The sequence below is a fragment of the Rhea americana genome, unplaced genomic scaffold (genome assembly GCF_003343005.1).
Source record: "Rhea americana isolate MKP2758 unplaced genomic scaffold, rheAme1 scaffold_97, whole genome shotgun sequence".
Lineage (NCBI taxonomy): Eukaryota > Metazoa > Chordata > Aves > Rheiformes > Rheidae > Rhea > Rhea americana.
In genome coordinates, this window is record NW_028187166.1 from 2,238,776 (window position 1) to 2,309,110 (window position 70,335).

General features: G+C 50.2%; 2 protein-coding genes across 3 annotated transcripts in view; one reads left to right on the plus strand and one right to left on the minus strand.

The window, feature by feature from the left end:
- SETX (senataxin) overlaps positions 1-1,405 on the plus strand; it is a 34,048-nt gene extending 32,643 nt beyond the window's left edge. The window contains exon 26 of the mRNA XM_085325386.1: positions 1-1,405. This exon is cut by the window's left edge and continues 2,014 nt beyond it. The gene's annotated coding sequence lies outside the window, so the exon portion shown is untranslated.
- A 5,446-nt stretch (positions 1,406-6,851) lies between these two features.
- NTNG2 (netrin G2) lies at positions 6,852-47,952 on the minus strand. Of its 2 annotated transcripts, XM_085325225.1 has the most exons (13): positions 47,873-47,952; positions 44,015-45,135; positions 31,192-31,835; positions 19,729-19,901; positions 18,881-18,907; positions 17,070-17,174; positions 14,330-14,398; positions 11,817-11,891; positions 10,822-10,887; positions 10,527-10,601; positions 8,877-9,044; positions 8,382-8,516; positions 6,852-8,015 (listed from the first exon to the last, which is right to left on the minus strand). In XM_085325225.1, exons 2-13 carry the CDS (start codon positions 44,225-44,227, stop codon positions 7,792-7,794), a joined length of 1,974 nt encoding a protein of 657 aa, XP_085181351.1. In that variant the 5' UTR covers positions 44,228-45,135; positions 47,873-47,952; the 3' UTR covers positions 6,852-7,791. The 2 variants fall into 2 exon arrangements, with proteins under 2 accessions (XP_085181351.1, XP_085181350.1); XM_085325224.1 differs by lacking the exons at positions 10,527-10,601; positions 10,822-10,887; positions 11,817-11,891; positions 14,330-14,398; positions 17,070-17,174.
- Positions 47,953-70,335: the final 22,383 nt, after the last annotated feature.

Genomic DNA, 70,335 nt, shown 5'->3' on the forward strand with positions numbered 1-70,335 from the left:
ACTATCTCCGTGCATCTGTGTTTAAAATACAACCTATTATGGCCCAGGCGGTATCCTGTCATCCCTTTCTAACCCTGACTCGAGAAGGGATGTTAGTGGTATGCCTAACTTCTTGTGCTGTGGCCTAATGCTCTAAAGGGTAGAAAGAAACCATCAGTCTTTCTTTTGTGTGTGGAGTCCAGTAAGTTTTAAGTGAATTTTACACCTGAAAGTCAAGACCTGTCACATAATTGGGGAGCAGGTTCTGGTATGCTGACCTACTGAATAACTTATGCTTGACCACTACATGAGGGTTTCTTGGTTCCATCACTGCAGATTGAGCTGCTGGACTTCTCTGGCCAGAATTTAACTGTTAYCTTTAGCTGTGTTTCAGTCCTGACATATTCATTGCGATGATTAGTTTTAGCTTTGTTTTTTTAACCAGCTGACAAATGCATATGTGTGATACAGTTCAGTAAAATACAGATGGCTAACCATACAAAAATTAAGGTAGCAGTTTAAATTAATAGTAATTGCCAGTATAAATTAAGTTTAATGTATTCAAGCATTGAACAGATGTTTTTTTATTAGCAACACCGGAGTAGTAGGTGTGTTGGAAGGCTTTTAGTCACTGTATGTGCCTGTCCTGCTCACAGTGCTATAGTGCTTAGGATAATAAGGGAAAATTTTGACCTTTGAGATGCCCTTGAAGTGAAATCAGTACATGGTGCAGTGTTTAAGAATTACACTTTGGGCCCAAAGCTTTGGTTTATTCATTATGTTGCAATCTTAATTGCTTCACTGAACCCTGACCCTCTCTTGTCAGCAGGATACRCACCTCTAAAACTGTTGTGAGCGTTCCTTATGTTATGTACCTTGAGTGAGAAGGGAGGTGGTTTGAATTAATCTTACTGTCATAAATTGGGCATTGCTGTCGCTCCCAGCTCACAGAATCCATGCCCTGTGTGTTGTCTCCCTTTATGTTAATAGGAGTACTTAACGATACTGTCTTCACATGAACCTCTTGGCTCTTCTCATCRCTGCCATGTCAACTTGCCTGCTGTTTCTACTTAGCACGTTAAAAAGGCTGCTATTCTGCAAACTGCTGTAAGATCCGTAGCTACGGTGGAGACCATGTAGTCTTTATGTATATAAATAAAGTGAAGGCAGCAACAGTGCGAATAAAGAAATGTGCTTTTCTGGCCATTAAATAAAACTTTGTCAAGGAAACATTTTTCAAAAACTTCCCTTCTAGTTTCTTTTCTACTTGATTTGAGTTTCAGAATATACATTTCTCTTGAACTCCACTGACCACATGCTGGATTTTTTTTTTAACAATTCATTTCTCTTGTATTATGTGCACAAAGCAAAGCTCATGTAATTTTATAATTCTTGTATTTTTCCATAAAGCTTCCATTATAAGGAATGGTCAAGTGGCTCAAGCTTTTTCTTTTTTTTTCCTTTTTGTTGCATTTTCTTCCCCCTCCTCTGATTTAATACTAGATTTATTTTTTTCTGACTTGAGTTGTCARTTTTTCGGCACTAGCTTATTCCTACCATATCAGTCTGTACTATTAATGTTGTATTCTTAAATAAAAATCTTTGGGTTATTTGTACTTGGAACACTTCTCTCTCTTCACATATAAGTCAGAGCAGATTTGTAGTTTGAATTCACTTTTTTTCCTCTTTATGCTTTAGTCAAACAGGTAGRTGAACTCAGCTCCAAAGCAAGTTTCTCATTGGCTCAAGTGAAATCTGCATTAGGGTATGAACAGACTGCAATTTTGATAATTTCCTCTCTGCTGTTTCCATTTTGTGTTTATATAACACCGTCCTGAGTACTGGCGGGCAGTCATGTTTGTAAGCTATGAGTGTAGATTTGCTTTATTTATTCTTAAGTATTCTTGTCTCCRAACCAGTGAAAGTCAGAGGAGGTTGTTCAGCATTTCTTTTTTGCTGAATTGTGGAAGTCTGAAAAATCAGTAAAGAACACAGAGCTTAATGTAAAACAGTTTAATTGAAATTTGTGCCAAAAAAGCTTTGGAATAAGAAGCATTCAGGTTTTCATACAGAGGCTTCTGTTCTTCCAAGCTTCGCAGCTTAATTCCCAGTGCAAAAACAGTTCCTGATGTGGTACTACACTCGACGCCATTGAGACAGGAAAATCTCTTGTAAAGTTGGACTATATTTTGCTCAAAGTTTCCCTGCCCTCCATGCCCTTTTAAAACCTTTGGCTGCACACAGAATAGATTGCTTTCTACTAAAGTTGAAGTACCGTTCTGCTTGCTCCTTTCTCCTTTGAGGTTCACTCTAATTGATTCCTGYGTCATCACTTTAAACTATCAACATGAGAATAAACCAGAGCCGTATGTATAATGATGATATCCAAACAGTTACTTGCCTAGTAAGATTTTTTTTTTTTCTTATCTATGTTTCACTGTACATGCACTATGGTATAAGGTACTGGCTTAAAAAATGGGGACTTTATTGCAGGAGCATTAACCCAGTTTGTGAAGCAGAGTAGGGGGAGGGCTGTCACGGCTTTGGGTCAYGGTAGTAGCCACAAAGGTGCCTGAGTAATGCCGAGAGCTGGTGATGTCTCTGTGTTGCGAACAGTAGTCATGAGAGTTGTGAAATGCTGCTGGGAGGAGGTCTAAGCCCACCTGAGAACATCGGTATCTCCTCCCAGTCTTGCTACGCTCTCGTTGCAGCGCGGATAGTATCAGTGAGGGGATGCCCCCCTTTACCGCCTCGTAGCTCAGCTGAGGGCGGTGATCGGTTAGCAGTGGATGGAGGCGCAGGAAGTGGAGACTGCGCTGGGTATGAGCTGTGCACAGAYTGGCAAGGCACTTCATCTCTTCCCCTCACTAGTCCATAAAACAGGAGTAACTCCCACTTCTATACTGATGCTGCTGAAGTACTGAGCAGTGTGTGTGTTTCTAGGGCAAGAAAGACGTAGTGATAGAACATGTACTGATTAAGGCTGAACAACATTCAGGTGGAATCTAAAAATTAACATGGAGAAACAGTAATTTCAGAGTTGGGACTTTTTTGCAGTGTCTGAAGTGTGGTGRGATGCTGCAGTTCCTTCTGAATGTGCAAGAGGAGAGGCTGAAGCRGCCAACAGCTGAAGGTGGGTTGTTCATTCACAGACTATTGACTGTAGCAATACCAAGGATAAGCAGAACTGTGATCCTAAAAATGCAAGGCGTTCTCTCTCGTCTGCATGAATAAATGATGGATGAAATGACTTCTGTATTGTAAATGGAATTTATAATGTTAACAATATAATACAAGCTCTTGCCACAATGGGTCTGTTCCCAGCTCTTATATAAGGTCTCCTTTCTCATCTTTTAAACATACTTGGAAAGGAGCCCAATGCATTATTCTTCAGCACAAATAAATGTAAGCTAGCAGTCTTGTACACTGAATATTGCTGATACACGAGACCTCCTAGCCATATGTAGCTGTCTGCTAAGGCCTTGATTAATTTTCCACTAACTCCCAGTCAAATAGTGGTGAAAATGAAGGTAGTTTGAGTGCAAGTTATGCTGGTACTGAGAAAACGTGGAAAAACCTTGTTTTATAGCTTGACAGGCTGCACTGATGTGACTTTCCAGTTTTGCAGATTTCATTGTTGTATCAGGTAAGAACTCCTTCCTTTGCTGTTAAGAAATCCCATCAATTTCCCTTCTTAATCCCTGAAATACAGTGGAGAGAGGTAGAGATGGAGGTGGTGCAATCTTAATATTATTGCTGCCCGGGAGAGAACACAGCCAAGGGGCCCAACCAGGTGTGTTTAGGCTTGCTTCCCATGTTTCACCCTGCAGTGAAACTTCTTACGAAAGCTAGGCAATCCAAATGATAAAGGGGCCCTGGGAGAGTTTGAAGCTCTCCTCTGCATCTCAAATTGGCGTGTGCCATTTTTGCACTCGTCCTGTGTGGTAGTGGCCAAATATTCCAGCTCCCTACCAGAAGGGCTCGGAGAAGACAGTAATATCAGTATCTGTAGAACCCGTGACACTCTTATTTCTGGCAGGAATGCTCAGATCCTTCTTTTTATGTTCTTTTTGTTGGGGACTTTTCATGGACATCAATTACAATGCAGAATTGTAATTATAATTGATTATAATTATTGTAATTGTAATTACAATACCCGGTAAGTGCTGATGACCTGAGATTGCTTTTCCCCCTCCGTTTGTCCCCAGCTCAGAAGGACTGCAGGCTTAACATTTCATCTGATGAGAGAGCAAATATGCATAAAGCCAGACTACTGTTGACTTCTCTGCAGCTGGGACTACAGACTCGCCCTGGCTGCAGCAGCCTGTCACGTCAGGCAAGAGATTGTGGACTCTTGTTGCCTGGGGCTCTTGAGCATACAGCTCCAACAGAGCTCTAAATAGTTAAAACCAGAGTAGAATTGGAAGTAAATAAGAAAAATCTAAAGCTCTGCTTGTACTGTTTGAAGAGGTTGCTGGGTTTTGCAGAGAGAAGTAGAATTTAAACACTCTTTCAGATGAATCAAATGCTGACTGCATGCAGGCTGGGAGGATATGCACAGAAACCTCTTGAAAGAGCACAAGTGGTTTTTCTCGGAAAGAGAAGTACCTTTTGGTTAACCTTTCCACAAGTAAAGCATCAAACTCTTTGGACAACATCTTCCATTTAAAAGTATTAACTGATGCATAAATAGCTTCAGCTTAAGGAGAACTTCTGGATCTGCAGGTACTTCTAGGAGGGTTTATTTCACTATTATTTAAATAATGCTCTAATCTATGTAGATGCCTGTGTGCTAACAGATTTATGCATTTAATAAGCCRTTAGCACTAAAGTTTTAAGTAGCTTTATTTTTTTCTTAAGTACCAGATTTAAGATTTATGTAGKTTTTTTTGTTTTTTTGTTTGTTTGTTTTGTAGAATGACTTCTGTTGCTTGGTCACAAGTTCCTTGGCACCACTGGACAGGTAGAGTGGTATCCTAAACTGGAACAAGCAGAGCTAGCTTTGTATCTGAGCTTGAAAGTGAGACCTACTGCCCAGTCTGCAGCCAGAGCTGAAAAGGACTTAACTAGAAGCGTCTTTAAAATTCGCTCTTTTGGCTTTGCTCTTGCTCACAGGCAACAGGCCATTCAATTTCTTCTGGGAGATGAAGCACGTTGTGTTTGTCCTGTGCAATTACAAATTTACAATTTTGCTTATGCATGGCTATAAAAGCCAAAGAGTGGCGTAAGTAGTAGAGGGAGGGGACTTGTGTTTTCTTATCTTCTTCACCATTTTTTTCAGGCGTGGCGCTAACCCTCCTGTAGCTATGCCAAAGGCCATTTCCTGCTCCTAGTTGCAGTCACAGAGCATTGGGCTTTGGTTAAAGAAGGCCTRGGACTGAACCTTGCTGGGGGAACTCTGTGCTCCCCTAGCTGCTTGGAGCCGTCTCCCTTGCATCGCAATAAMAGCATGAGTTTGCAGGGAATCTGCTGGCTGCGGTGTTTGTGCAGGATATAGCTATATGAAGTAGTAAATTTTCTGGTGCTTAATCTAATTTTCTAGAGAAAAACACCAGGGCTGGGAAAGGAGAACGTGCGTTTCACCTTCCAGAAGTGCCATTAGAGATCTTGATCTTGTTACAGACTGTTCTATGCTGTTACTTAAAAGAGTAGTAACCTATGAGGATTTTTATCTTGATAAGAARGTACAAAGAAAGAGCAAGTGTCAATAACAACAGATGGCAATCAACTGCATTAAAGAAAGGGAAAAAATGGTAGTGTCAACCCACTGATCAAATCTCGGCAGGGTGACTTTAAGCCTCATTTCTTTTGTGGTGAAGCGGCTAAGTCCTGTGACCTCCCTCTGTAACGTTAAATCGGAAGTCCTGCCTGCTCAAAGCATGCACCCAATTTCTTTGTGACACTTTGGCATGAGTGTCTGCCCCACGCTTTTTGTTCCAATTTTCTTCTCCTCTTACAAAGTACTAGTTCACTGCCCCCATTGCTGGGGAGGGGGCTGTGACTGGTGACTCTGGCTCCGCACCCAGTTTCTGCAGTGTCAGGCTGGAAGGTGCTGCAGGCTCTTGGGACCTTTGAACTGTGGGCTGGTCCTAGAGCAGGTGAATAATATGAACTGTAGGGACAGGACCATTCCTAGAGAACAGAGCAGTAGCATTCTGGGCAAAGACACTAGCCCTGTTAATGCTGGCAGAAGGCTCAAGCCTGGATTGCACAGAACTCCTGGGCTAGCTCAGAAAAAGAGCAGGCTGGAGGCAGTGGTGGTGGTACCCAGGAGCTGCTCTCTTGTCAAGAAAACTAGTGCAGGTAACTCTTTGGCAATGACAGACTCAAACCTCCTGAGAGGGTGGAAGATTCCTGGTGTCCTGATTTTGAGTTATGATTTGTCTCTGCTGGGTTTTTTTTCTGCCTTCTTTCATGTGCTCGACTGCAAACACTTCCTCTGCTTGTAGCATGTGTACGAGCTTTAAATAAGTTGATCTGGTCCCTACACCTTCTTTATTGAAGTCCTAGACTGTGGCTGCCTAAAGCTATTCAAAATAGACAACTTCTGTGAAGGTTCAGCATGACACCAGCTCTGTGGGGTACAAGGGGTTTGGACAGCTGAGGTCCCCCTGGAGAAGCATCCTGGACTACCCAGCCTTCTCCTACAGCAGCCTCTTTTGGAAATGGCATTTCAAGATGAGATCAAGGCTTAATATATAATCCAGGCTTTGTTAATTGTCTACAGTCAGTCTAACCTAGGTTCAGCAAAGTGATTAGGAGGAATAATTAACACTTCTCACTGATAAAACAGCCTCTCTTCCCCCGCCCTTCTCCCTCACCGTGTAGTGCACCTTGGTAGTGACTCAGAAAACACAAGAGGACATGATGAATCAAAAAATAAGTCTTTACCTGTAATTAACTGTGCACACAAAAAGGAAAACGTGGTGATCGAGCAGCAATTAATAGTTGCTTTACTGTAGGAGGTTACAGCATAATCAAATGCTCATGGCAAAATGTCCCTTTAAATGGTGGTTCTTCTATAACATTTAGTCCAAATAAAAATGTCTCTACTAAAAGAGGTATTTGAACCGTACACTATATGAAGGTGTGGATAAGACACTGCACTCCTCGCATACCTTGTGCCTAATGGCCCCTGTGCTCTCCATGAGTGCAAGAGATGAAAACCCAGCCATGAAAACACAAAATCATTGCAGCAACTAGAGTTGTAGGCAACAGTGGGTGTAGGGCTGGGCCGGGCCAGCAGTGGGACATGGGACAATGCAGCAAGGATGGACCAGAGTCCTCCCTTCCCTCCCTCCCCTTCCCCTACCTGTTACGGGGCTCTGGAGTTATGACAGGTTCTTACAAAACAGGACACTAAGAAGGGAGAAAAAAAAACAACAACAAAAAAAAGCCTATACCAAAATAAATAATAATAAAAAATAATATCCCTCGGATTGCAGCACTGTTTTGCCAGGGTCCTTGTGGCCCAGGCTGCAGGTCGCCCCGTGCAGAGCAGGGGAGRAGAGCGGCTGCGTGCCGGGAGGGCGAGCCTGTCCCCGCGGCGCGGAGGCCGGCGCGGTCCCCGTTGCCGCTCGGCGGCCGGCTCCGCGCTGCAGCCCGCTCCGGCCGGGGCCGCGGCGGTTTCGTGGCCAGCGGTCAGCCCCTGGTTTTCTGCGTACCTCTCTGCTTGGCAAGCGGGCCGAAAGACGTTGTGCAAGTCCTAGCGGGAAGGAAGGCCGCGGAGACGGCGGGGAGAGCCGTCGGTTTCCTTAGTCCCCCCGGGTCCTCCGGTGATGTGCCTGGACCGCGCTGCCTCCCGCGCGGGCTTCAGAGGTCCACGCAGCCTCGCAGCTGGAGGGCCAGCGCACCGAGGAGGACGGTGCCGAGGCTGGCGCGGGCGCCGGAGGCGGCGTCGCAGTCCTTTCCATCGGTGTCGCACCGGGACTGCTGGCACAGGACCCCCTTGAAGCCCACGGGGCAGAGGCACCGCTGGTTCCTGTAGCAGGTGCCGCCGTTCTGGCAGAGCAGGAGCTCGTCGTCGCAGACGTTGGCTGCRAGGCAGGAGGGAAGGACGCGGGCGTTAGCCCCTCGGCCGCCCCTCAAGGTTGAATTATCCGACCTACTGGCGTTGGATAATTTAACCTCTGAGGCCAAAGGAGCAGATGGGGTGGGGGAAACTGCAAGCTTTGGAGGCAAAACTATCACGATTGGAGCTCTGCGAGGAAGGGCTGGAGGTGTGGAGCTGCTCTCAAGCCAGACCCTGCAGGACATGGGGCAGCTGAGCTGGAGGTGCTGAAGATCCCCTTGTGTTTGAGCCCATCTCACCCCTCGCTTTCTGTCCCCAAGGGAGGACTGTTCCCAACCCTTCTGGTGTCCTTCTGGCCTGGGTGGGTGGGTGCTGTGTGCCGGGTACTCACGGAAACAGCCCTGTCTCCAGTAGTAGTTGGGCAGGCAGTCGTCGCACTTGGGCCCCGTGGCGCCTTCCTTGCATTCACAGTAGCCGGTCTCGTTGCAGCGGTCATGCACGGAGCCGATCTGGTTGCAGTTACACTCTGCCCAGAGATAGGGCCGTTAGTCCCCCCCCACCCAGGGGGGCCCATGGGACCTGCTGCCACCTCGATGCTGGTGCTGGGGTGACACGGGGAACACCGGGCCAAGGGCCAAGGCATTGCCAGAGCTGTGAGTGAGCCCCGGGAGGGCTCTGAGCTGCTCCTAGTAGAGCAGAACGTTTTTGATGCGTGCTGGTGAGGGTGTACGTGGGCTTTCAGGGCAGAGATGCCTCGAAGGGCTGCAGCAGCCTCGCACAGACACGTGTCCCTCAAGGGGGGGCCTGAGCTGAAGCCCACCTTGCACAGCAAGGTCTCACGAGCCAGCCCGGCCGAGGCCACCCCACGCCACCGTGGTGTGCTCACCTATGCAGACATTCTCGTCGTCCAGCTCGGCCGAGCTGTTGCGGTAGAAGCCCAGGCGGCAGTGCTGGCAGTGCTGGCCCCGGGTGTTGTGCTTGCAGCTCACGCAGGTCACCACRTTCAGGAAGTCAATGTAGCTGCAGCGGTTGGAGTGGCCGTAGCACTCGCAGTCTGCGGGGAGGAGGAGGAGGGAGCTGGGGAGGCTGCRCTGGGGCTGCCCGCACGAGAGGGCTGTGAGCAGGTCAGGGCAGTAGGTTCCTTGGGTGGTGAGGTCCTGGGACTTAGCTGCTTTAAGGAAAGCCCTACRTAGAGAGTGACCATCAGAGGGGAGYTAGGTGCTAATTAAAGAGCCATCCGGTTGAGGAGGAGACTCCAGCTTGGTGCCTGGAGGTGGAGGTGTGGGGGTCTTGCTGGGCTGGACATGGTGCCCCCAGCTGGTGCAGGGCTTGGACCCACTCATGGGGCTCAGCTGGTGGGCTGGGACCGGCAGAGGATGTGGAAGCACTTGCTGGCCACAGGGAGGCCCTGAGCAAGGCTGAGACAGAGCAGGAGCTGCCACCTGCCCAGGTAAATCTCTGCTGGCCTGTGCCACCCATGTCCCTTCTCGGCATGGCCGGGGCTGCTGCCTTCCCCCTGCTCCCTTGGCCAGSCCATGCTCCCTGAGACCTCCCAAGCTGGATGCGTGTGCTGTGCCTCTTGGGTTAAATGCTTTGGTTGAGCTTTAAGGCTTAAAATGAGTGTATGGAGGAGGAGCATCTTGTGTGGCGGTCCTTGGACAGGGATGTGGGAAGTGGAGCAGCCCAGAGCCCTGCAGCAGCTGCTGGGGCAGGGAGGATCACCAAGGGCTGCCCCAGTATATGAGGCCATTTTGGACCACCATATCGCTCTGCTGTGGTTGCAGGTAGGAAGACGACCGCCTAGGYTTAATTTCCAACCAGCGGCATCTTGATTAGTTGCTTCTTGTGCCTGCGTTTTGTTAGACATCATGACTGAAGGTGGAAAAGGTCTCACTGTACTGGCAGTGTTATGGCTCTGGGTGATGGATTTGCCTGGGAATTTGCAAGGATAACACAGGAGGCGAGGAGGTACCCCAGGTGTGCCATGGTACTGCGGCCCTGGCCAGGACGCGTCCCAGCACAGAGGACGGCAGGAGCAGAGGGTGCCCTAGTCAGCTCTGAGCTTCCTCGTGTTTGGAGGAGGGAGGCTCAGAGCTGGGGTTGTGACTCAAGCATTAAACATGCATGGATGGTAGGGAGATGGGAGGCAGGGATTTGGGCTGACATGCATGTAGGTATGGAGCAGGGGATTAGTGTCAATGAGATGAAGACCAGGGAAGRTGGAGCGGGGCAGAGGTTTCCCCACGGTTCGCAGCTGCCTGAGGAGGAACTGAGAGTTGGCTGCAATCCTGACCCTCCGTGAAATGACTCCCCCCCCCTGTTTGACCAAGAGCCCAAGGAGCTCAGCTCAAGAGCTTCTGGCTGCTGCAGTCCACAAGCGTTACTTCACCCGAGGCGTTTGCGCTCGCCTGCAGCTCATCCAGGACTTGCACAGACAAACCCTCCCCATCTTTTCCACATCTGAAACTGCTGAATCACGTTGCGCTGGTGARGGTAGGAGCCCTGGAGCTGTCAGCGCTGAGCTCCCTCCTCTTACCTTCATACGCCTCAACAGGTGCCATGGGGCCAGAGTCTGGTTTGAGCCGGATGAGTTTTGAGATCTTTGAGGACGCTTRAGAAAAATCAGAGACATGCTTTTTCGTGGCGCTTTAGCACGGCTCGGTGTGCTACGCTCCAGCAAGCGGCTGCTGCTCCCGCAGCCGGAGCTACTGGCTCTATCGGCCGCGGCCCCTATTCGACGCACGTCACACCAGCTAGCATCTAAAAAGCGCCTGGGAGACGGCTAAGAGCTACGGCGCTAGTCCGGGGGGCGGCCCTCGGCGGGCACCTACCTGCCTTCTTGCCGTGCCTCTTGCCTGCAGAGTGTGCTGTCCGCCCGGCTTTGCTCCTCGGCGCCGCTGCGCGAGACAGTAACACCTCGGCGAGGGCCGCGGCGGGGAGCGAGCCGCTGGCACCGGCCGGCTAATTCCCGGGGGCGAGCGGCCGCGTCCCYGAGCGAGCRGGGTGGGGTGGGAGGGGGCTTCCTYGGGGCGCTCTGGCCACCGAGCACCCTCTGGGGCAGCGCGGATTGCSGTGGGGATCCGCTACGGGCTGCGACGTCGAGGGTTTCAGCGCTGGGAAGGCTTTGGGGGGGTCTCCAGCCCCAGCAGGGGTGGTGGTGGGGGGAGGCTGCGCAGGGGAGACGCTGCTAAATGCTCGCCGTTGCTGCACCGATAAAGGGCAGCAGCCTAAACCGTGGCGCCTTCCTGGCGTCCGGCATCGCTTTTAGCTTTCCTCTTGGGGGGCAAACGGTGCAATCAGCAGGACGGGGTGACAGTTTTTGTGTGTGGTTGGCAACAGCTGAAAGGCTCTGGGGCAGCTCCTCCCCTTTAACCAGGGTAATCTGGGAGGAATGAAGCTTGTTTAAATGTTGGCAACTTTACTGTGGTTGGGGGTGGGGGGGAAAAGCTCAGAAGTTGAAATCTGCTYCAGGAGCGGACTCAACCTTTTTGAGTTGGATCCTCCAGCGAAGCCAGATGTGTCCTCCCATATTGGGTGGGGAAGAGGGAGGTGTCCTGGCAGTTGGTGGTGGAGGGGGAGACTCTGTCTCCTGCTTCCCTGGCTCAGTCCGACCTGCCTGCAGCTGTCACCCAGAAAGCTCGCTCCAAACGAGCGCCGCGGTGCGGGCTGACCTGAGATGGACCCTCGGAGCAGGACAGCAGCTCGTAGGGCGCTGGCTTGTCCCGAGGAGGGCTGTTATCCCCCCTGCTGTCACGGGGGGAGAAGCCCGACCTGCTCCATCTTTGCTTGCCTTGCTACAGGCCCCAAGCCCGGGGCACGTCCTTACCTCGGATGCTCTCCGGAGGCTTTGGTGGCTTCGGCCGGGGTCTGAGCGCTGCGGTGCTCGGTGGGCGCTCAACAGCTTGAAGCRGTGTCAGTTAAAGAGAACATCAGCTTTAATACAGATCTGCTATTTGTTTGTTTAGAAAGGTGGCAAAGAAGCCCAGGAAGCTCTAGCCAGGTATCTAGGGTGGGTCGGGGGAGCTGGATCTAATCTAATCGATGACACGTGGGAGAAGAAAGGAGAGACAAAGTCTCCTGGAAAGGGACTCTTCAAGCAGGAAGAGATGGAGTTATTCCTAAGGGACCAGGGAGGAGGCGCCGGGCAGCAGCCTGTGAGCTTCACCCGGCGGTGGAGGCCGCTCTGCCGTCACCGTCTCGAATGGGATTTTGCCTCGCTCCGAGGCTAGAGACAGCCCCAAAACCGCGACCGACGGCTCCAAGCAGCGCGTTCTACGTCCCGGCGTGGTCTGCCCCGCGCCGAGCGGCTCCAGGCGCCGCCTCGCGCCCTGGGCCAGCTTTAGCGGTCGATACGGGCCGCACGGAAAGGGATGCGAACGCCTACGGCCGGAGCTGGCCGCAGGCTAGTCCCGCCTCGCCGGACGCAGGGCGCCGGCACGGCCCGAGCTCCTCCCGGGCGGGAGGCGGGGGGGGCCCCCGGGGGGCTGAGCGGCCCCCTCCGCTTTGGGGGGCTCTGCTTTTGAGTAACTGAACTGAGGGGGGGAGGAAAAACCCAAAAAACCCAAACCCAGGTATTTTATGATGGAGGCAGGAAGTCCTGATGTCTAATGCAAAGTTCTAGGCCCTGCTCAGGCCCTGCTGTTCCCTCAGAAACACCAGCTAAAGAATTTGCAAGCCGCTGCGGAGAAATTAAAACAGCAGGAAATCTGTAGATCGCCTGCTTGATTTTTCTTTTTCTTTTTTTTTTTTTTTCCTCCCCCTCCCCGCTGGCTCCATACCCCTCCCTGTCGCCTCAGTATTGGTAACAATCTTCAGGTTTGCTAGAAAACAAATCAAGGGATAAAATTTTAAAAGCCATATTATTAATTTCAAGCTCCAGTTGGGTAACATAAGGAGGAGGAGGGAAAAAAAAAAATCCCTCGATCCTTGCCAAGTTTCAAAGGACAAACCCGAGAAGGAGAGAAATGTGATTTCCCAGCCTCAGCAAGGGGATAATAAACAATGCAGAATAAAAAAGGAAAAAAAAAATTTTTTTTTAATGACAAGCTCTAAGAGAAGGTGATAGACATTGTCCTTTTCAGCTGGAAAGTGGAAGCCAATTGATATTAATACGGTGTTAAAGAGAATATAAAAAAAGCCTTGTGCAAATTGGCAAGGGTTTAATTAGAGTCACAATAAAAACCAGCCCTGGAGGCATTTTGCTTTTTAGTCATTCACATACACCTCCACTCAATCGCATTTACAGAGCCAGGGAAATTATTAATGCTCATTATCCTGAGAACCTTTCCCTTGTATCTCGGTGACATTAATGGCCAGTTTTACATTTCAGGAACGGGAGAGACATGTCTCACCTCCAGACCTATTTTTTATATACATATGTATATATATATATATATATATGTCTCAAACGCTGGGCAGCTCTTATCTCTGGGGCTTTTATCAACACCGATGAAACTCCTCGGTCTTGGTGGGTTTCTAGGGAAGCAGAATAAAGCACACCGAGAAGTCACGCTTTACAGCAAAAAAGCACCGGGGCAGGCGATGTTTTGAAACGGCGCTGGAGTAGGGTGGGAAGAACCTTGGAAAAGTCATCTTGTTTACACAAGTGCTACAGCCCTTCTGGGAGAGAAAAGCTGTGGGCTGCAGCGCTGGTGAGGCAGCAAGGCACGAACACGGCTACCGGCTACACGGGACCTACACAAAGCCAGGCTGCTGGTGAGCTCTCTCTGCCGGGGCTCTTCACCATCAAGCAGGGCTCCGTTTGGTTTGCCTTTTTTTTTTTTTTTTTTTTCCTCCAGAGCTGGACTGAAACTGCTGGGTTACAAACTGGGGGGGTGGCAATGGAAGCAGAAATAAAAGCTTCTTTTGCTTATTTTAGGCGTGGGGAAAATGTCACAAATGGTAAGAAAGAATTTGACAAGCTTCAAGGAAGGTTTAGAAATAACAGAAGTGCAGAAGGCAAGTGAAAGTAGCGCTTAATTCAGCCTCCTTACGGTAACTGCGCTTTCCCTTGGTTCTGCCCTTTTTGGCACCCTTGGTGAAGTTCAGACTAATGACTGTGTCCATAAATTTCTGGGTTTTGCCCTCTTGCCGCTCGATGGGTGAACGAGCACAAGAGCATCCTACGAGCAGGACCGAGGCTCCACCTTGGCCACAAAGACGGCCGCTGGCAGCCAACAGCAGCAGATGTCTAGCAGATCCGTGCAACCCGGACACACAAACCGAACCTAATCTACTCCTCTAGTCTACATGCTAGGTTGGTTTCTGCCTTGCTGCTACCTACTAGTGTACAGAGGCACAAAAGAGAAGGGAAAAGCACATCAATCTGGCCTTAAATACCTGTTTTTTCCTGTGTCTCCTGCATGGGCATAGCTGCAGCAAGCTCAGAGGCTGGTTTGATGCTGGTTGCTTAAGGTGGGAAGCAGAAATTCAGAAGGTAAAAGACAGCACACAGATTAGAAGGTGAAACACTGACAGGGCAGGGCCTTAAAAGGGTGTTTTTAAACGTCCATGTAGCTGAGCTGGCTTTAAAGCAAAGAGGGATTTTTTAATGCCTAATCGCAGAATGGCTGAGGTTGGAAGGGAACTCTGGAGATACCTAGTCCAACCCCTTTGCTCAAGCAGGGTCACTTAAAGCATGAGCAATGACTGAATGTCTCTGGGATTCTGACCCAGTGCTGGGTAACTGTCTCTTCTGCAAATGAGCATCTTGCAGCAGCTGGAAGGGTCATCATTTTAACAAGGGGCTTTCTCTGAGGTCCAAATGAGTTAAATTCAGAGCACCTTTGGGATTTCATGGTATTTAAAGAAGCACTTTGCAGCCTGTGGGACTGGAGGGGGAGGAGCTGCTCTGCATCAAAATGCTAGACTGGCCCTTTCCTGCAGGCGCTCATAAGAGGTGGTGAAGCTGCAAAAATCCAGGCTTGCACCTTCTTTCTTGCACAAAGGTAAGAGTTGCAGGTCAGCTCCCTTGAACTCAAGGTGGATCAGAGTTGAGCTATWGCTTGATTTCATAGCCTCAAAGGTGTAAAGAGGTCCCTAGCTATTGCTGCTTGGGGCCAGGATCTTCAGCATCCACCCCTGGCACACTAGCAATTTAAGCTGCTGGGGGACAGCAACTATCTCCTTTGGACCAACCACTCCAGGGACTGTATCCATCCCAGGTGCACTGTTTTGGGGTGAGTGGAGTCTTGTGGGTGRGCAGGCTTGCCAGCAGTTAATGAATAAACTATGAAAGCACCAGTTTTGCCTAGGAAGCAAGTCCTGGAAGGGTGATGAACCCTGAGGTGAGTGATGTTTTCCAGGCCCCTTGCAACAGTTTGATGGGAGAGATGCACCCACCAGCCAGCAGCATGTGGACACCTTCCTCTCTCCCCTCTGATACACTACAGAAGCAGAACAGATCACTGCAAGTCAAACATGAGATAGCCACCAAGCACCTATACACAGATGCTTGCCAAACAGACCAGAAATGCTGCTGTGGGTGAGCATGGATAAAAATCAAATGACCCCAAGTGCATTGTGTAGATGTGATCTACTGTCACTGCTGTGGATATGGAGATGCTGTGATCTCCAGGCAAGGGTGGCAAAAAAACCAAAAAAAAACAAAAAAAACCAAACACCTCCTGCACAGGTACAACATGCACCTGGATAAGGAGCACTTTTTAACAGAGAAGGACATTGCAAGTCTTTTGCCTAGGGTCATTCTAGCTCCTTGAAAGTTGGAGATAAACCCCTGGCTTCCTGATTAGCTACTCAAGCAGGGTACTTCCATGAATATAGCTGTATTTGCATAAACATGCAATCAAGTTTCCTCATCCCTTTGACTGGCTTCTGGCAGCTCCCCCAGACAGACTGTTACTAACATACTGTGGGTGTAAAATGTCCTCCTGGGAAATATCAGGCCCGGAAAGCATGGCAATGCAATGACTGCGTGTCTAATTCCCCCATGAGAAGCTTTAAAAAAATGTCCTGCTGTTAAGTTTTATCTGCTCATTTCTAAAAGAAAAGTGAGAAGGATGTCTCCTTGCTCGCAGGAGAAGGAAGGAGGAACCCCAGGAAAATGGACAGAAGTTTTCCTCCGTGGGGTCATTTTAGGAATTAGGGAAGGGTGTTTTAAGCTCGTGTGTGAGCTCCGGTCCCTGCATGCTCCCTCRCTGGTCGTAAAGGAGGCCGCTCAGGGAATGTTAATGTGTGACTCCTCCGTGTGAAAACTGCCCTTGCAAATGCAAGCCAGCCAGGGTTAGCRCCTCGGGGCTGGCTCCAGGGACTCGGTGCGGGACTCCGAGAACCAGGGAGCAGAGCAGAGACAAAAGCAAAAACAAAGGAAAACCCGCGGGCCCTTGAACAGCAGCCGGTTCCTCCGAAACTGAGCAAAACCTTGGAGCTGCTCTGGAGCCACAGGAGGCTGCCGCGTTGGTCGGGGCGCGTGGAGCCGGGGCAGCCCTCCTTGTTGGCGGCTCCCCCTCACTGGGGAACTTTCCCACGGGCACCGGCAGAGCACAGCAAAGCAGCACGCAAATGTAACGGCTGCCTTCCATGATGCCCTGGGAGAAAGCTGGWGGCTTCTCCTTGCAGCCCAGCAAGGTTGAATATGTGGTTTAATTTTACYGGTGGGACAGTAAAGCCCTCCTTGCTTTCCTCCCCTTTCCCTGCCTTGTGGTGGGAGCTGTAAGAGAGCATCTCTCGCTGCTGTGCCAGCCTTGGGCAGGACAACATTGCCAAGTAGCCTTAGAAGGGAGAGATTTGAAATCATTTTCTTTTTTTATTATTTTTTCTATTCTTAAACAAAAGGCCAAGGACTTTGCTGGCCTTGAGGTGGACCCACAACAGCTATCTTTATGGTTACGGGAGCCAACGTTGGGGCTGGCACCTTTACTCCAAGCTCATGTTACCGACGYGAAAATGCTCATGGACTGAATTAGGTGAGAACAAACCAGGACCTCCCTGATGCTGGGGGATATGAGCACATTCAGGGTGATTTTTATCCATGTCTCTTCATCAGCCTATAGTGCAGATAATCAGAGCCACAATGCAGGAGTCCCATGCCACCGTGGGAGCCGGGCTGGAAAGCACCCACCTGGCTGGGTGGAGGTGGTGGTRGTRGTGGTGGTGGTGGTGGTGGTGGTACGTGATGTAGTGGTGGTCGGTTTGGTGGTGGTACCGCGCTGCGCTCGCTCGTACACTAACAAGCAAAGAGAAGAGATGTGAGAAACCTACTGAAGGGCACTGCAGGGCTTTGAGACCGGTGCAGCGGGTCCACAGAGGCTGAGGGCATCGCCCCGGCTCCAGGAAGYCGTGCCTGGAGGGAGCCCCGGTCCCATGCCAGGCCTGGAGATTTGTGCAGCCCCAGGTGACACAGCTGGTTGCCGCCCAYGCGCTGGCGCAGGGGCTGAGCCGCTGCACCAGCCTCCTCGGCTGGGGCAGATATTAGCTTAAATGCTTAACAGCTTTGCCATAACCGATTGCCAATTAAGCGGAAAAGAGGCAAAGAAAGCCYGCCTGCGCAGAGCGGCGAGGACACCCGGACTGCTTCTGGCTATTCTTTTCCACCCTGGCGTTCTTCAGGCAACGAGGCACATCAGCTGCTCGCTGGTTTTCCTTCAAAACCAAAAATCCCTGCCGCGCTGCCCGGGAGCGAGCCCGGATGCGGCGCCGCTCTCACCGCACCGGCCGCAGCTAAAATAACACGCGGGACACGGCTTCCCGCTTAACACGCACCTGCTGCCCTCGTGTCCTTGTTTGTCCCACTGCTTCGTGCAGATTATCGTGCTTAATTTCATAATAGCCCTTAGCTAGTTTAAATACTTAATTTAGGTCACTTCTTGTCTCCTGTGCAGGCAACATAATCTCGCCTTAGCTGCCCTCGGATGCAAATCCCTGCTGTCCACTTCCGGCACGGCTCGCCCGCTCTCCCGCTGCCCTCCCAGCTCCTCGCTAGCGGGTAATTCTGGTGGGAAATGGTTTTCCAGGGAAACAAATGTAGAACTGAGAACGCCCATCGGGGAAACAAAAGAATTAACTTATCAGTAAGTCCTCGATCGGAAAAGTAAAGAGGATTTGGGCTGTTAATAATTTTTTAAATCCCAAATTACTTTGCAGAGASTTAACTTTTGTTTGAAATTTTTAAACATTTAGATTTAATCGCTTGAAAATCTAAATGCTTCATTTACCCAGGAATGCTGTCCCTCGCTTTTCATTTAGGTGCATTTTTCAGTATGATTATCGTGCTCGAGTTTACCTGAAACTATTTTTCCCTCCAACTCTTTCCCGCAAACCGCAGAGTTCATTATTCATTCAGCCCTACGATTTGTTTCCTTGGGAAGGCAATTTTGAGGCACAGAATTCAGACCCAGACTCGTGCGTCCCCAAAGCTCAAGGCTCTTTGATAGCGAGCTACCTCCAGCTTTGTTAAATACGGAGTCGTATCACACCATCAATCTTTCAGCAGAAATCCCTGCAGAGCGCCGTGGGCTCTGCTGCTGACGCTTCCTCGACACACGTTCCTATACGTACACATGTATACTCGGGCGTGCACACACTATATACATTTTTTTTTTTAAGCTAGCCCAAGGTGACCCGAACTGGATGCTTTGCCAAATAATTTAAAGCCGGCTCCTCCTCGGAGCAGGAGCCTGCAGCCCTGGGGTGGGGGGGAGAAGCYCCCGGGGATGCTGGGGGGGTTTGAAGCGCTTTTTCCTTTCCTTTCCTTGCCGGCTGCCGCTCTAACGAACCTCGTGGGGGGAAACCGTGCCAGAGGAAGAGGCAAAATGAGGCAGCCGAAGTCAACGGAAGAAAACATAGGGCGCTCTGACAGGACGGAAAACGAAGCGCAGCCAGGGAGGACTTAGACGCGCTAAACGCCCGCGTCCCGGTTACGTTTGTACTTACTGCCGAAGGCCGAGCCCGCAGCCGCACCTGCGAGGAAGGAGGAGAGGGGCGGTCAGGGCGCCGCGAGCCCAAACCCTCCCCCTCGCGCGGGCCGAGGCGCCCGGGGCTTCGCCCACAGCTTTTAGCGGGTTTCCCGGCGCTGCCGCCGGGGCTCCGGAGCTGCCTCCGCGCGGACGGCTGGGGAGGGAGTTGGACGGGGGAAGGACGAGGTGGGGAGGGGGAGCGCGAGGCGGCGGCGCCGCTCGGCGGGAGCCGACGGGCGCGCTGCCGTTCGAAGGCGCCGCGCGTCCGCCAGACGCTCCCGCCCCGGGGCCCGCGTTTCAGCTTTGATCGTCCTAAAGCATATAAATCTTTCAAAAARGAAAAAGGCGAGGGAGGGAGGGGGGAGTCTCTTCGGCAGCGCTCGAAGCGGCTGCTCGAAAGGCCGGGAGGGCCCCGCGGCGCCTCGACGAGGCCGCCGGCGCGAACCGGGCCGGGCTCGTTCGCCGCGCATCGTCCCCCCGCGCCTCGGCCGTGGCAGCCGTCGGCGGGGGCCGAGCGGGGTCCCGGGGGAGGTCCCGGGACCGCTCGAAAGCCAGCGATCCCTTCAAGGGACAACGCCGTGGACCTGCGCCTCAGCCCCGGCTCGGGTGAGATCATCCTGCCTGTTCTTGGCCTCCCTGAAAGCAACCACCTTTGCATCCACCCGGGCAACGTCTCCCGCCTCTGCGCGCTGGTAAATATTTCTTCCCTTCCTCAAGCTGAGCATCCTGCAGCCCTGCGCACTAATCCGAGGGGGCAGAGGACAAGAGGAGGCTCCGCTCCCGTCGGGAGCGCGGCCAGGGCCGCCTTGCCGCCAAGCGACTTACATGCGTTGGGCGACCCGTTGGGGAGAGGCAGGTAGGATCCGGCTCGCCAAGACCTGGAGCGGAAGTTCTTCTTGCACTTGCCGCAGTCCTGCCCCGTGGTGTTGTGCTCGCACTCGCACTGAAGGCTGCCCTCCCTGAAGGTGCACAGGTTGGCATGGAGGTTGCATTTACACCTGGAGAAGGAAGACGGGAGAGGAGACGTCAGGAGTAGCCCACCCCAGAGCAGTCCARTCCACGCATGTGAAAATGCAGAGGTGAAGCCGGGCTGGTTACCCCTTCCCTGTTCCTTTTGCGGGGTTTTTTCACCGAGCACGGCTGTTTTCCTGGGGTGGCTGGTGCAGGGGCTATGATGCCCACATCCTTCCCTGACATGGATCTGCGGTCTCTGTTCCGAGATGAAGAGGTTTTACTCCCACTATCTGACTGCAGGAGCACAGACCGTTTTAAYGGTAAGTCAATGTCTCAAGCTGAGGCTCCAGTAAGGAGCCACATGTGTTTCAGACTGTAACAGAAATCCAGACGATTAGCTCGGATGTAGGCTTTTACCTGGAGACAGAGAGGACAGCGTTGAGCTTTTAGTACGGTTAACACCAGTGTGCCTCAGCCCCTTGGGCAGTGCACCGAAGCCAGGAGCGTTTTCTCCCTTGGAGTGAAACAGTGCAACACCAACCCTTTCACTACTCGCAGCACAACCCCAGCCTGCTGTGACCACCTTAATGTGCAGAAAAAGCCACCGTCAGAATCCGCTTTTTAGTCAAAGCCTCATCAGAGAAGGCAACAATGAAAACCACTATTCAGCAATCTGCAAACATTAACTAACTTTTAATGAGCTGTAGTGCAGCATGCAGGGAATAATTATTTCCATGTACAATAATTCCTGTTCCTCAAACTCCTCAGGTGACTTGTGCGAAGCTCAGAGGTTGCCAAGGCTGAGCCTATAATTCACATGTGGCTCTATCTGTTCCCAAGCCTAAGCTCAGACATGCACTAAGGCGAGCAAAGTCTGATTTCGTTCCRGAAAGTGTATCCCTAGCACAGAACACCGAGTTTTCACTGCTTTGTCCATCATGCAATAATTCACGCTCTCAAAAGCAGCACCGTTAGAAAATAGCAATGCTGTGGCTTATGCGAATGGGAAGAGCTGTCTGTCCGGGTAGCCCCCGGCTGCCTTCCTGGCCCAGTGGGTCTGCTTCTGCCACGCTCCTGTTCAAGCACAGCGGGATAACGTGACCTTTCCTGCGATTCCTCCCCCGACCTCTTCTCCATTCCAGAGGACTTTGCTCAGGGGCCAAGCATCAGCTGGATGAAGGAACGGCCTCTCCTCCCWACTACAACCCTTCCCTGCCTCCAGGAAGGGAATATGCATCTCTTAAAGGGGAAGAAAGGAAGAAATCAGGTCTGTGGAGCACTGCTGACACACAGCATGCCCTGGCTGAACCTCTGTGCTACTGAAAGCCGGTGACGCTCCGTATCGCTGAACGTGCTAACAGCCTCTGCACACCCGCACTCAGAGGCCGGCTGCGAGCAGCCACCTCCAGAGCAAGGCAGAGGCTCTGGCCGGGATCCTGGGCTTCAGCTGCTCCATGTCCTCTCGGTTTCCGATGARGAAGAGTTTCAGTTTAGCTCTCACAGCCCTCCTGAACAGGCAATGCCCGGTACGCAGGTGCAGCGGAGCCTGACTCTGAATTCCTTGGAGTCCCCCAAACGCCGTCTCCCACCCTCCTTTCAAAATCAGTGGAGGGTGAGGGGAAGGGAAGGAGGGAAGCAGGCATGTTAGCAGGTTAAAGCAGGGCAAAACCTCCCCGTTGCCTCCCTGGGCACAGCCTGAAGTGGAGCAACAGCTCTGGGAGACACAGCTCTCCCCTCTCTTATCGGTGATGGGAGCAAAGAAACGTGAGCTGACTCTAGGGCTCAGCCACAAAATCCAACTGAGAGGCACGTGAYGCTTGGGAGGGCTATGAGGAAAGCGGACCATGGCAGCTGCAACTTCTCGGAGGTCTTTCCTGGGGACAGKCATCCCAAAGCGCCCCTGTGTGCAGGGAGAGGGAAGGCAAGACACCGCAAGAGCACACGCGGCCCTGGTGGCTGCTCGTCCCAGGAGAGCTTGTCCAGAGGATGGGGATGGGGAGCATTGGACGCCTGCCCTGGACCCGCTGCTCTTGCAGCGGGGCCATCACCCCTGCGCTCCTGCCCTTCCTCCCCTCCAAAGCAGGGACAGCGCATTGCAACATGAGCTGCCAAGGAGGACTGCAGCCAGGCACCGGCTCCCGGGACATCCCTCAGAGCCGCCTTCTGACCCACAGCCCCGGGGTGTTCCCTGAATGCTAGTCCATGGCTAGTGACCCAAGCCTGAACCACGATGAGCCCCGGTGGTGTCTCTCTGCTGAAGCACATCAGGGCAACATGCACTGCACTTCCCGGAGAAGAATCTCTCTCACTAATCAGTGTAAGCAAGGAAAATTAAATCAAGGGAAAACAGAGCCAGACTGTTGCCCTTCCCACCTGGTCCTGGGCCACCTATTTCTCGCCGCTCGGCCCTTAGCCACCATGCAGAAGTTTTGTTATCCAAAGAATCAATTTTACTGGGGAATTGCTTTCCAATTTTGACCTTTGAGGATCATCAATCTAACCAGAGAACTATCGCCTGAGCCCGCTGACCCCGCAGCACAGCGCTTTGCAGACCAATCAATCAGTCTGCATTATTTAATAGCAAGCAGTGGAGGGGCTTCAAACGGCCCCGATTGCCAATCCCATCTTGAATGAATGTTTCTGCACCCGGGCCTCCTTGCTTCTCACCAGCTCAGCTTTAACCCCTTCTCTGCCTCCTCTGCTGTGCCTCCAGCCCAAGGACACGCGCTAGCACTGCCGGTGTGYGCACAGCGGCTTCCTCTAGCCAAGCTCCAGCTGGTGGAGACTGGAGAAAATGACATTAGTCCAGTCCCCTGGGCTGAAGCTGCTAGTCCTGCTTGTCTCTGCTCATCTTCTTTGGGCGTCCAGCCATCTCAGGAAAGAGAGGATAAAGGAAAAGGTTAGGAGCTACTTAGCAGCAAGGCTTAAACTGCAGCAGAGGGAAAGACACCTGCTCCATGCCCTGTACAAGGCTCCAGGCTCGGGGCCCCTCCAGCTCTGCTATCCCTCCAGCAAAATAATTAGTGCAATGAGCTCTGCATGGCTCAGGAGCTGATGTGAAGAGCTGGTGGCTTTTCTCCTCTCCAGCTGGTGGCTCAAGAGTGGTGGTGACGGCACTACTGTTCAGCAAGTGTTCAGAGMCCCTGTGTGATGTGGCCCTGGTGGGTCACAGCTGGGAGAAGAGAAGCCCCAGTGCAGATGCAGGAGAAGCCTTGGTGTCCCCAGAGAGGCCACAGCCCGGGGGACACCACGGTCCAGTGCTGAGCTGCTAGTAGGTGCGCACAGCTACATGCTGCCGCAGGTAAGCAGAAACCTGGCCCGTGCCATTCCTCAGCGAAAGGCCTGGTCGCTGGAGCAATCTGTCTGGCGCAAYATGTTACAGTCTGCACAACGGGGTATTTACAAATTCATCTTCATTGCAGGTCGTTTAGTCGCTGCCTTCCCCTCAAATTGGTGCAGTGTGGTCTGAGGCTGCCAACGTCTCCACCAGGGAAAAACAAGGAGCTTGGAGTGCCAAGGAGGGTTTACAGGGATGTGTCCTTTTTTCTTTTCTTTTCTTTTTTTTTTTTTTCCTTTTACAGCCATAAAGAACAGTTCGTTGTCCCTGCATTTCTCCAAGTCAGCATCCTGGAGGTCACAGCAGCAAGCGGTTGGAGAGACGTTTCGGTGCCAAGGCGGCGTGCGAGGAAGCAGAGGCCCAGCATGCAAGCTTTTAAAGGAGGTGCAGCCTGGCGGTGAGTGCCGCAAGCCTGCAGGAACAGTTCTGGGGGTGGGAAAGCAGCCACCGCTCCTGAGCTTTCATTAATAATGAATTTTTAAATAACTTTAGAAAGAAACCCCAGCCCTTCATTTCCCTTCTGAAGATCCATATGTGTTTTACAACCTCCTTTCTGATCATAACCCCATCTTGCAGAGCAGGAAACCAACAGAGAAGGGCAAAGAGCTTCTCTTATCCTCCTTCCTTCCTGAAGGACAGAGGCAGGCAGAGCCTGGGGTGGTGGCACCTCCTGTGCAGGGCTGAGCGCATGGTCTTGCTGCCCTGCTGCGCAGGGGTGGGAGAACCACCCGTGAGGTGGGAGCCCCAGAGAGCTGCTCTGTGCCCTGCGCCTCTCGCCAGRTCCCACCATGGCCCTGTCTTGCTTTTCCCCAAGCTCCTGGCAGCAGAAACTGGAGGAGGACATGGGACAGCAGATGGCCACTGCACTGGACCTCCCCTTTCCAAGTCTCCATGAACTCCAACCTGTCCCCTGACATGCCCAAAGTGAAGCTGCTCCTGCTGGGCCCCAGAAAAGCTGTGGAGACCTGTCCTGCAGCATTGTAGGCTCCATTGTAGGCTCCCTTTTTCCCCACCAGCATCTCTCTGCATTGGCAGTGATGTACCCCCGCTCCCTCTCAGCTTATCAGAGCTGGCACTGGGGAGACGCTTCGCACAGAGGAAAACTGCTAATGACTGCCATCCAAAGGAAGGATTATGATAGCTTTCGCCTGAATTGTTTGCTCTCACTGTAACTGATGAGCCTTTAATGAGCCTCATGGGACGATGTGTTTGAAGGGAGCTCTTTCCTCTCTATCCCCGAGGAAAATGGTGTTTCAACTGATCTCGGTTCTCAGGGAAACATGAATAACTCTTCCCTCTCTTTCTCTATTGTCATCTGCAGCCGTTGCTTGCAGCGTGCTCAGGCAGCTCTCTGGCTGTGATTTACCCACTTTTTACCTGCTCCTTTGCAACTGTTTTGGCAGCTCAGCAAACGCATGGACCAAATCTTTTGGGCAAAACATAGCGGGCATGTACTTGGATTCTTTGTGGTCCATCTGTGCATGCAAAAGAAAGGAAAAAGAGCTTCAAATAGCTGGWCAATGTAAGAGGCACCATCCCTTTGTAGAGAGGTGTCATCTGAGGGTTCACCTTGCTGGGAGAAGGGATCGTTTCACTATTTCGAATGGCCCAGAGCAGCACAGGAAGGGCCATGCCAAGTGCAGAGCGAGTGCGGCGAACGCGGCTCATTCACGCAGGAGCGGGGCTGTGAGCACCACCGGGTCTGCGRTCCAGAGGCTGAAGGGGGAGGAAAAGTCATTTTAAAGCCCTGTTTGTTTCAGCTTGAACCAGCAAGAGAGCTTTTGGGTTCTGGTGCTTCTTGCAGAGCCAAAAAACTGAAAACAGTCGTGGGTGAGGGCAGAGGGAAATGTGAGTGGTTTTCTTCATTGCGGGTTTTTGCTATTGGTCATGCGGTAGGGACTTGTGAGTCCTCCTGGCGGGCAGAAGCCCTGCTCATTGCCCTTTGAAATGATTTGAGGTTTGAGTTATGAAGAGAAGACAGTCTGAAAGATGCCAAAATGGAGAGCATGCTATCTGGCTGTTCYGATTTGAGAGGCTATTTATTTTGAATAAGTTGACGCTCACCAGCTGTCAAGATCCTGCTGACTGGTGGAACGTTATTTACATTCAAAGCTGTCTTGAAAAGCTCACATGAAAACAAACTTCCCCATTAGGGGGTCAGGCAACAGAAGGGAGGAAGGGTGAAGAGGACATCATACGGATACATGAACATAAATATTTGCAGAGTAATGTGTACAAATGCTCTTGGTCTTTCTCCTGGAATGCAATAATGCCTGCAATTGAGTTCATTGGCCAAATTGAATTTGGGCTCCTGTAGAAGTCTCTTTATATTAAGTGCTTTAACATACATCATCTTCTCAGTCTATCGATGAAATTTTATTATCTGCTCAGGGCCGGGTGCAACTCGGCAACAAAATCGGGGGGGAAATAAAAACCTCCACAAAACTAAGCCAGAAGCAAGAAATAGGAGCTTGGGCATCTGTCTCCGGCTATTGACAAAGTGTCATGAGCGTCTGGGCAAAGGAGGAGCTTCCTGGGTTTCTCGCTAACTCCCTCCCTCCCTCCCAGCAAGTTTCTTCTCCACCTTGCAGCAGTGGGAGTAAAACCTGTTAAGAAGCTTGTGGAAAGACAAACGAACAGCTGCTGCAAGTTAACTTAAATTAACTATCTGACCAAGATTTTGCTTGAACTAGAGCTAATTCAAGCCTGGACCAATGCCAGGGAAATTCGACCAGGCCACTCGTGCAGCAGCGCTCGGTAGAGTGCAGCAGAGGTGAGTGGTGCATCGCTAGAGCAGACTTGGCAGTCCTTGACACGAGGCTGCTGTTGCCTCCCGGGAGCCCCGCGCCCGGCCGCAGGGAGAGCACGAAGCAGGGGTGGAAGCAGGCCGCCCTCGCCCTGGTTCTCATGCCCACTCCAGGGTGCTGAGCGCCGGGGAAGGCAGTGTGGGCCGTGTGCGCCTCGGGCAGAGGCAGCCCGGTTGCTCCCAGGGTGGGTTGGGTGAGGCCATCGCTCCCCCAGAGACGATGCTCTGCAGCCGGGGCTGGGCGAGCCATGCCCAGGGGCAGCGTCCAAGCCACAGGGAGGCCCAGGCATGCTCAGATCATTTGTCCCAGTTCCCCGCGGGTCTCCCCTCCGCTAACCAGTGGCTGCACAGCTGGTGGCTTCCACACTGGTCTTCTAGGAAACATGCTCACCTGGGAATCAGTCATTACACAAAGCCAAAGACTCATCCCAGAACTACTTTGCCAGACAAGTCAAGATCACAAGCAATGTTTCATCTACAACTAGAGCTTCTCCAACAACTTTTTCAACAGATTGCCTGGGACCAGCCAGGAAGCATTTGGTGCAGGCGTCCCTGCTCAGAATGGAGTTACGACTGGAGGGGGACGCATGCTAYATTGCTGAAGGACAAAAGCAGAGACAGCAGGCACACTGAGCAGGAATCACTTCATATTTAACTGAAATACAGCATCTAGCATCCCTGCATCTCCAGAGAGGCACCAGCAAGGCAGGGAAGAGCATCCCTTGCAGATGGGTACCACCGACTATTAACCAGCTCAGCTTACTGGAGGAGGCTCTTTGCAGGGTGGCCTTTATGAAAGACRGGAAAACCAGCACTCGGAGCAGAGGGCCTTCTCCTTCACTTCTTTTGTGCACGTAGTTGTTTTAAAATGAGAGAAACCAGTGCAAACCYACAGAAAGCCAACGGGTTGTGAAGAGAGGAGAGAACCGCAGAGCTGTGAAGCTGAACATCACCCCTGCTTGATGACCACTCGTTGGCCTGAGCAAGGCCCCAGAGGGGAGGCACCGTTGCTCCCTGCACGCTGCTCCGTGATGAGTAACACTCGCTCCTCCTCTGGTTCTCCAGGGACTGCTCACAGCAGCAGGACAGACAGATGGACTGAGCACATGATGGGGCAGGGGAGGAGGAAGGAGCACAATCTTCATAACCAGTCCAAGACTGACTCACTTCTCCATCTGATCTTGCCTAACTGGATCCATGTGTCCTGGCCATAGCACATTAACTCCAATTAGGGTTTATTAATGTCTCGGTGATGGAGCGTGCCCTGCCACRCACCGTGGTGACTGACATTGCGAAGGGGAAAAAATTACTCCAGAGGGACACGGCGTGCAATGGAAATAGAAGAAGCGTCTTTCCTCGCACCGACGCCACGGCCAGGAGAAGCTCCTTCACCGCCTCCTGGGAAGGTAACCGAGCTCACGGCTGCGCAGAGGGGAGAACTGAGTGGTGAGGAGAGATCCCTGGGGAAAAGTCTTTCCGCTTCCCCCCTTCTGCCTGCCCGGCACACGTGCAGTGCACAGGCCAAGGGCTTTCTCCTGGCTATTCCTGGCTCGAATGCTCTGCATCTCCGGTTACTCAGTGGATCAATAGGGACAGGATGTAAGGGGGGGAAAAAAGGAGAAGAAAAAGATACCAAGAAGAAAACGCGAGTAAAAATAAACTGTTGGCTGTGAGTGGAGAAACGGACCCGGCTGAGGCTGCAGGGGGAGACAGTGCAGAGAGAGGGCAGGGGTGGCCCCAGTGCGGCTCTGGGGGCCTCTGCCATGCTCCTGCCTGCCCAAGCCCTGGTGCTGTCTGGGGGCAAGTGATGCCACAGCTGCCAGGAGAGCTGGCGAGCCAAAGCGCCGTCCCAGTGAAACCGGGGGGAGGAAGCGTCGCCCGCCTGGCGCAGGCGCCCCAGGGCAGGGGTGGCCCAGGGGGCCTCCCCACGGCTGCCTGCACTGCCTTGGCCACRCGCCGCTTTGCCCCATCCCCCTGTAACCTTTGAGTCCGTCTTGCATCGATTTCTCCTCGCTTCCTCCCGGTGATCCACCCCTTGTTGAGCCAGACACACGATTTAATTTGCTCTCGGTCCCTGCGCTGTAACTGGCTTTGCTTACAGCTGGCATTAGATTGCTTTCCAGCGACAAAACCGCTTGCTGGGACTGGAATAATCACAGGAGCAGAGGGTTAATTCACAGGAAGCTTCTCTTCCTTAACCACCACGACTCCTTGGCGGCCCGCAGGAGGCCATCCTGCCCAGCTCCGGGCCATCGGTGGTGCAGGAGACAGCCCAGGGCACACAGCAGCTTCTTGCCTGTCCATCTGCCTAGGAAGAGTTTTGTGTCTCCTGCGGACAGGCTGAGTAAGTGACGGCTGCAGACAGGGAGCACTGGAGTTGTGCAGAGCTGGGTCTTGCTTTAGCTCAGCATTTTGCATTTGGGGTGGAAGCAGAGGCCGGTTTATAAGCGCTCCTTATCCCCAGCCAAGGAAGAGCCCTCTTCTCCCCTCTTCTCTCCGTCCCCGCGCGGGCAGCCCAGCGGGGCCGAGCGAGAGCGGAGCCGAGCAGCGCGCCGCCGGGCTGCGGCAGCCCTGGCAGCCCTCCACACGGGGCACCTTGCCAGTGCTGGAGGGAGGTCTCCAGAAATTAGCCAACACACCCAAACCCATCCAATTCTGTCCCCGGCAAAAAGCAGCATTGCAGCTTCCAGCGGCCCTTTGCAGTCTGACCCTACCTCACCCGTTGCACAACCCACGGTGGCTAAGAACAGATGAATAAATCAAAAGTTTCTCTCATTAAGCCTGAGGTCAGAGCTGGCTGGAGCTTCTGTACCTTCRCTCACCCACCAGGGTCTGAACGGTAAATTCCAAGGACGCCGCGCTTGCCGAAACTAGAGGGCTGCRGAGGTTTTGCTCGTTGCCAGACCTCTGCGTTGAGCTGCTCCATCACGGTTCTTCTGCAGGAGGCCAAAGCAGYGGGCCTCTGCCAGCAGAACCGGTGCTCGGTCTCCTGCCACTGCTGTTTGGAGGATGTGGGCCTCTGTAGGTGCTCTAATGTCTAATAGAGGYTGTCACTCCTGGGGTGTTCAAATGGATTTGTTTCCCCTGCTCTGGCTGCCTGTTTTCATAAAATTTGTAGAGGTTTAATGTCTCTAAGGGTTCTCTGCTGCTATTAAATGTTACTAAATTTGGTCAGTGAGTTCAAAGGATYGTGGGGGTGGAAGGGAGAGGACAGCTGACAGCTAGGTGGACATCGGTTCGTGGAGAGTCCTACCAGCACAGCCAGGAAGCGAAAAACACTCAAGTGATGTATCCTGCACAAGGGACACAGAGAAGATAAAGYGTCTTTGTGGTGAAAAGCATTCCTGGGCTGCCGAGAGCCCCAGGGCCTCGCACACCGTACAGCAGCGGCGGTATTTTAGCAAGTGGCTTAAAGCATCAAGTATCCTGAAGGTGCTGTGGGCACAGTCATCTGTCCTGGGTGGCCTGYGCAGTACATAAAGGTCACTGCACGAGCACATCAACTATTTAAGCCCTTTTTACCGCTTCCTGAGCTTAAAACCCCGCAGTCCGGCTACAGCCTCAGAGCCTAACAAGCCCGAACACATTGATGTGTGTCCGCCGGCCCCACGCCGTGCTTCGACTGCTGCGGTTTTGCCGCTGCTGCAACATCATCCCTGCGCCGYGCTCTGCCCACCACCTCTGCCCGTGGGCCCGGCGCCTCTCCGGGCAAACCCAGCGGCTGGAGAGGCTCTCGTCAGCCGGCCCGGCCGCGGCTCTGCAAGGGCTCTCGCATTGCTTGCCATGGCTTCCTCTCCCTTGGAGCAAATTCCAAGCCAGTCTTGGTGGCACCTGCGCCACGTTTTTGCTTGCAAAGCTCGGATGCAAGCAGTTTGGAAACGATGCAAACAGCTCCTCTGTCGCTGTGGTGATCCTTGTTAGCGAGGCCTGGGTGGCAGGGAGCTTGCTTTCTTTCTTTTTTCCCCCCTCCCTCTTGCCTGTAAGTCTCACACAAGCTGAATCCACAAGCTGGATGGGAAATAAGCCATCTCGGCATTTTTCCACCTTACTTTGCTTTTTCGGTTGATGTCATAACATAACATATGGCATTGCACAGAGAAACGAAAGACAACACCTGGGAGAAACAACCCCCCTCCTGCCTCCCTCAGCCCCCAAACTGCCGGGGGTTTAGCCTCACCCCGACTTCATCTGATGGGGCTGGGACCCCGCAGCACCAACCTGAGCCCACAACTTGGTGGTGAGTCAGGAGGCCCCATCCTGCTTGTACCATCGGTAGACCCAAGCGTCTTGCTCCTCGCACCGCTACACAGAGCCCCTTGCACGCCCCGAAGAGCTGTGCAGAGCTTGCCCATGCTGGCGCACACGGCTCGGGAGGGGGCAGCCCCCTCTCCCCCGCCCCCCCGAATCCTGCCCACCAGCCCTGCTGGAGCTGTGGGCATGTGGAGGAAGGTCTCAGCATCCTCCGGGCCTCCAGCTTCTCAGAGGGATTTCTCCTCTGGGGCTGTTGGCTTGGGACACAAAATGCATAGGAAGCTGCGATGCAAGCAATGCCATCACGCTCACCCGCCACGGGGGATGTTTGGCCTTCACAGCTGAGTAGGGGCTACATGCTCTAAACAGTCTGAGGTCAGACAACATATCTCAAGGGTAGGAGGGTACTGCAATGGGAGAAAGTGAGGGACAAGCCCAACCTCGCACAGGATTTTGAGCCCTCTCGCCCTCCAGGGCAGAGAGCCCTTGGAGGGGGGGTGAAGGAGAGCCACTTGTGCCTAATTTTCATTTCCAAGTGCTTTATCACATATTAGGATGGGATATAGCGGGCAGTAGCCCAGCCAGGCTGAAGGAGTGTGTCTGGATACAAAAGGGAAATCAAACTCAGACCTTCCCATCGTTGCCCCTGTTGCAAGCTGTGCTCGAGCTCCCTCCGTACTGCATCGGCTCCAGCAAGGACACAAGCGCCCTCGTCAGATGCTCCTGCTGTTACCTTGTGAGTGCCCGAGCTGCTCACTGCAAGGACACAGCTGTTTTACTCCTGATGCTATCCTGGCTTGGGAGAGAGAGTATTAGAGGGAGAAATATTGGGCTAATAATCTCATCGGTTGACAGAAATGCTGATGGCTTACTCTTCTAACAGTAACCCTCTTCTCATCCCTCCGAGAAGAGACACCCAAAAAAATACAGCTGCCGTTACCTGCCAGTGACTTCAATGTTGGAGACAGCATAGAAGTACTTGTACAAATTCTCCCTCTGCACGTAGGTGCCACCGAGGGCCGGTCTCAGCAGCCTCATCCTCAAGTCAGTCACGGTGAAGAAGTCCTTCAGGCCTTTGGCGCTCTCCAGCCGGGTGTACAAGTTGTCCATGTTCTTCAGGTCTGGGCCAGCGAAGATGGCAAAGCGATCCCTCACCTCGAAGCGGACGTTCTTCTCCTTYTTGGAGCCCGCCCAGCGGGAATATTCCTCTGTGCAGAGGACCCTGTTGGCACTGGTGGTAGAGAGGTCCCTGACCCTCCGTGCTGGCATGCTGAATGCCTCCATGCAGTCATCTGCGTAATATTGGTATGGGTGCCAAGTCCTCCCGTTGTCCAGGGACTTCTCCAGCATCATGATGGTGGGCCGGCCGTACTCAAAGGTTATSACGATGTCGTCCGTCAGCTCGATGCTCTTATTCCAGGATAACGTGATGTTAGCTAGCAGCGGCTCTGGGTARCGGCGCCACGTCACACTCTGCCAATACGTAGCCAGCCCTTCRTCCTCCGTGTCAAACATGAGTTTGGGCGGGTGGGCCAGGTCCGGGTTGGAGGCGTCGCACTCGTCGCTGCACAGGTACGGGTTCTCCTGGAAGAACAACAACCGTCACAAGAGCAGAAGGCAACGCGGGGGCATCGCAGGCGCCCGGAGCTCGCAGCAGCGTGGCCCGACTTGCCCAGTTACTGTTTTAAGCTGTGTTCACGTTTGCCAATGTTAACTGTTCAGCTGAAGTGGAGCGTGCCGGGGGTCTGGCTCTGCATGATGCTCTTTCTGAGAATGAATTTATAACAATAACATGTGGATTTGCCTTTGTCATAAGACTGACTGAGCTGTTTCGTTTGAAAGACCCTTTGGGAAAGGGCCTTTAAATTTGGCAAGGGGGGGATTTTCATAGAAAGCACATTCCCCGAGACAGTCTCTGAGAAACTTCACTTATGCTTGGCCGAGATATGAGCCTATGGAAAGCGGCAGTTCACGCTTGCAGGAACTGAATGGCTAAAATTCCCCAAAGTGCCAGCTTTACTATGCATGTTTGCGCCTTCATCAGCTCCTAACGCTGAACGAGCTGGGGAGGCACCATCCCCACAGCCTCTCCGAGCACAGCCCAGCAGAGCTGCAGAAAGGACGCCCAGTTTTCCCGAGCTGGATCAGGCAGTAGCAGAGAGAGCAGAGACCCTGCTTTGTGCTCGCAGTGTGCTGTCCTCAAAGCACACCCCGAGGAGACTATCCTGCCCAAAATAACCAGAAGGCTGACCTGGAAAGGACCTGCAAAGAGGAACAGAAAGGGGGAGGAAATGGGTGGATGACCCTGTGCCACCTCTCTCATACCCAGAAGGGGACCCAGGAATCCTGCAGGCTGAACACACTTCCTAGCRATTTGTGTTTGCTGCTTGTACGTGTGCTCTTACCCTGTGGCAAGTACAAGGTAATCTGAGTTAACGTCTTTCTTTGCAGAAATGAAGTTACATAATTTTGCGCTGCCATGTGCATCTGGCGTTCCTGCTGCTCAGCCGGGGACCAGCCGCTTCTCAAACCGCACCAGCTTCCCGGGCTGGAGGCGAGAGGTGCAATGATCCTCGCCGGTCCCCAGGGGCCCCACCACCAAGGATGTCTCCTCCTATCCAGATGACAGTGTCTACTGCCACTCGCGCTGTGTCACTCGTTGCTCACAGGCTTGGGCACCGGGACCACGCGCAGGGATCGCGGTGCCCATGTGTGGCACTGCATGATCGAGCTTTTGCATCTGGCAGTGACACACACGCATGCGCGTCATGTGCTGAATTGCATTAAGGGCGTATCATTAAGGGCATAACACAACCGAATGTTGAAAGTTTTGGATGTGCACGTCAGGGTTACGTCTGTGGGTTTCTTGCACCTGCAGCTGTGTGTTAAAGCCCTTAAGCACAGGCTCCTTTTCCCTGCAGCCCCTGCCCCGGCCCCCGTGTAGCTCAGACCTGTCTGGGGAATGAAGTGGGGCTGTGCAGCAGAGGCTCCTACCCCCCTGAGAAGCTCTGCAGGGGTCCACAGCAGGCTATACATCTTTTTTTGTACATAAGGCTTCTCTTTACTTCTTACTGTCATTTTACCTCCCTCTCAGACYCCAGATCCAGAGGACTGGGGGAAGCAGAGGCACCAGTGGGACGCTGGGCTCTGCGGCAGAGCTGGGACCTGTCCCCTGGGAGGCTAAGCCACCTGGCAGCGAGAGGAGCTGATAAAGCAGCTGGAGCTGCTCAGGGCTGATGGATAGAGGAGAGGAGGCTGCTGGGGTGCAGGGAAGGTCCTGTTGAGCACGGCAGACTTGCRAGGTAAGGCCTGGAGTGGCTCTGTGGTCTGTTCTCTGGGTGGGTTGTGCTCTGGGCGTGCGTGCCTGCAGGGCTGGTGTGGTGGTTGGGGTGCAGGATGTTGTTGCCTGGCRGTGGGCACCAGTCTCTGAAATGGGCTTGTTTCAAGCTGGACAAGCTGTGGAAGCTGAACTCTCCCCATGCGGCTATGTGGCTTTTGGGGAGCCTGGTTTACGCCCTTGGAGAAAGGAGAGGAGGGAAGCTGACTTGCAAAATGAGGGCTTGCAGGTGTGGTGTTGACCGAGGATGTGCTTTCGATGTGGCTGTTGATGTGCATGTGAGGTACTTCTTAAAAATCTGGCTTGTGCCATCTCCAGTTGGGCAGCCAGAAGTACGGGAAGCTGCTTGGAGCTCTGTCCCATGTTTGTGCCCGTAAAACGGGCCCGTCGTGCCTTCCCAGACCCGCAGACATGTGTGGAGCGCGAGCGACCGAAGCGTGCGGAGGCTGCGGCGCTGAGAAGCTGAGCAAAGCCCAGGAGGAAATAAATAATTCTGTCTTCAGAGCAGTGCTGGAGTASCACGCTGTAAATAAAGCAGAGAGCTGCTCAGTGAGCAGAGGGGATAAAGCGAAATACTGAGCAGCTGATCTGCACACGAGCACCAGCCTGCTTCGCAGCGGATGAAGCCGCGGCGTTGGGGGAAGGGGGCATCTGTAAATACACCCTGGGTTGTAGCACGCGTGCACCAGGCACGCCAAGCCCAGCAGTGAAACCAGCTGAGCTGCCTTGGCAGAACTGTGATACGGGTGATGCAGCTCYTGAAAGCAGCCCAGCTCTGCCTCAGCCGGTTCGACCCTGGGTGAAAAGGGGCAAAACTTGCACCATTTTCAACCCTAGCACGTTCTCAAACGTGTGCCTGCAAGGACACAAGCACTGCGCYGACACCTGCCCAGCTCCCCCTGCTCTCTTCCCAAAGAGGCGAGAAGCCCCACAAGTGGGGCAGGATGCAAGCCAGGGTATATGGGGCTCTGAGCCACCCCGTGCAGATCCTCTGCTGCTGTAACATGCTGTTCTGGAGYAGGGTTTAACAGCAACAACAAAAAATGTATCGACATATTTAATATACACTTCTGACTTGTCACGTTCAGGGGAATTGGTTTTCTCTGCTAATGAGACCCAGCTTCCTGCTGGGGGATAGAGCTGCTTTTTAGCGTGGCTTTGCAGTGCTCGCTGGTAGGAAAGGAAGCAAAATCCATGTCAGTGGAAGCTAGGGGGGTTTTAGCACCTTTTCCTGTGCTRAGCCAACATACTGCGCCGCAGTATGGTCCTACTGCGAACCTGCGGTCGCACAGGTGGTTTAACAGGTCGGTCCTGAAAAGACCATCTTGGACCTCCATTTTCACCTCCTGTCTGAAGGAAGTGGCAGCCAGGTGGCCTCCTGGCGTGTGGCTGATCCATYGGCCAGCAGGGACCTGGCACGAGGCTCACGGCTGCGGCAGGAGGCTGCCGAGAGACTGAGGCTGCTGCTTAGAGCAGTTCTGCACCAGCAAGGGCTGAGTGTGTGTACTGGGCTGGCAAGAGCACCCTTGCCAGGGCTGCGCTTGCACTGAGTGCAGCAGCACTCAGAGCTGCCAAAGCACTTAAAGCTGGGTTAATTTGAGTTTCCTTTGAGTATTTGCTGCTCTGGTTGGCCCCAGGGTAGCCATACAGGCCAGCTTTGCCTTCAGAGTTAGGAGCAGTCCCCTGCTGCACCACCATCAAGGCTTTCTTTGAAGGCTTCCTTATGAGGCCGTTGCCAAACTWCATGAGGGAAGGATTTGGTGGTTGGGAAGGACCAAACACTAGCTAAACCAGTTAGGATGTGCAAGACAACACCTGCAATGGCAAAGGGTGGAGTGGGCAGGAGGTGGTGCAAGTCTGGGAGCAGGTAATGAATGGTCTGGCAAGCATGGTCCCTCTTTGAGCTTCTTCATCCGGAGGGACGGAGTTGACACTGCAGAAGCCAGGATAAAAGCACCGTGCCTAGCCAGGAGGGCTCCAGCATGCAACCTGGTGTGGCAAGCACAGGGGGAAGCAGAGCAAAACTCTGCCCATTGCCCATAGACTTGTCCCACAGAAAAGGGAGAGGTAGATGCACGATCTCTGCTCAGCATAAATCCACAAAACTCAGCAAACAGCAAGACCAAAGATGTCCTTAACTGACTTGACACTTAGGAGGGCATATGGTTTGGATATCTGTGCATCAGTTGTTACAGGGCAAACAAAGGAGAATAACCTCTAAGTGACAATGCTGATAGGTGGGAAGGGCCTCAAAAGCCACGGAGTGAGTCACATTACCTATAGCTTCCTCTGTGAAAATGAAGTGTTCCTTTTTGGGGTTTGGCTTATTGAAATGTCCTTCCTCCTYGGGATGCTCAATATGTTTTCTAATGGTGGGGTGGTTTGGAGTCAGCCTGGAGGGCAGGGAAGAACGGAAACAGATGGCCATACTTTGGCTGCTCCGTTGGTCCTCGTAAGATTGGTTAAAGCACTGTTGAAACAATTCCAGGTATTATTTTTGAATCTGGTTTCCTCATCCAAACCATGTGTCCTCCAAAGAATCTGTCCAGAGTCTTGAGATATTTACGTCTTCAGTATAAAAGTCAGAATGCATTAGCTAGTCAAACTTGGTCTCAGCAAGCTTAAAATAAAACAGTTCACTTTGAGTCTCATGCTATTAAATCAGTCGTGAATGTCCTCACAGCAACTAGATGTTGCAGGTTTCCAACTCTCCTGCATGCTCTTCTGGCTGCTCTTTTTGTGTGTGTGTGCACCAAAGTGATGTAGCCTTGCTTAGCTTGAGCTCCTGGCCCAAAGTGGCCAAGCCCCGGAGGCAAAAGGCAGGAGTGCAGCTGAGGACAAGTCATGAGAGCAAGCGACGGGTGTCCGGAGGCGCCGCGGTGCCCGGAGAGGCGCCTGGCCAGCTGCAGATSCAGCCCCGGGGGTTAGCCCTGCCCGGTGTCCGCGCTCAGGTCGTGCAGAACATCTGCCGCGAACGCCAAGGGCGGGTCCGAGGCGCGTGGGTTGGTGTGATTTAGGGTTGCGTCTTGCGGGGAGCAGCCCCCTTGCCGTCTTGTCTCCCTCCACTGACGGCACTTGGCCGGGAGGGCTCAGCACCTCTGAAAACGGTGCCTGGCCCCTGCCCAGGGAGYGGGCAGGGGATCCGCACCAGCACGAGGTTTGGCAAAACCCAGCTGGTTTCTAGGGCTCTTAAGGAGTGTACAAAGTTGTTTTGATTTTTTTTTTTCCTGGCAGATAATGCCGTTTTTAAGCYTCCCAGCATAAAATCATATATTTTTGTAGGTGAAATTGCTTTATTAATCATTAAGCTGTTGAATATTTTAAATAAACGAGACATCTGTTGTGAATGGTGAAAGCTGCACAGAAATAAAACTGCAGCCTTTAGTAGAGCTCCATGCCAAAAGGAAACTGGAAAGAAACTACAAACACTAGCTGCACGATGAAGAAAAATACTTAATATTAGGGGGAAAAAAAAGAAAAAAAGATGTGAGCCATGAAAAATAAGTGGATGATGTAGAAGTTTATACAGCTTGGCCTGAGATGTAATCAGAGCTCTCGTAACCCGGTCTGATTTGTTTATCTCTCGTCTTGGCTGCGGGAACGTCTCCAGGCTTGCTCCGCTTTCAGGGGTCTGTTCTGCTTGGTGAAAACATTTTTTTTTTTAGGTTGAGGCCTAAACAAAAGCCTTGGCCTTTTTCTTGGCTTTTTATGTTATTTTATTTTTTGTCAAAGAGGGGGGAAAAAAGTTAAATGCACTGATTTGGGCCAAACATCTGCGCTATTGCGTAGGCTGCTTCCGTGGCCTTGTTCCTGTAGTGCTTTTGGTCCCCCAAACTGGCTCTCGGGTGGGAAATGCGAGATCTCAGACCCTGGGCTTTTCTAGGCGACGTTTCCCCTCYGCCCCGTAGAGGTTTATCGGCCCCAGCGGGAAGTTTTGCTGAGCAGCGCAAGCGTTACGGGGCAAAAGCRGCGAGCAGTCGGCGTTCTGCTGGCCTTCAAGCCAGCTTGGTTTTGGAGTGGTTTCGATGGCCGGTGCGAGGGGGGAAGGCAGCGGCACAGAAACCTCCTCCCCTCGCTCTGGGGACGCCCCGGGCACGTAACCTCGCTCCGAATTTCCACCCCCCAGCCAGGCGGCCGTCCCTCAACGCTCGCGCCGCGCCGCGGGTCACCGGGTCCCTCCGCCCCCGCCTTTGATTTCCAGCTTTGCCACGGAGCCGATTAGATTTGCAAAGTCCCCGCGCGGCTGAGGACAGCGACAAAGCGCTGAACTCGGGACCGGATTTCCATCGGATGGCGCAAAAACAACCGCGCCGACCAAAATCCTCGCGTGCGCCTGCCGGCCCCGTCGGCCCTTCTCTTCTTGGGGGCAGCTCCGGCGCGAGGCTGGGCTCGCCCGCTCGGGGAGGCCGGCCGCAGGCTGGAGCCGAAGCGCCCGTTCCGGCGCGTGCGCTTTGCTGCTTCTCTCTCCTCGGCTCTCGGCCGCGTCCGCCCCGGATTAATCCCGGGATTAGAGGCGCTGTCGCCGCTAACGCGCAGGCAGCCCCGAGCGCCGCTCGCGCCCGCAGCCGGCGTCCGCGCGGGACGGGCGCTCCCGGCCCTCCTCGGGGCTGGAATCGGGAAATTCTCCCGGCTTTTCTCCTTCCTTCCTGTTTTTACTCTCGCTGCTTCTGACTTAGGGGGTCAACAGCTCTGCCCGTGTTTGTGTAAAGACGAGGTGATTTTTCATGATCAAAAATAGCTTTGGGGGGTAATTGAGCCTCGTGCTTCAGGGCGTAAACCATAACCTGCCAGCGGCCGGGACGGGATTCCCGGAGAACTGGAAATATTTTCTGACAATTAATTTTCACTCTCTTCCCAGGCTGGGAGGGATCAGAGGGGTGAGACGAGCGTAATTAATTTACAGCGATTATTTCCAGCAGCTGGCAAGCGGCGTAACTCGCCGGCGGAGACGGCTGCGAGCGCGGGAATCGGAGCCCGTCCTCGCCGCCTCCGTCCCCGCGCAGGGGAGCCCGGGGGGAGCAGCCTGGGGGGAGCAGCCCAGGGGGAGCAGCCCAGGGGGAGCAGCCCTGGCTCCGGCTCCGGCTCCGGGGCAGACCGAGGCCGGGAGCAAGCGCAGGCTTCGCCCCGGGCTCCCGGGAGCCACGTGCCCGGCCCGGGTGCAGCGAGATTTCCGCGCCCGAGAGGCGCTTTGCTCTTCCCGGGCCCCTTCGCTGGAGCTCGTCGCCCAAATTAAGCCGCTTGGATCCAGCCCTGGCCCCGCTTTGCCAGACTAAACCCGGCGCCTGGCTGCAGGGAAACCTCCGTGCGCGGACCCTGCCCGAAGGAGCACGAGAAACCCACCCGCGCGCTGGGCACTAAGTGCAGTATCGATTCAGCGCTCAGAAAACGCTTAGGAAGGAGGAAAAGCGTCCTGCTCTCTAAAAGCTTGTGCGCCGCGTAAGCTCGATACGGACAGCCTTGGCCGAGAGGCTCGCTACGCTCCTATTAATATTTAATTCTGCGAAAGAGGCCGGGCTGGTCTCCGTGGGGGAGGGCAGGACGCGGAGGCCGGCGGAGGGAAGGCGGCGGCGAGCAGAGCGTTCCCAGACGCGATCCCGCCACCCCTGCCCCGGGGGGCAGCTCGTCGCCGGTGGGTGCCCCCGGGCYGCCCCGGCCCGGCCCYGCCGCTGCGACTGCTTTGCTCTCGCACGGTTGGTATCTAGCGGCTTTATCCGTGCCTACGCGGAGGAACGCGTTAACCTCGGGGCCCCGCCGCGGCGGGTGCAGCGCCGGCGGGGCTCTGGGCAGGCCGGGCGCAGGAGGTCGAGGCAGCATGGCCAGACTTGGACATCTGCCCAAATTTTGTCCTGCTGTTTAAAAAAAAAAAAAAAAAGACAAGGTGAGGACTGGCCACCCAAAGCGGCGCCCGGGTGTGTTTTGCCACGTGCCGTAGGGGTGGCTCTAGGTGGGAGCAGCATCCGCAAGGATGCGACAGCCGCACTGAGGGCCGGCAAGGACCGAGGGAAAGGGCCGGACCCGTGCGACACTGAGTCCGCTGCAACCTCGCGGTCCCGTGCCCCGAGGGTGCAGCTTCAGGGTGGTCTTTAAATCCCTCGGACTGTGCCGCTGGGAGAGGTGAGCGATCGCCCACGCGTTGCGGCAAGCGGCTGCGCAGCCACGCGCCGAGTTTGGGCGCTGCTGATGCTGCTGGAGCAGTTYGGGTGTTTGGGCAGAGGCGGTTTTCGGACGGATCAGCAAAGGGGTTGGTGTGACCGTGGCTTCCCAGCCGGCAGCTCAAACGCGGTGGCCCCGTGCGGGGCTGTCACACGAAGGGCACCACRGAGCGGCCGAGGCTCTGCAGGGACCTTAAAAACCCCAGAGCTCAAAATCCTGGTGGTAAACAGGTCAAGTTGGGGTCTGACGTTATAATTCAAGCTCCCTGAAAGGCTAAAATTAAGCTTCCTTTACGGACAACGGGCTGTGGTAGGAAAGCATTCCTTCCCACTGGAATATCGTTGTCTGTAGGGAGAATTCCCTTTCAAGTTTAATAGGAAATCATTTCTTTGCTACATAATATAATAAAGATTTTAAAAAGAAAGCAGGAGAGACTTTCCTCAACCCTTTAGGCTTCAAAATTTGCTTAGGAAAAACATAGTACCTGGTGTCGCTGTATGAGCGTGTGTGTGTAAAACGTGCTTTAGGAGCTGGTCTCCTGGCTCCGGCCAAAGCGCTTCCCAGCCTTTGCCACGTGCCTGCTGCTCCCTTTGGAGAGCAAACCTTTCCCRGGCAGTAGTGCAGTCTCCTTCCCATCCTTTTGGAGGGAGGGAAGCTTCCAGTTCACCACGCCAATTAAACCTACTTGACAGCTGGATTTTTATCACTGTGTCTCTTCCATCAGTGAGTTGAAACTGTTCTTGTTAGCAGAGCAATATCCCACTTTACAACGAGATGAATCCCAAACCGGGCATTTAAGGAAATTGCTGTGGACTGCGYAGGGAAATCCCGTTTGCTCAGCGCTCTAATTGGAAGCTGAACCTTATTCCTCCCTTTCCTGCAAAGCCGCCGCGTCTCGTAACGCCGAGCCCCTGCGGCAGCCGGACTCGGCCCTGCGGCAGGCTGGAATTTGCTGGGAGCGGGCAGCGGCCCTGGAGCCGGTGCTGGGAAGCGGGGTGCCACGGGTGCGCTCGGCGCGCGGGAAGCGTCCGTCCTGACGCGGGCGGCCAGAGCGGCGTCTCCAGGCCACGTTAGGAAAATGGGAATATTTTCCAGGTAGTAATTTAACATGCCTGGAGGGTCCGCTGCTTTGGCGGGGCTTGTTGGTTGTTTGGTTTTGGTTTTCCTTTTATTTTCTGTCTCTGCTCAGGGTACCCAGAAGGGGCAACCGCACCCTTTAACTGCTAGATCGTGCTGCGTCTTTAGCCATGCCTTCGGAAGAGCGTTGCGGAAGCAACTGCCTTTCCCTTCCAACTTTAGGAAGGTTGATTTTCATTTTGGTAACCCCCAGGTCTTTATTTGCACCTAACCAAAGGTGCAAAGATATGGTTCGGTGGAGGTGTGTGTTAAACGAGCTATAAGAACTTAAGGAAAAGCRTTTCTGTGGCCAGAGGTTTGTCTGCTTTTCCCAATTGCATCAGCTGGTCTCATAAGAGAAATTCGCTCTTCAGTACAAACCTTACAAGTCAAGTCACTCAAAGTTGAGCTGAGAACCCGTAGCTTACACCCAACATCAAATTTGGCCRAACATRTAATAAATAAATAAAGCTTTTCCCTTTCTGTCCCTGTGCCAAAATCGACGCACTCTATTASCTGACGARAGAGCGYGGAYGCTAAAYAAAAACACCCCGGCCCCATCCATAYGGGCTAAGAGCTCRACCCGCTCCGCGTCCCGCCACTGCGGAGCTGCGGGGGGCCGAGCCGCGGAAACTCCCGAGCCGCAAACGCGTTCGGAGCAGGGAAGGGGCGGTGGGTGTGCGCTTGCCTGGAAACCTCCTTTTAAAAAAAAAAGAATCGTGCGTGCAAGGCAAAACACCAAAGCTTGCAAGCGAAATCCTCCAAGGCCCCCGCTCGATACCAAAGAAGCGCCTCAGCCTGTCCGCTTGCCCCGAGACCCGCTCCCCCGGGCGCGTTCGACGGCAAAGCAGCGCGCAATTTCTCGCCTCCCCCCCCGCGAGCCGGGGCGACTCGCCGCGGGCGAGCAGTGCCTTTTCCTACGGGAAGCCCCTCGTCCGAGCCCCGCGCTCGGCTGATTTACGCCACGCGCTGGGTGTGATCGTTGCAGTCTCACCCTTCCCTCGGCACCTGCGGTTAAAAGGTCCGTTCCCCGCTAGCCCGCAGCCGAGGTTYTCCGTCCGCTCGGGTTTTTTATCCATCCTGCTGCTCCCCCCCCTCCCTGCCAGCGCGCGACTCGTTCCTCGGGCGGGAGGAGGCTCGAGCCCCGTGTGAGCAAAACTCCTGACTTTAACGAGCAGCAAAATGCTGCCCYGCCGGAGGGGCGCAGCCTCGAAACCGCCGCAACGCAACGCGCAGGCAGGACGGGGCTCAGCCGCCTCCCGCGCGGCCCGCAGGCGCCTGCGCGACCGCCCCGCGGCGTCGCTGCGAGTCCTCGACCCGGCGGCTCCTCCCCGGCGCCGGCGCGCTCAGAGCCGCGGGGCGCGCTCGCCGCCTCCTGCGTGTCACAAACCTACCCCTAAATCCAGAAGATAACTTGCCCTGCGCTGCTTCTGTTCCCGCTTTGCTTCCTCGTTGGCAAACGTACCCGGGGCTTTGCCCGGTTTCTGGCTCGCGAAGGAGTCCCGGGCCGGAYGCGCTGCCTCGGGGGTGAGGCAGGGACAGGGAGGCAAATCCGTGTYTTGCATTCGGGTAACTCATTCACGGCTGCGCACGGGGTTTCTTACGGCACTTGGCAATCGTACGCTACGAGGAAATACTGCCGTTACCCAGAATAGAAATATTTTAAGCTAAGTATTGACTGAATYGAGAGATGTAGAGAGCTAATTTAAGTTTGGTAAGGTAGAAGGAGACGATTGCTTCCTTGGAGGTCGGTAAAGCTGACGTCTCGAGCAATGGTAGCTGGAGCGCATCTGCAAACGGCTGCAGCGAACTGAGCTGCCGTCGCCCTTTTCATCCCTCTGCAGCCAGTCGGGGCAGCTGGACCGACCTGGCAACAGTGAGYGGTTTTATCCGCCACCCTGGGCTCGAGCCTTCCTCTCAAGTGCTCGTTTAAGGGGAACAGCTGATAGCCACGTGGAGTTGGGGGGCGGAGGGGGGATCCTCTCTGGTTCTAACGAGACCACTTAGGTTGGAGAGAACTGGGYAAACACCGGTGTCATCGTGACTTGGTGATCATTAGTGCTTGGCTCCTCTTGATGGCAAAGCAGTGGTTTTTTTTTTTCCTCTTGGATTTTCAAAAGCAGCCCAAGGTTGTTGGTTAGGCCATGAATTTTCTAGATGGGGAAACTGAGGCACGGGTTCACAGGTTGCCTGGGTTCACAGCATACGCTTAGACAGTGCTGGCAAGGGGATCTCAGGTCCGTTCCCCTCTTCTACGCGTTTGGGCAGGAGAGAACTCGCCTTCTCGTCTCACGCCCTAGGCTGGTGGACCTTTTCAAGAGGTTCCAGTCCTCGCTGGGTGGTCGCCCTAAGGGAAGCCCTTCCGGTACRGACTGGCTTTGTCACTATGCCTTAAACATGGGGGTTTGGACCACTGCGGTGGTGCCTTTGAGAGTGGACTCTACAGCCATCTTGTTTTGCTATTTGTTTTGACCCCTCGACTCCCTTCAGCAACGCAAAGRCTCGTGAATTATAAATCAAATGCTCCTGTGGAGCCTTGTGGTGCACTGAATAAAAGGCAATGATTAATATTTAAGGGAAAATAAGTTAAAGATTTTAACTACAAGGGCGAGAGTCTGTCCGCAGGGCCTCTTTGTGTTGAGGCTTAGCAGCACGGGGGAGCCGGGGTTTCGGGGACTTGCCTGTGAGCCTGCTCTCCGCGAGCTCCCGCACACGTGGGCCACGCTGGGCTCCACCTTCCCGTCCCTCGCTGCTGGACCCGCAGGGCGAAGCAGCCGCCTCGGGAAAACTCCCAGTGTTGGCGCGAGTCCCCTGGACTGCGCAGCCTTTTGGGACGCCGGTGATGCCCTCACGGGAGGGGCTGCGCTTTTTGGAAACACCGACCTCACCCTCCCGGACCACCGCTCGGCCACCCCGCGCGCCCCTCGACTCGTCCCTTAGCGCGGCGGCGCCATCCCCTGCTCGTGGGCCGACCGCTTCTGGGCACGGCGCGGGGACGGGCCAGGCGCCTCCGGCCCCTTTCGCAGCCCGGGAGGCCGAGAGCACAAGGCGGCRGCCAGGATTGCCGCTCCAAACTGAGACGTCCTTCGTCTCGGCGTCTCCGGCCGCCCACAGCAGAGCCCATTATAACGCGTCAAAAAAGGAGGGGAATACTCACGTGAGTGCAGAATCTCTCGGGCGGGTCCCCACAAGTGATTCCTGCTGGATCCACTCTTACTGTCACGTAATCCTTCATCCGCATGGCCTTGGGTTGGCAAGCATAGAACTCCCATGATGGGCCATCATCCGTGGTCACCCAGGACTTGCAAATGTCATATTGTCCCATGGCCAGGGGCAGACAGTGCAAAAGGAGAGCAACCAGGTACGGCATGGCAGCTGGGACCGAGGGCCGGATCCCCGGGCAAGGGAAGCACCAAGAGTCCCGAGAAAGGCAGCTACTGGGCTAGGGGTTGCTCTCAGGATCAGCATGGAAACTCCTCATCTAAAAGTGATCCACTCTAAGGAGATCCAGGTGATGATAGGAATGACCCCGCTCTCCACGTTGTGTTCAGACACTGAAAGCTGCTCTCAAGGCAGAAGCTAAATTTGCAAATCACTTGATTTGGAAAGTTTTGGTTAAATTGCTCATCAGTGSTCAAAAGTCTTCCTTAACCTCATTGTTCCCCTTCTTATTGTATGAAAGGGCTTCCAAATCAGCATGAAAATATCTAGAGGTGACTCCAGTCAATCAATAGAAAGATCAAGTTCTGAGTTGCTGATGAAATTTGATAGGAGTAAATTGGAGAGGCTGCAAGATGGTGCTGGATCAGGTTTTCAGCAACCTTCTCATCTGCTGCAAATGCGTTGCTGTGTGGAGTGCTTTAACCTGTGGTCTGCTTTAAATAATTATTGGTTTTTTTGAACATTAATTCATAAAATAAAAATAGCATCTGCTCATCAATACAACTCTGACAAGAGAGACTCTTTGGAGCTAGACTTCCCTTCTTCCCAGGGATGATTGCATCGACCTTACTGCGTTGGGTGGCAGCATCTGCAGGTGGTCTGAGCAGGCTCTTTCGCGGTCATTTGATTGACACGAGCGATGTCAGCCTTGCTCGCTTTTCCTCCCGCTTCGTGCGGTGGTGGCGAGGCGCTCGCATACGGCGGTCTCCGTCCGCCAGTGCCTTTTGGCAACTTAGCGGCAAGTTCCCAAGCCTTCAGCCGCYGGCCCCGCTGCTACCTGAGGGCTTGTTTCCCTTTCATCCCCGGGGAAAGGGGGAGTTCATCAGCAGGCRCCACCTGCAACAGATTGAAAAACAAATTAGCTGGGACAAAGCAGGGGGGACAGTTGGAGCAACCAGACTTGTGWGCGCGCGAGTGCCCGAGGACAAGCGCAGACCTCGGCTGGGCTTCCTGAGGCGCAAGCCGGGGTTTTGTAAAAGGGAGATATACAACTTTAATAAAAGAAATCCATAGTAGGATGCTTATGGCAGGTCTGTTGTTTGGGAGATTGGTGGGAGTGCTGCCCCACTAAAGGTATCTGATTTTTAGCAGCAGCTGGACAACAATAGCTCTAATGGGTCTTTAAATAATATCAAGAAGGAACAAGAGGTGGAGAATATGCAGACACAGGCCAGGGACAGACAGACAAATTGATAGTATTAAAAAAAAGATAAGCAAATAAGTAAGACAGCTGGAGAGACAGATACATTGTCCAGCAGCCCCACATATGATTTATCTGAACAATAACATTTAATAAAAAACAATTGAAAGAACTAATAACATTTAAGGTTCACCTAATATACAGAGAGCAATGACCTCCCCAGTATTCATTTCAGGTTAAAGAACAATTCTGCAATTTTGTCTCTCTTTTTTTTTCCAGCAGAGCTATAAAAATCTTAAGTAATTACAAAACAAAACAACAAAGAAGAGAAAAAGAAAAGTCAAGTCATCCCTCAGCATTAGTTCCAGCAGAGACAGATCTCATAAGAGAAGGTGGGAGGTGTATAACCAGAACAGAAATTTGGCTCTGGATAATTCCCTTTTTATTTGATTCCCCAACTTTTTCTCCAGAATTTAGAGATGTCTGCTTCGACAGCATGTTCTGCAGTTGCTTTCTCACAAAGCTCTTTTACTATGTGAAACTCCAGGTTAACAGATATATTGATCCATGTTTGGGGGGTTCATATCGCTGTGCTACCATCTCCCTTTCCCCTCGTTTTGGTTGAAGGTTTTCTGATGGAGATGAATGAGTTTGGAAAGGAGAACCTCTCTCATGCTTCATCACAAGCTCTCGAAGAAGAGCTTATTATAGCTGCATTGGACTTGAATAAACTCCCAAAGAAAGAATAGTCTGGCTGCTATTTTTACATTATGAGTAAATGTAGTAAAAATAATAAAATGGTGTGACACAGAGTGTTTTTAAGTCCCACTGACATCAGAGATGTCTTTTCAGTTATAACAAGTCAGTTCCCAATTATTACATCAAATTGGTCACAGCCAACTGCCTGATAACATCGGAGAGGGTGAGACTTCAGTAATGTATATCAAACAAGCTGGGTAGTTTTAATGAGGACTTCAGCACTGTTAAGTTTATGGATCTATTTTCATAGCCTTAAAAATTACATTTTGCACTTGAATGGCTGTCAGGGAAAAACCTAAGGAAGAAAGGATCTATAATATCTATTAGTTTCTGTTATGCTTGCTAAATGTCATAGATTCCCAGGGAAATAAAAATTTGCCTGAAAATGTATTTGCAGGCAGTCAATTATGCTGGTTCCCTGTGAAGTCGGCAGTGCCAACAGTGGCACGTTACAGCTCCTTGCAGAAACAGTTGCACAAGGTTGCTCTAAAATAAGCTGGCAGATCACAAACAGGGAAGGGAAAGGTTTTTGAAATTGAAGGTTTTGCCCTGCTTGATTTGGTTTGATCCTTAGCAAGTAAATCTTCACCCGTTGTTATTAAGAAACGGCAGTTCATGGGAAGAAATGGAATCAATGCTCTTTGATTTCTTTGAAGAGTACTCGGCAATCACAAGGGACTGATAGCCAGAGTATTAAAAACACAAAATTAGATTGTATCTCGACTTAGTTAGGTTTTTCTTTTTCTTTCTTTTTTTTTTTTTATTGGATTAACACAGTTTTGAAATAAAGAGGCAATACTGAGTAACAACTCTCCGCTCTGGAATTAAGTACAGAAAGTGAACTCAGGGCAGGAGTTCGTGGTTTCCTTTCAGAGATGTTGCCTCCGAAATTCCTCCCCCACGCACCCCTGAACGCGCGCTCTGATCGGGCGCCAGTTTTTGCCCTTGCTTTTTCCGTGCCGCTTCTCTCCCCCGCCGAGCGCTCGAAAGCGAAGTTCGGCGCCGCCCGCCGTGCGCGCAGGGTGCGGGCGAGCGAGCCGCAAGGGCAGCGGCGCGGAGCTCGCAGGAGAGCCGCGCTCCGGCAGAAAACCTGCGAATCTCGCTTACTGCTCTCTCTCGGCGCGTTTGTGGCTCCGGACAAACTGATGCCCCCTTTCACCCCCCCCCCCCTTTAGCTCGCATCAGGTTTCTTTCACACTAAAGGACTTGGAGATGATGGAAGGACTGGGTTAAAAGTAGGCAAAACGGGGAACAGCCGTCTCTGCAACGCGAGCGTCTCTGGCTTTACATCACTTATTTTGAAACTCCGGGGGGAGGGGGATCGCTGCACGGGCGACGGTGCCACTTTGCAGGCAGGGAAAGGGGACAGCGAGACCCTGCGAGCGCAGAGCGCGGCCCCGGGAAGTTACTTTGGAGGCGGCAGCGGCAGCAGCGCTGGGCAAATTTGGCGGGGGGCGGCGGGCCGCCGCGGCGTGCACCCTGCGCGCACCCTGCGCGCACCCTGCGGGGAAAGTTACGGGGCGCCGCGGGCGCGGAGCCGCCGCGCTCCGGCACCGCGGGGCTCCGCGCCGCGCCCGGCTCCGGGGAGGGGGGGGGTCCCGGTGCGGGGCTCTGCGGAGGGTCGGGGGAGCTGGGGGACCGGGAGCGGCGGTGCCCGGCGCTGCACGTCCTTACCGGGAGGGAGCTGCGGCGGCGCGGGGCTCCCGGCGGGTCCCGGGCGCAGAAGTGAACTTCGGGGACGGGGCCTGCACCGGGCGCGGCTGGAGGGCGGCGGGGGCAGCAGCGCGGCGCTGCGCGGCGCGGCGCGGCCCCGCCGCGGCTCGCCGGCCCCAAGGGCAGATGGCCGGGGAGCTTTGTGCAATCCCCGGCTCCCCGCGCAAGTTAATGCCGAGGCTGAAATCCCTTTTGCTATCACTTTCAATCACAATCGGAGCTTTTATCTCAGTGCCTGATCCGGGCTGCGTAACTTCCTCTGTGCAGCTTTAGCACACACCATCCCACCGGCGAGCAATGTGCTTCTTAAAGGTGCAGGGAGGAAATGCAAGCGGGGAGGGGAGGGAGGAGGGAAAGGGAGGGAAAAAAAAAAAGAAAAGAAAAAACCACACACGCACCGCCCGAGGAAGAGGAGGCTGCGAGCAGGGATGCTTCAGCCCCGGCCCGGGCGGCGGGGGCAGCGCGGCTCCGGCGGGGCGGTGCGGGGCGGGCTCCGCGCCGCCCCGGGAGCCGGGCACGCTGCGCTGCCGCCGGTTAGATAACCGAGCGGCCCGGGTGTGCCACTCCTTTTTTTCCCCTTCTATTTTTTTTTCCTTAAGAGCTTAAAAAAATCATGAGCTCATGTTTGCTCGAGGAAAAAGCTCTAGTCACGAGGGTTTCCCTGCACGTGTAAGTTATCGGTGGTGTGCCCTGATATTTTGGGGAGGCTTCTGCTGGCAGAGATGCAGTAAATGAAATTGTGTATGTGTGTGTGTTGGGGGAAGAGGAGGAGGTTGGAATTAATAGGATAAACAAAGCAAAAACTCAGAGATGGGTAATCAGATGGCCAGGAAATGCTTTGATAATGGTGGGAATGTGCTTTGGGTTTTAACCAAACCAGCTTTTCTTTGACAAGGCAAGGGATTAGCATGCAGATCTGTAGCGTGTGATAACACCTCCCAGCACTGAGCAGCAGAAGCTATAGGTGTTGCTAAGATCATGTCCTATGGCTACACTGAGGGACAGAGAAGGTGGAGGTGGATACAGGAGAGGTGGATAAAACTGCGGCAGGTGAAGGCCCAACTGATATGGTCCCCCCTGATGGGGACCATCCTGTCTCCCAGTATCAACCTGCACCAGGCTGATACTGGGAGACAGGAGGGTCACCAAGCAGTGCCAGGTTTTTGACATGTGCATGGCTGCGTGGCAGTCTGTTTATGGGGAAGAAAACCAAAGAAGGCCCATGACTCCCTATGTACATGACCACCAAAAGCTGACTGTTCCTTCCTAACCAGGAATTCAATAAATTCTAAGTCAGAAAGTGTGTGGCCACAGCACATGATTTGCAATCTTGTCTACTCAAAATTTTGTTCTATGATCTATCTAGACCTATTGCTCTGTGGTCTTTATGGGGCTTCTCTCGTTTAGGAACCCCTGGAAAACACAGGATCTGCCCTGCGACAGGACAGAGGCATTTTAGAGCTCTCTTGGGAAATGTGTTTCTGGAGCATACGTGAGATGCATGACATGATAGTGTATATCTCGATGGTGGCCCGGCCCAAAAGCCTCACAGAGGCACGGGGTGGTCACTACCTGGAAGACTGCCTTGGGCTCTGGCTCCATCTCTGCTCCTCTGGCCAAGGCGCAGATAATACTTTCCACACGCTATTTTTTTTTTTTTTTGTAAACATTTACTTTCTGACGGCAGTATTACTTAAGTGAGAAGCACTGGCTAGGAATCCAGGACTGGCTAATATTCCTGGATTTCACTTTGTGCCTTCAGGTCTTCTCTGTAGTAATGACTCCCCTGGAAATTCCCCATGTCTCACTTATTACTCCTTTATTAGTTATTACGGTACAGTAACAGGATAAAAAGGAGTTAGTATTTCATTTTCATTCCCTCTAATCGCTCTGGCAAAGACCAAGTGGTGTGCTGATTATTGACATCAGAGTTAAGTGATATGCACGCATCATTAGGTTTCAATTGGAAAGAATAACAGCACAGTGTGAGTCGTCACACTTCTAAGCTACTCGGCATTTAAAGAAAACCTGAAGTCGTTTTTCTCCGCCCTGCAAGCTGAGATCAGAAGCTAGCAATAATACTTGTATAGAGGCAGGTATAAGGAGCCAGTTCCAGGCAAATCAGCAGAATTAACTGATCGCCGTCACACCCCAGAGAGGCCGGGAGCAGCCGCGCGCTGGGCCAAGGTTACACTGCGATTTGGGAAACCCAGGAACGGAGCTGGAGGGCAGGAAATCGCCTTGCTCTTGCTCCAGGAGCGAGTAGACAGGTCTGCCTCCAAGGGCTCTTTCTGCCGAGAAGGAGAGGGATCGTCTGTGGCACTAATAGACACGGGAGCCCGAAGGAAGCGACTGCAGACTATCCAGCAGTGCCGTTTTCGCAGGCAGCAAGGAATGGGGAGTAGTTGCAGTGAATGTTAAGTTTTAGACCATTTTCATGCCTTTGCCAGAGCACATTTTGCTAATACTTAATGCTCAGCGTCGTTTCCTGCTTGGTGAAATGCCTGCGAGGAGCAAAGAGGATGTGCTTTGCCTGGAGGGGGCAGCTCTGCCCCCTCCCGCGTGCTGAGCACCACCTTCTCGCGCCCAGGCTGCAAATCAATGGGTCAGCACCGATATTTAATTACTACAGTGTAGGCAAGGGTGGAGAATAAGGCCCTTAATATTTAATACAGCTTCTGCTCCCGAAGGGATCCCCAGGGCTCGAGGGCCAAATGTAAACCCATTATAAGCAGATGTAATTCTATTGACATATGCAGACTTGCACCTGTTTATACGATGGCTATATTTGGCTCCCTAAATCTAAATGGCAAATGGTGATTTTTGACATGTGCAGGAGGAAAGGGGAGTGTTTTCCCAACTGGAGTTGAGAGAGGATAAACTACAGCAGTGAAGGGGAACCGTGACCCCCTGCRGTCCCTGGTTTCGGTGGAGCCGTGCTCGCTCACACACAAGCTGAGCTGAGTCCACGGGGCGAGATCCAAGATTAGTGACAGAATAATAACTGGGCTTATAAAGGATCTTTCATTTGAGGATACATATTGCTGTATCACCTATAATAGCAATACGTTCTTTTTATAGTCCTTATCTAGCAATGTGCAGCCAAGGATGTCAAAGTGCTTTCTGCAAGTGAGTAAGCATTTTATTAGGTGGAACGCAAGGCTAATAACGGTGCTCTGAGCCCAGGGTCTTGGACAATGTTGGACGAACCCATCTCAGCCTGACCYGTACTTCCAGCGGTGCCTTTCTCCCCTTGGGTAGGCTGTAGCTCCTGCCAACCCGCCAGGACCCCGGAGAGCGGTTTCTGTGGAACGGGAGGAAATTGGGACATTAGGGATGTGGGAGGGGGAAGCCTGCTGCAGCCTGAACCTGGTGCTCCYCAGGGGCTCATCTTGCCACCTTGCCTCTTGTACCGTCCTTCATCGTTCTTCGTAAGCTGGACGTGAAAAAAACCTCCCAGCTTCATCAGAAGGGGAAAGCTTGTGTTTCCTGATTTCTTATACTTGATTCAAAGACAAAAATGAGTTTTTAAAAGGAAGAGAGGCATGATGTTTGTATTTTGAATGAATACTGGAAAACCCACCTAACGCCTGAGAAATTGGGCATCACGCAGCTTTGGTACGTGGAGTCCAGGAGGCTGGGGGGGGGGTGTTACCCTCCTGCCCTGTCTCGCACATCCCGCACATCTGCCGTGGGCCAGAGCAGCGGGCATCCCCGGTCCCCGGCTCTTGGGCACACGCGTACCTTCCCGATGACGAGAGGGAAGAGCCTAACGGCTCAGTCCCTGAAGGACGCTGTTTTTTTCCCCGACTTGTGAAGGCTTTTAGGGAGCTGGCACGGAGCATACATGCCAGGAGGGGAGAGTCCCCTCCCTCTCGGTGGCTCCTACCCTCCTGCACAGGATCGGCGCTGCAGTTTCTGCAGCTCACAAGGTTTCACAGGGCCCTCGGTGCATTTTGCCCTCCTTGATTAGATAACCAAAGGAGCAGCAGCTGTACTCCTCGGAGAGACGATGCTGTCTCTTGCCTGCCAGAAGGACAGCTGGAGGGAGGGTGGGATTTTCAGCGTGCAAGCACTTAGCCAGATCAAGGAAATGGGATGCAAAGCATTTTAGGCTAAGAAAGGTTGTTGTGCAGGGAAACATGAGGCTGCTGTTCTGTTAGGAAGATAACGCTTCTCGAAATGCTCCTGCATGCCAAACTGCAAGCCTTAACTACGGCAGGTCATTGCCTCTTTAAGGAAAACAAGCATGACAAGTCAAAAAAGCATCACTCTCGTTGCTGAAAAACTTCGATCATTTAAATATTGTTGATGCACATTAACTCCTGAAGAGATCGGCTGGGTGATGGGAAGCGCTTCACCTTGACACAGGGAAAATACKTTGCTTTCTGTGCCCTGTCTTTTGTTTCATATATCAAATCAGAGCTTAGCCAAGTGAATCAGCTCAGGAAGCATTTAGGATTTATTTGATTTGGGGGAAGATAGGCTTTCCTTATCTTTACCAGCTCTGGGGGAGTAAGTACGGGTAAAAACAGGAGGAGCTTTTAAAGGAGAGATCTATAATTAACAACCCCTCAGATGGGGAACTTGCCTTTTACCTTGCTATTAAAATGGAAGTGTTTGAGAGTGTATATTTTTTGGCTCTGGGGATCTCCTCTGTATCCTTGACAGAGCCCTGCGAATTCCTCTAATCCCTGCCTCGGCGCGTGCATGTGCTTCAAAAGCGACTCCCGCCGCCCCACGGAGAGCTCACCTCGATCCTCCTTCCGGCTGAGGAGCAGAGAGGATTCCCGCGGCAGGCGCCGGCATCGCCCCTCCGGCCCCCCGCGGGCCCGGGCAGGCCAGGACACCTCTGCCCTCGCCAGGCCGTTTGCTCGGCAGCCCTCGCGGCCCGGCCAGCCCCGGGGACGCCAGCCTCATGCTGGAGGGAGACGCTTTCACAGGCTCCTTTTAACCCCGGGAAGGAACGTGTCACTTCTAATGGAGTTGACAGCAGCAGGGAGGGTTTTTAGGTTAGTGGTTGAAGAACACACTTGTAATGAGTGAAGTAATTGAATAAATGCTGACAATTTGATGCGGAAAATGCATAATCAGCTAGCTGTGGAAGGTTGACTTGTTCTTTTTTCTCTCTTTCTTTAACACTGGGGTAAACACATTTATTCTCTTCCAAGCAGGTGATGTGTTCAGCAGCACAAAAACAGCAGATACAGGCACATGCTTCCCTCCCAGGCACACATGTGCTGATTGCCAAATAATTGACCCAGTTATGCTAATATGTTATTTGCATCACTGGAACTTAATAAATACATGTATAACCCGCACTCAGCTTTCTCCGAGGTCATGTGCCAGGTGAATACTTGCTTCAGCATCTCAACTGGCTCTAGTCCAGCAGCTATGTCTGTAAATAGGGAGAAAAGGTAATGGACCCTTGGGCAGATGCGTGCGGGGCCACACCAGGCAGCACTACTAGCTGATCTTCCTGGAATAATTGGGAGTYTAACTGGCTTTTCAGATCTCCAGCACAGCTAAAAAAATTGTGGATGCAGTCAGTGGGGCTGACGTGTTCTCGTGACTCTTCCTACCCAACCATCATCTCAGCTGTATGCAAATGGAAACTCAGTGAGCTTCTTTTCACCAAGCCTCCAGCCTGAGTCTGTCAATGGGAACAGCATCATCTGTGTCATGTATGTTGGAAGCAAGAAAGAGAGAGCCAAGTGTCGTTAATCTATTTGCATACTGAAGATATGGAAAAAACCTGTCTTCTTGCTTACTCTCCTGCCTACTCARCTATCTGTTAAACAAGGAGGAGAATATGGGCCCTCTCAGTGTTTAGCGTGTCAGTGCCCTTGAATAAAGGAGCAATTGCTCAATCCAGTCTTGTGGGATGGCTGCGAGAATCAGAGCGACAAAAGCTTTCCATCTCCGCAGGCTGGTGGGCAAAAGGCAGGGCTTGGATCCAGAATATCCATAATCCTGGCTACTTTGACTTTATGTCATCAGGGCACCTTCTTCGCTCCACATCCAAATCAGCGCTTGTGTATCTAGGGCATTTAGGTTTGACCTGCCAACTGTTAAATAAATTATAGCATACTCCCCCCGAACTATTAGCATGGAGCAGCACACATCCACAGGGGAGCCGAGCTAAGGGCACAGCAGTTCACAAGAACAATCAGCCATAGGAGCCTCTTCCTTTTGGATATAGTTGAAAGAAYTGTTTATCACAGAAAAAGAGACAGAGCAGCACACAGCAGATCATCCGTATCCTACGGAGGCATGGGGCTGTGACTCCCTATTCAAGGCTGAGCTGAAGTTTTGGCTTGGCTCTTCGTTCAGCAGCTCTGGATTATCTTCTTTTTAACTTGAACAGATAGTTTTCCTTTAGGTTATAGTTGTCTCGGTAGTACAAGTCARATCCAGATCAGGCTTTAAGGGTTGGAATTTACATGCCTTTTCTTATGCTTCTGGTATTAATTTCATATGCAGTGGAAAAGTAATATCCTGTCTGTCACTAGAGGGGAAGAGATGTGCATGCATATATACGCACAGTCATCGCTAACTGTTCAGCTTTTCCACTCAAATTTTGATTTTGTGAAAATTTCTATACTAAAATGAAAATCAGCTGCAGAAATGGTGAATGTGAAATACCAATAAGGCAAAAGCATGAGATGTTTTCTCTTGTTTTTGTAACTCATGGTCTTTGTGTGTAAGAGTGTATTGCATGGCAACTGCATTCACACTTCTCTTTAATAAAAGATCCTAGCAGATGGACCCACTATTAACGTGTATCCCCCAGATCTGCATATTTCATATTCATGCCAAGAAGGCACTAAGCACACATGGGATGAGCAAGGCTGATACAAACACAATTGCWCCAGGTTAATGCAGTTATCAAAGGGTATTGTCCTAGCATCCCCGTTAGGAATCCAGTTTAATATTAGTTATTAATATTGTTAAATTCCTACTGAAGTCAAATTAAGGTCTTCCAAATACAGTTGGACAGGGCTCTTAGGTACAACAAGTTGATGAATATGTTACAAACTCCTGGGAGTCAGGGCTAAGAAACAGCATTTGCATCTGAACTGTGAAGAATCCAAAGCTGGAAATGTGCAGACCTCACGGTTTGGTCCAGCATGCTGTGAAATTAGGTCTCACTTGAAATTCAGATCTTATCCAAGACCASTGTTTGAGTTTCCCAAAACTGAAGTGCAATCAAATGCACTCAGAAGACAAGCCTGTCTGTAATATCTTATCAAATATTAGACATTACAAAGTGGTATTCCAGAGACGCAAATATATTTGGTTCTATTGTTCTAGTCCATTAATCAAGTACTGTGCTGCACATACTAATGGGATCAAACATGAGGAAATATTTATGAATGAGCATTGTTGTGACTGCAAAAATTAAACACAGCAGGTTTTAAATACACAGAATCTTTAAAAGGAAAACTTGATTATCTCCAATATATCTGGTGCCAAATTCAGAGTGAATTTTAAGTGAATCTTAGGTAGCCTGTGCCTGAGTAATTTACACTTTCTTCCAGCTCCCTTCAGYGTGTAAATTATACCTGCTTCCACCTATATTGAATCTGACCCGTTGCACCAAGGATACTAATGAAATCATGTAGCACCAGATAATGCAGTTTCTTTCATTGTATGAGGGAGGCAGAGGGGCTGTATGTCAGCAAGGAATGGTGCTGGGGGTATTCAAAGCTCAAAGGTGCTGTGGCCTGTGTGGTCTCCCTGTACTATGTTCTGTGGCTGCAGTTCTCAGTGGAAATGAAGCGTTGCTCACCCACGAAGAGTGGGAGTGTGGTGGAAATTCCACTGCCAGGGTGAAGTCCTGGACATGTTGACGTCATTCTTGGATGCTGGGAGTTTTGTCCCTTAATTCCATGGGCACAGAATTTTGTTCACTTAGATCCAAAGTCGAGGAAAGTCTTTGGTGTTAAGGTTTATGGTGGGCACACAAGCCATGGTCTTGTCAAGAATAAATCATATCAAAGTGATCTAACTTTCCTGTGACAGGGTAGCAGGTCTCACAGAAGGGAAAAACTGGAGATGTGATACRTCTTGGCTTTTGACACTGTTTGATGACATTCCCATAAGCAAGGTGGGGAAATATGGTCTAGAAGAAATGCTGAAAGGTACCTAACTGGCAAGGAAAGCATGCTGAAAAACTATCAGCTTTTTATTGTCAAAGAGGAAAGATGGCTTGAGCAGGATGCTGCAGGGGTCTGTGCAGGATCTGGTATTACTCAATATTTTCATTAGTGACTTGGGTAATGGAATATGGAGTAGACTTACTGCATCTGCTGACAACATCAGGCTGAGAGGGCTTCAAGTGCTCTTAGAGAACAGGAGAAGGATTCAAAAACTCCGTAAACTGAGGAAGAAATCTGAGAAGAATAGCCTGGCATTCGAAAAGGGCAAGCGCAAAGCAGAATGTACGAGAACCATCAAAACGTGTGTCAGGAAATGGATGCGTAGGCAGCATTTCTAGAGAAAAGAAGTAATACTGTGAACAACAAATTAAGCCTGAGCCAGCTGTGGTACCTTGATGGGAGAAAAGGCAAAGGTGATAGCAGGGTATGTAAACAGTGTGGCATGCTACACTCTGCTCCCAACTGTACTAGGTATCTGGGAGGAGCAGTGTCCTTGGTTTTGTCATCACACTTGCAGAAAAGCATGGAAAATGAAAAGAACGGTTGAAAGTGTAGAAAACAAAACTGGGAAAGAGAGAAAGAGCTACAGCTGATTCCTTAAGACTGAGTGAARATATGGTAGCAATCTTCCAAATGTCAAAAGATGCTGCAAAAGTAATAAACTCTTTTCCCTGTCCATTGTGGTAGGACAGAAGTAATGAGCTTAAACTGCAGCAAATGAAATTTAGGTTAAACATTGGGAAAAATGTCCCATCTTTAAGAATAGCTGAGGACCAGAATAGATCATCTAGGGAGGTTGTGGAATCTCCTTAAAAACCTCCAATGTGGAACAGGTTAGACAAACACCTGTCAAGAATGATTTAGGCAGAGTTGATCCTCCCCTGCGGGGAGGACACGGTCTAGGTGACCTCACAAGATCCCTTTCCCTCTCACTCTCCGTGGTTCTGCGGGTATTTCTGAGGGAAGGGACACGGTGAGAGTGGAGAGCTTGATTCTACGTTTCCACTAAACATCTTACATTTAACATTGGGAAGTTTTGTTTACTTGTCAGTTTGTTGGTTTGCAGTTTGAATCGTCTCAATTTGCATACAGAATTATAAATTGAAGTGATGGGTGAGGAGACAGATATGTAAATCCGTTATTCTAAAGATCACATTTGTTGGAGTGTTTCACTTAGAATCGCATATCCCTATTTTTAAATATGTTTTAAAAGGCACGGTCAAAACCCCTCTGCTTTATTGCAGTGCAGGAGTTCTCATATTCCCTGCTAGGTGCATATATTTAAGCAGGCACGGAAAAAATATTGATGTTGGCGTATATGGGAAGCACAGGATAGAATCTTGCTCTACCACAACAACAGAAAACCATTGGTTTTATAAATGAAGTCAGGCAGTGTTCTGGCTTTCAATTAATGAACACATTACTGTTAAGTGATAGCTTATTTTAAAAAATCCCTGAGTTGTCATAATGGTTCTTGCTCCCTTTCCCTCCAAGTATTATACTGACTGCACGTTGACGGGAAGCAAAGTCCCTCTATCAACATGATACAATAGCTCAGACCTGGCAATGAATAAGGATCCTGTACTGTAAGTGTAGGGGGGAATAAACGACAGCAGAATGTAATTCCACAAATTAATTTGTTCAAGACCCAGGGGTTAGCGCTAATTTTGCCCTAAGTATCAGGAGAGCTTTAATGACCGCAAATAGCAAACACTTGCATTTTTACTTCGTCCCACTCAGAAGCCCAAACTGCCAGGTTTACAGTGCCCTCTAGTATCACACTGGAGCATTAGCTTTCATGTGCCACCTACTGAATTGCCACATCGCAGAATCACTGCTCACGGTGCACATTTTCCTTTAGCACTTTTTCAGGCTAACTGCCCCGGCGGGGAGCCCCCGCTGCCCACGGGCAGGAGGGGATGCAGCCGGCCAGCAGCAGCGCTGGGGCAGAGAAGCCTCCTTCATTTTTGTCTCATGCACAAATCTTACTGTCTAATGATAAAAATGCATGTGAAGGTCTACTTAGAAGGTTGTAGTGACCATGCTGCTTGGAAGAATCATGTTCAACAGTTTATGACAATTTGTCAAAGTGATGGTAATAATAAGTTGCCTTTAAATGGGTATGGTACTTCACAGCTGTTGCTGCACAGCCACTAACTAGCAAAATACACACTAGTGAAGGAGAGAGGGAAGGACATAGTGGAAAAACCTGAGTCATACGAAACCCATTAGACATTGCCCAGGATCACATCCGTGCCAGCCAAGGTCACTTAACTCAAGGACTTCTCRGAGCTGCGACATTCAGCCTCGTCCGGGTTTCTCGGTGGAGAGGATACAGGAAAATCCTTGCTGGAACTGGCCGCGGCACCTGCTTTAAGAACAGGCGTATTTGTGGGGCACCTCTCGAGATTCCCAGCTGCTGCGAAAGCCCGGGGAGGCCGCTGGGCTAAAGCTGCCACGACGTAGTGCGGCGCGGTGGCTGCTCGGGCGGCGCGGGGGGAAGGCAGCGTTCCCACGGGGTCCCGGAGGCGCAGGGAAAGCTTAAGCTTGTGTTTCCTTCCAAATGGGAACAGAGCTGGTCTGCAGGTTCTTCACCAGAAGAAGTTGAACTTATACTGATTTGTAAGGAAGGAGCCCAGACGGTTCTTATTCTAAGAAATGTAGCCAGTCCCAGCAGTGAATTAGTAAATGCAGGTTATGCTTACGTTACACACTGAAGTGTTTTTCTTATGGAGAAAACTACTTAACTAGTGAACTCTGGCAGGCACAATCAAGCCGTTGGTACACAGAGATTACTGAGTTATGTTAAGTAAACAAGTTCAGAAAATGCATTGTTAACGTCAATTTTCAGATTTTTTCACATCGTTTTATATGGCTGCCTGCGAGAAATCATTACGGACAAAACTGGCATAAAGATGGAGTTGTTCTGGTCCCCGTCGCGACTGGCACATGCACTTCACGTGCCAATGGTGTTCCGTCTTTTGAAATGTGTAATGGTGGTAGAAAGCTTCCTGTCATCTTAAGCATCCACTTCTAGTTACTTCGGTTACTGGGTTATAAGCTACTGAAGGCAGCTGAGCCACTCTGTTRTAACTGCACAGCACTGAGCAAAATCTGGCTAAGAGCAACCATTGCCATTTTTTGAGAAGATAATTAATTGTTCCTACTTTTGAGCTGTGTGCGAGCGAATAACATATGAAAAATGAAAATAGTGTGTGGTCTAGCGATCAGTATGTCAAAAGGACAGAAAGATGTTAGAAAGAGCATTAATAAAATAGAATAATACTAATAGTAGAAGGTGTAAGAGGAAAAGAGGAATCGTGAGATGAAACCAGTAAAAGCAGCTGGTATGTATCTAAGGGATCAACTGAATCTTATTACTCGTGCTAACTTCCAGAAACCAGTCATCTAAGGCAATTTGCTTTCTTTTGTATTGTGGATCTGTATGCTGTATACAAATGTATTTTTTTCCCTAAGCGTCACTGCTGAATGGCAGGACAAACAACAGGGGACTTACAGGGACAACTTGCATCCCAAAATACCATCCCCCCCCCCCCAAAAAAAAAACTCGCAGCACAACAACTTCTGAAGGAGCAGGACAGACAAATTATTGTACCTAGCTGGCTTCTTTCTCCCTGGGATATTTCCATGCTCTCTCATGTACTATGCTTTCAATGTAAATGCTGAACTTTCATTATTGCCATTGTGATTTCCAAACACGGAGCCAAGAGAGTCTGAAAYGAGAGGTCCAGAGCCCTTCTGCTTTAAATTCCAGCTCCTGCAACTAGTGTGCTAGAAATGGAGAGCTATCTCATTGTATATGCAAGATGTAAGTAGTTTGACAAGGATGTCTCTTTACAGCTTAAGTGTCAGCTCTGAATAGATGGATTGGGGGTCTTGAAAGACATACAACACATCTCTGCATCATCTTTTGTAAAAACTTTAGTAAGTATCTTAAATTCCTTGCAGAGCAATACAAGCAACTGCCTCAGCTTCTCAAGGGCACTATACTTTTGATAATGAATATATTTAAACAAAAGAGGGAAAATGCTTTGCTGAACATAATAGAATGCAGCTTTCTACTTTCATATTTCATAGGACATGAAGGTTCATCATTTATTGAAAATAAGGTGTAGACCATCAGTAACATCCTGTCTAGCTTTCATTTTCAGAGTAAAATGCCTTTGCAGGAAAATTGCAAGARACCGCTTTTCTCAAACAAAACCCTTGTGTTCAGGTTATGTTACAGTATTCTCTAGTCTATTTTATCCCTTTTGCTGTGCTCTCTGTTGTATGCTGTGCTCTCTGTTGTAGCTCTTTCTACCAGCTAGAAACTTCTTTGGAAAATCTGTTTTCCCCTTTATATTTAAAAATCATATACGGAACATGGGCAAATTTCCATAAGACTTTGGGACTTCAGATTGACTGTTATTCCTCACCAGCCAACAGACAAATTAATCTGATTAAAGCTCAAGCCTCAAGAGAGAGTTTTGAGGGAAGTGGAGTCCAGTCAAGAAATATCTGGTGTCAGCTAATGCCTAACGTTCTCCTCGGTACTCTCTGCTCCGTCTTGCACCAGCTGGACCCATCATGCAGGAGCAACAACTCCAGCTGTTGGCTTCCTATCGCAAGGTATCTTCATTGCAAGACAGGGGGCAAAGCGTGTGGTGCCGGCAAGCTCCTGCGCTACAGTAATAGGTKCTGCTAAACAAACCTGGGGAACCTGTAGACTGATGCGCAGGAGGCAACTGAATGCCCAACCCCTGGCATGAGCCTCAGCAGAGAGGGCTAGAAGCGACAGCTGATCGCTCTCCCATGGCAAGCCCCCAACGCCAAACAATACCGAGAGCTGGGGACTTGGAGAGAGACGTAGAAATGGCAAGCAGCATTTTCTAGCAATAGGAAAAACAAAACCAGGAAAAGGATCATCTGTTTCCGAGATGATTCTCTTGCCCACAGTATCTTTCTCAAATCCAGGCTAAACTGTGTAACAAATATGCTCCAAGGGGACCAGGCTGAGACCATCAGATCAATGGGCTGCACCCGCATCTCCTTGCAACATGATATTTGCAGTTTGTGCAAACTAAAAGCTGCTGGGTCAGTGCCTTGAGGACAGATCTCAGTGGAAACCTTCTATGCTAGAAAACATTGCCTGGGTGATTCAGAAGCCCTGTTTCCTTAGAATCAATATTGGATTAATGCTGTAGTATTAGATGAAAGGCAGCATGCTCTGGAAGATGCTAGCTGTAAGATGAGATATAGAACTGAAGTGTACTTGTAATATCTATTTGCAATATTTTAACAATGCTACTACAGCTTTGTAAGGCAGGCTACGTACCTGGGCTACGTAAAGCAGTTCTAGCCAGGGTAACTGGGTTCACTCACTCTGAACTTTGCCTCTGCATTTTTATTTCTGTATAATATTCCTGACTTGAGTTCTTGCATGGTATTGCTATGCATTATAAAACTGCCACTATTTTCCACTCCAGAAGTATCTGCATTTAGCTTTAGGTRAACTTTCTGTGGAGAGGTTAATCTGCAAAAATGCTATAAACATGCAAACTGTTAATTACTACTTTTGTATTTTTAAGCTGAGAACCCACAGCTCCAGAGAGAAAGTTTAGTGCATTGGCTCACTAAGTTATTAAATGCTCATATTCTCCCTGTAGAAGAGCAATTTGCTCTCTTTTTTCTTCTTTTTCTCTTTCTCTTTCTCTTTTGCTTTTCTGCAGAAAAATGCAATGATAAGATTGTTTATCTTTTTCTCATTGTGAATGGCCTCCTAAGCACTGAAAGCTGGTCTGGGGGTTTTGCTCATACAGAAGATTAGCATCTGTTCTCCAAGCTGGGCTGCAACTGTATTCACATTTACAAATCCATACAAAGAACCCTGAAAAGTAATATATGACCTCATGATGCAACAAGCCAGGAGACAAAAAAATATCCCATTAAGAGGACAAGGATAATCAATACTAATAGCAAAGTCTAGGATTTTAAAAGCTTCTCAATGAAGTCAGGCACAATCTAACCAGTCAGTCAATGAAAACTGAAGTGTGGCTGGCAGGGGGACTGGAGGGCAAGTCAGAGGGACAGACAGTGAGGAGAGACCCTTTTTTAGGAGGGACTCAGATGAGTCAGTTCCCTGGGAAGGAAGAAGCAGCATGTCCTGGCTGCAGCTGGGGAGGCTGAAGGAACAGCAGTGCTCAAGSGGTAAAATGCTGACAGCATTTGGAGAAGAGATCAATTCGGTCTCCTCACCACTCCTTCCTGCCTCTCCTTTGCCTTAACTCTTCCAAGGGCTGCTAGAATCTGAGCAGCAGGATTATAGAGGCAGGGCCCGGGCAGCTGTGCTCAGCCACCTCCTTCGATTTCCTTATGTTGTAAGACAGAAGGTATTGTGGTTTCATTCCCTACCAGGCAATAACTAATTCACCCTGGAAACTGAAAGAATAAAGCGGTTCCTTCTCTTTGCTCCTCAGCATGARGAAGATTATGGATTCAGTATCAGGGTGGCATGAAGCAGAATTAAGAGCTGATGTATCATCTAAACCTGTACCAGATCTGCAGGGTCAATGGTAGGAAGATGTGTGAGTTAGAGAAGCTAGCAGAGCTCTCTAATGTCTGGGTATACTTCAAATGGTCTTTTATTATTTTAACTAGCTTTTTTCCTTTTGGCTTCCACAATTCTCTGAACACTTTCCTAACCCTTTCTTGCTCTAGACTAGGCTCATAGCTATGTTTCCCRTATAAGGTCCCTTTCACAATATTGACAGTTCATTTGCTGTTCCCCAAGTACAAATATTGCAGTCTTTCCCTCCCCAGGATCATGCTAGTCCTTCACTCAAGCCTGCCACAGTCCCTCCTCTGTCCTGCATCTCCCACTCTGTCTTCACCTCCAAGTTAGATCATGTAGGTGTTTTCTGCATAGCATCTCTAAAATGCAGCCTCTGATATCCACTCRCATAGGCAAAACTTGCATCTAGACTTGATCTTGTATTTCTTATTTCTATGTGCTGACAGTGCCAATATCCTCGGCTGTGTCAGATGCAGCCGTTGTCCTCCCATGCTCATACAGGAGTTGCCCAGAGAAGTGTTCTCCTGCTTTTCTTYGAAACCTTCCCCTGGCTTCCCCACATTACTACCCTTAGGGGTCGTACCTTGGGGGATTCCTCCATTAGTGTTCAGGAAACTCCTCATCCTCCCTGATGCCCTCCACCTATTCTGTAAAAGCAGCAGCTACCACGGCCAGCCCAGCTGCAGCTGGAGGAGAAGGTGCAGCAAGTCCTTAGACCTCAGTGGTAAACTCTGGGAATGGAGATTGTCTCTTTGCCCTGTGTTTGTGCAGGGCAGAGCCCAGGTCTAAAGGCATCAGCTCTGCTGAAATATGAATTAGTATCAGTAAAGTAAAATGGCAATGGAAGTCTCCCCCCMCACACACACTGTGTGTCAGAACTGGTGTGTGGCTGCCAGCTGATGGATAAGAAGAGGAAGGTTGCTCAGCTGCTGTGTTCTGCCAGTCCTTGGCCCCTCTGCTGAAATTGCTACAGAGGCAGAAAATCATTTCAGCTAGTACTAAAAGAAGCAGCAGTACTATGGAGCTGCACTGGGATTGTTAGGGTGGTTAATATTCAGCTGGCATATTGCTAAAAAGGCAGCGCTTGTTAAGGAGAAAAAGCAACAAAACCCAACACTGTGCATAGGTCTTGCTGTTGGAGATATTAACAGTGGCAACGTTTTCCGTAAAACATGCAACTGGTATCCAGTAAGACTAGAACTGCTGCCATGCCACATCTCACTGCAGTCATCACAGAGTGGTGTGAGAACAGTCCTGAGTAACATGGGCCACATCTGATCCTGTGAGTTAGACAGAATGCATTTTACTGCTTTACTGGTCCTCTAAAGATGATTTCTCTGTTTTCGTACTAAATATGCCCATCCAGCTTGATATTGTGGCTTTGGACAGTGTGCCAAAATAAACAGGGCTAAACAGTGCCCATACCTGCGTGCACACCCAGGTATGTATATATTTTGCAAGAAATCTCATTTAATTCATTAAAAAAACATTAGAMTGTAAAGAAGTCTTTAGAAAGGCCCTCAACTGGAGATAAAGACTGTCTGTCACCCTAAATGCAATATAACTGTAAAAGAGATGTTCACTGTATTTAGAGACTCTGTAGTGCAAAATGTGTTATCAGGCAGAAAAAACAAATCCTTGTAAAGGGGCACCTCTTGCTATAATGCAGGTCTTTTCTATAATAGAGTCAGCTCTGACATAGGACTATTGCTGCACTGCAAGCTGTAATAAATATTAATGTGTCAAACTGTACGCCACCTCTATTTCAGGATGGAGGCAAAAGACAGCCTTACAGAAGACGAGTCGCAGCCCTGCTAGGGAGCTAGTGCACTCCCAGTGCCTTTTGTTAAGGAATTTTTATCTTTGCAGTGGTTGCATCCTGCATTTCTCTGAAGAATTACCAAAAATTCCATTTTACACTTTAAGAAAGGTATGAAATCTGCCTTGTGCTTGGGGCTATGCCTTGGAGGGAGTGATATTTGTACTTCATATCGTGTTCATTGAAAATCTGCCCTCATGCCAGTCCAGCGTTTTGTAATGCAATCCTACAAGGTCATTCCCTACCAATTGAAAAAGTCGTATTTTAGTAGATTTAAAAGTCCAACATTCACCTTCTTATAAAGAGGTGCTGATGCTTATATTGTATTTATTTCTCATAGTGCAATTATCCTACAAAGAACATGAAATATATGCACAAATATATGCATATTTCATGTTCTTTGTAGGACCTTATAAAATAATCTTTTCATTTTCCTGCCTGCATCATGTCACTGTATTAAATATCTTACCTAAGCACATCTATGAATAGCATTACTAGACCAAACGTATAAATGTATTCTTGTTCTTAGACATAGTATTATTCTAAATATAGGATATAAATGTAAATAAATATTATACTAAATATTTATGTTTACTACCCCATGCAACAATAGTTTATCAAATATTTACTAGCCTACTTACCTGTACTCTTGTGGGCATAGCTGCATAACTACTTATGCTACAGAGTGTTTTTGTGGTTGATTAAAGTGCATTTGTGTGTATATCTGCAATGTTCAGTAGGCCTAGTTAAACAGCCACTTATATAAGCAAGCAGTGAATGCTGTTCCTTTTTTTTAAAAAAAAAATGAAATTTCTTGTTATAGATTCTGCAACATCCTTTGCATGAAGCTCTTATTAACATCAGGCGAGGTATCAGTGGAACAGCAGGATATTTTTAAAGTGGTTGGATGTCGCACACATTGTTACTCTGCAAAAAAATGAAAAAAAGAAGCAGGCTCCATTTGTAACAAGCACTGATCATTAGTTTTAGCTCACAATATGTTGATGAAACAAAACTATTTTCCTTTCACAGAAATGTGTGTTTCTCTCCAGGAATAACCTTGCTGGGAGATAAGAGAGAATCAGAAGAGTATCCCAGTGCTCTCTTCGATAGGAAATCGAGTAAGATTGAAAAATGGATGATGATCCCATTCTCTCAAATCATAGACTGAAGAGGAAGGGGATTATACACTTCCATTGCAGGAGGAATCAGGGAGTAGTCAGTGTTTATTCCATCTCCTTGTTAAGCTCCTGCTCTACTACTAAACACCACTGCTGCTGCTCACTTGCTGTGCATTCCAGCTGAAAAAAATTTCATGCAATTAGTCAGCAAGGAAACTCAGTACTTAAGCAATCTCAGGAAGCAATCACAGTTCTTACTCCTTCTCTTCTGCCTCTAAATGCGGTTTCATATTCTTGCAATGCAAAAGGACCATATTTTCCAGCAGAAGTTAACCCACCTTATCTTTCAAAAAGTCGTCATATAAGACTCCAACAAATAATTTCATGCTCCAAATCCGATGGTCTAAAGGTTGGTAAAAGCCTGTTCATAAAGTTCACTATTTGCTAAGTTGTTCATAGAGATACAAATGAATGAAGAAGAAACACAAGGCTTTGCTTTTTAAGGTAGAATTTAAGCAAATAACCTTAAAGGCAATCACTCAATGTGGCTGACACTTCATTAATTTCAAAGAAATTGGCTTTTCTGGGTCAGTTTATAACCTGATGTGAGGTTGCTACACTGCAGAGGAACTTGGCTTACTGCTCCACAGCAATGTAGTATCAGATGCCAGGGATGGGGGAGGTGAACTTTGTAAGGAAAAAGAGACAGCAATGAGCATGGGGAAAAAGAAAAGGAGCTCAGAAGAAAGCCATTAAGTGCTTTTTCATCCTAACTAAGTTCATTGTGAAGGGTGGTTGGGAAGAGGGGTAATATGAGACTTTCTTATTGAAAAAAATATTGATTGTTAGGAATCAATAGCATTAAAAAGCTGTGTCTTAAGCACCAGGCTTTGAAGGAATCCACAAGCTTTTCCATTCCCAGTCTATTCTCCTGCCAGAACTTTGATAGCTTTAGCCTGCAAACCAGCAAGTGCAGTGATTTGATAGTGGCCAATATATATTAAAAAAATTAAGGTGTCAARCATGAATTTTATTACATCTGCAATCAGATGTACTTCCTTCAGTCAGCTCATTTGCAATTAAGTCCAGCTGTTCTCAGTAGAGAGGACTCTTCCAAGAAAATTGCTGTAAAATTTAATGGGAGGATTTTCCTCGGTGCTTTGTTGTAAATATTGTTTTCCTAATAGGCTGTAAAGGTCTTTGCTTTTTTAATCAAATGAGCAAGAGCAGCTCTGTAATTTTTCAGGCATTAGAGGTCGGTGATGGATCTCCTAGAACTTATAAAAATATTCTCATTATATAATGAGAAAAATCTTTAATAATTTGAAGGAGAGGAAGTTTTTGAAGGTTTTTTTTCTGCATAGGTTTTTGTTTACATAAAAGGGCTATTTTTTAACTGACATATCAGACAGAATTGGATCAATATGCTTTATTGGGTTTCTTCTGTCTAGAATCTAGTATGACAGCTGGAGAAGGGCACTAGATTGCAGACTTCAAAGCATGATCCCTTACTTCAATATTGCAATGTAACATCCCAAAACACGGGCCAAAATATTACACTGTGAACTCACGATACAGCAGTGCATTTAGCAAATGATGAAAATTAGAAGCTTTTGTACCTTCTTGCTACTGTTTCCAAAGAACATCTCTTTCCTTTTTGCCACTTAGGCAAATCTCAGATATGTGTTTCTTATCTTCCAGCAAGTTTTCCAGCACATTTTCAGTCTGTGCGYTTGTCACTCCTGGAGAACAGTGCCTAAAATAATACAGTGTGATTTGTAATTATTGACATTATCTAAAGATGGAATGCTGAAGTATTAAATATAACAAAATGAAGCATTATTTTGAGGAGGGAATGCTGAGACATGAATGATAGCAAATAGTATTATTGAGGATTTATTTTCACCCAAGCAAAAATCAGACTCCTTTTCTAATGGTGAAATATGACCTGGCTTTTGCAGAGGGAGTAATTTGCTAATTTGTTTAACATTGCTATCTGTGCAGGAAAGCCTTGCAAGAAAAAGAATTGGGAATGGATCAAAAGCGCAGGTTATTTTGGGGAACAGAATTAAGCCACTTTCATTCTTGAAGACAGTGATCGTATTCCTTTTTTGGCAGCTGTGAATACTGAGGAGAAAACAACTCAGCCTGGTCGAAACTCGAGCTATCATTCCTGTATTGGTTTGCAAGGCAAAAGGTAAAACTAATGTCCTATCAACAAAACCCTCCTGCCAGTGCAGTAGAAGTCCTTCTGCTAGCACAGTTGACTTGACRACCCAGAATGAACTACAGTAGAAGTATCCTTTTGCCACTACACTCATACAGCTACCTTGGCAAATCTTCATGGTTTAGAATCCCATCTCCCACATCTGCAAATAGCAAGAGCTGGCTGGCACAGTTTGAAACAGTTCAAAATAGTGCAGCAGATAACGTTATAGCGGAAATCTCTGCTGAACATGTATTTTCCTATGTATGTTCTTGAGAACATATTGATAAACCTGTTTTAAGATGACTAATCAAAAAGGGTTTGGATCAGGAAATGATAAGGAAGTTTGAGCTGTTTGCAGAAGGAATGTAAGACGGTCTCTGTAGAARAAGGTCCTTAGAGTGATTAGAAATCAGAATCCTGCAACTAACAAGAAAGGAGAGAGAGACTAGAACATGGTAGGGTTTATGGTTCTGCTAGTTTTATGCGTACGTGTTTTATTTGTATAGCTTGCTTGTTCCTGCGCTTCTAGAATAAAGTAGGTGATTTTCAGCTTGAGGTAGCTCCTGCAGATGAGATACCATGTCTTGCGCTTTTTGATGTTCTGTGGTTTAATCTGCTGGGTCTTCGTAGCAGCAGTGAAATGAAAGCAGGAGGCACAAGGAATGAAATAGGGCTCCCTATTCAGGCAATGGCTAGTGCTTGCCTTTCCCCTTTCTAATCCATAGGCTTTCTGGGAAATACCTGAAAAGGATATGGGCTACATTCATTCCAAGGGAATTACAGGTCAACTTAGAAATGTAAAGCCATTGAACACATTTTAATTAAAAACTCGGTATTTCTAGTGTGTTCATGACTCACTAACTAAGTAGCAATAGGTTGCTTTTCAGATGTTCTTAATGTGGAATGTTAATCTAAAATAGGTTAGATTAGCTGGGTTCTTCTACAAAACTGGGTTAAATTAACATTTGACAGTGTTCTAGTGATGTCTCTGAGTGCAAGAGATGTGCAAATTGGCTTTATCATTGAAAGTCACAATGAGGATTGTGGTTAAATGACAGTGACATGAAGGTCTATGGGAACTTTAGAATAAATAGCTAATAAATAACCAATTATTTGATTAAGCTCTTCTTTAGTTCAAGTATTGCTATGTTTAGAGTGGTAGTTATTAAAAGTCCCAAGGAAAAAAAAAGCATCAAATGACTGGGGAATAAAAGATGGGAAATGATTTATCTGAGCTTTTTCTACCAGCTAGTGGTATTCCAGTGAGTATACAAAGCACTAACTCACAGACCATGCTGCAAGAGAAAGCTGCAAATAGCACTGAGACATCATGGTCTGTCCATTCATTGAAGTTTTTTGTTTCTCTTTTCCAGCCTTTGTATTTAAAATGTAAAATGTACACCAGAAATACAGAAATTCTAAAGGTGTCTAGGTCACATTTTAGTAACTATCTGGTAAGAGAAGTAAGCACAAATGAATATTTTAGCTCTGTAACAGAGCAATTGCTGCAGGAAGCTGGAGACCTGGTCTTGACTTCCTCCCCACATTAAGTGCATTTATGGTTTGTGAGCTGTGATCCATCAGGGAGGTGCATGACAGCTTCTAGAGAAAGCTTTCCTGGTCTCTTAAGGATTCCCGCAAGCATTATTCAGCCATCAAATTCACAGCCTCTGTATCAGCACTTACCAATGTATTTGGCTTAAGTGAAGAAAAGTATATATATATAAGTCTGGCTCTGTTCAAAATAGTGGATGGGTTTGAGACAGGAACCTGAGATCCAATATTGTACGGTTTGAGAACAATCAGGTTCTACCTTGCTTTTAAACTGATTTGGGGCTTTTTTTTTTTTTTTTTTTTCTTCAGCCTTTTTTTTTTTTCTTTCTTTTTTTTTTTTTTTTTTTAATCTTCAGCCTCTCTCTAAATTCAGAAGGTGACCAGAATTAATCCTCATTTCTTAAGAATAAAAAAGTGTGTAGCTCGGGAGACTGGAATGCGCCAAAACGTTGGGTTGATTCTTTCCATTCTCAGTGGGCTTTAAAAAGTGGATGTGATGGGAATCTTCATAAGAATACAAGAGAGCAGCTTCACCACTGGAGGATATGGGAGGTTTGCTTTAGGGAACTGAACGGCAGCCCCTGCTTTTCACAAAAGATCTGATCACAAAACCTCCGAAACCTGAGGTTTCCATTTGTTTCTAGTGTTTGAACCTAGTTCCATGTGACACYGTGTAGACTAAGCTACACAGGGAAACTGTGCTTGTATGAAGTTCCTTTTTTCTGGCAGGCAAGGCTTTGTGTCCATAAACAAATTATCTCCTAGCAGTTTATCTCACCACTTAAATGGAAATAATTAAACAGCTTTAGAATGGGAACAAGATTGCTTGGCACTGCTCTTGTCCTCTCCTTTTGCATTTCTTGCAGCAGTTCAGAAGAGATATGGCCAGGTCCTGCAAACAGCTTAGCCCCACACACGATCGATATCAGAAAAGATAAATCTGCTGCAATTGACTACAGGCTGTACTGTCACTAAGTGACGATGA